Raw genomic sequence first — 60,948 nt, 5'->3', positions numbered from 1 at the left:
AGTGATGGGTGGTGGGGGGCCTTGAGGATAGAGGCTGGTTTCTCAAGATGTCCTCGATAGAGTGAAGACTGGTGCCCATGGTGTCGCAGGCTGAGTTAACAACCCTCTAGAATTTTTTTCCTGTCCTGAGCGTTGGCACCTCCGCACTAAATCTACCAAATCAGACTGCTCTCCACAGTACACCTCTAGTGGTTTTTCAAGAATCTTCAGTGGCATACTCAATCTCCTCACAAAGTACAGTTGCTGGCAAGCCTTCTTATTGACTGCATTGACACAGGGGCTCCAGGACATATCCTTGGAGATCCTTGACCCACTCCGCAGCTGACAACCTTGATTATAGGACTGGTGCATGTTTTCCTGACTTCCTCCTGAAGACCACAAAATCATCTCCTTGGTTTTGCTAATGTTGAGTGCAAGGTTCTGGGTGTGATGCCACTCAATGAAGTGATCTATTTCCCTCCTGTACACTTTCTCATTCATGTCTGTGATTCCATCATTTGTAACAGGAAGAATGTAAATTTGGAGCAAAATTTTAAAAAAACAATTCACCTGGTGAACCTGCCAGATAAAGCAACATCTGAAGAGAGTAAGGGAATGGTTGACGTTTCCAGTTGAGAAACTGCATCAGGACCAAAATGGCGGCCTGAAACAGACAAGTGCTAACGTTTCATTCAAAATAGTGGAGAAAGAATAGCCACTTTCAGTATAAATATTCAGTCCAAAAATGTTGACTGGTGTCGGACTCTGGCTTTACCCTCCCCTCAATTTGATCTATGTGTCGTCTGAGTCCAGCATGCTCGTTGAATGAAGTGATAGAGAAGGTATTCGGTTTCACAATAAGTTTATTACATAGCACAAGAATAAAGCTTAACAGAGCTCTGGTTCAGTCGTTAGTTCATAGGTCACCTGCTCGGTGAGCTATTCCCCAAAACTGACTCCCACTGTCCAGTCTCTTCTGTTTATATAGATCAACATTGTTACACTGAACAAGAGTTGGCTTTCTTTGATAGGCTCCTTGCCCAAGATTTATCCCAAGCAATTTCTTGCTCTGCAATTATCTATGGTGTAGCCCTCCCGTCTTAATCTCCAAGGCCAGAACATTCTGTTGTTTTAGTGTAACCTTGGGGAAGAAAGTATTTTCTCTCTTTGTATTTGGAGGCATAAAATTCTACACATACGACAATCAGCCAACTTTTCTACATACTGTGGCTGTTACTTAATTGCATTAATATTTCCCTTAAACAATATAATTGAAGTAAATAGTAAATTGTTACATAGTAATGGATTAATGAATACATAATGAATATTGCATAGGCATATTTTCCATGATTACTTAACCCCTTGGTTCCAACACTGGCCATATATTTCCCTGGATGGTTGCTTGTCCCGTTGAGTAAGGCCTCGACTTCCTCAGGAGTTTATGAAGGTTTGGTATGACATCAGAAACCCTGGCAAATTTCTACAGAAGTCTGGAATGCTGACCGCCTGCATCACAAGTCTGGTATGGGGACAAGAATATACCTGAGCGCAAAACCCTGCAAGGAATAGTGAACACAGCTCAGGATGTCACAGGCAAAACCCTCCCCACCATCAAGAACATCTACAGGGAACGCTGCCATCAGAGAGCACCTGCAATCATCAAGGATCCACACCATCCAGTTCTCGCTGCTGCCAACAGGAAAGAGGTACTGGTGCCACAAGACTTGAACCACCAGGTTCAGGAGCTGCTGCTCCCCCTCCATCATCAGACTCCTCAACCACAAACTCAATCAGAGATTATTTAAGGAATTTTACTTTTTTCCTCTCTATTGCAGTCAGTTTGCTTACATTTATTTGTCATGAATATACTCTGACAATAAATCAGAAATCTACCGTATATGTCATTGTACAGGACGATCTGAAACAAAAATTTCACCCTTAAAATCCATGTCGTCCTGTACAAAGGGTCTAACATTGTTACCTTGATGATGAAGTCTCAACGTTGCCATCATCTTCTTCCCAACTGCTTTGCAATCTCGCACATTCCCCGTTAATTGTTCGTGAAGTCTCAGCACTCCTCCGCAGAGTCCATCCACCCGGTCTGACAGCTGTTGGCTCTGTCCAGGCTTTAAACAGCTTGTTACAGGAGCTGACAGTAGTTTATTTTAAAATAGCCAAATAAAATTCAAAAACCTTTCAATGATCATTTTTTTAAATATTGCGTTTTGCTTTTAACACCATCTACTTATCAACAGCAAGGGCCAGATGAGGTCATCATAGAGAGTGGATCTCCCAGAGTCCACCCATTTTAATTCTCCATCCCATTCCCTTGCCAACATATCTCATGGTCCAAGGTCTCATGTACTGCTAGTCTGAGACCACCCATAAATTTGAGAAACAGCGCCTCATCTTCCAACTGGGCGCCCTCCAACCAGATGGCATTAATATCGACTTCTCTGGATTTCATTAAGAACCTCCGCGCCCTCCTATACAGGGTGTTCCTATGCTATTCAGGGAGTCCTCCTATACAGGGTGTTCCTATGCTATACAGGGTGGTCCTCCTATACAGGATGTTCCTATGCTATTCAGGGTGGTGCTCCTATACTGGGTGTTCTTATGCTAGACAGGGTGGCCTATACTGGGTGGTCCTCCTATACAGGGTTTTCTTATGCTATACAGGGTGGTCCTATACAGGGTGGTCCTCCAATACAGGGTGTTCCTATGCTATTCAGGGTGGTCCTCCTATACAGGGTGTTCCTATGCTATACAGGGTGGTCCTCGTATACAGGGTTTTCTTATGCTATACAGGGTGGTCCTATACAGGGTGGTCCTCCAATACAGGGTGTTCCTATGCTATTCAGGGTGGTCCTCCTATACAGGGTGTTCCTATGCTATACAGGGTGGTCCTCCTATACAGGGTTTTCTTATGCTACACAGGATGGTCCTATACAGGGTGATCCTCCTTTACATGGTGTTCCTATGCTATTCAGGGTGGTCCTCCTATACAGGGTGTTCCTATGCTATACAGGGTGGTCCTCCTATACAGGGTTTTCTTATGCTACACAGGATGGTCCTATACAGGGTGATCCTCCTATACATGGTGTTCCTATGCTATTCAGGGTGGTCCTCCTATACAGGGTGGTCCTATACAGGGTGGTCCTCCTATACAGGGTGTTCCTATGCTATTCAGGGTGGTCCTCCTATACAGGGTGTTCCTATGCTATACAGGGTGGTCCTCCTATACAGGGTTTTCTTATGCTACACAGGATGGTCCTATACAGGGTGATCCTCCTTTACATGGTGTTCCTATGCTATTCAGGGTGGTCCTCCTATACAGGGTGTTCCTATGCTATACAGGGTGGTCCTCCTATACAGGGTTTTCTTATGCTACACAGGATGGTCCTATACAGGGTGATCCTCCTATACATGGTGTTCCTATGCTATTCAGGGTGGTCCTCCTATACAGGGTGTTCCTATGCTATACAGGGTGGTCCTCCTATACAGGGTTTTCTTATGCTACACAGGATGGTCCTATACAGGGTGGTCCTCCTATACATGGTGTTCCTATGCTATTCAGGGTGGTCCTCCTATACAGGGTGGTCCTATACAGGGTGGTCCTCCTATACATGGTGTTCCTATGCTATTCAGGGTGGTCCTCCTATACATGGTGTTCCTATGCTATTCAGGGTGGTCCTCCTATACAGGGTGGTCCTATACAGGGTGGTCCTCCTATACATGGTGTTCCTATGCTATTCAGGGTGGTCCTCCTATACAGGGTGTTCCTATGCTATACAGAGTGGTCCTATACAGGGTTATAAGCTACGTTAAGTTGCACGTTCGCTCGTTGTTTGCCCTTATCAAGATGGCGGCGGCTCCCGCTCACCGTCGCGACCCACCAAACATGGTGACCGCCAGCAATCAGGGAGCCGGATTGACGCGGTGACGTCAGCACGTTGTTTCCCACCCATCCACTCGGCTCTGTCAGCGACCTCATGGGGAGCCTGTGGCGAGCGGGGCCGGCGGTGGCCGGAAGCCTTCTCCGGTGCGGAGTGGGCCGGCGGGGAGCTGCTCGGCGCCCCATCTACCCCCGGCAATGCGAGGAGGCCATTAACAGGCAGATCAACCAGGAGCTCGGCGCCTTCTATGTGTACCTGTCAATGGTGAGAGGGGCCAGGCCTGCGGCCTACATATCCCCAGCAAGAAGTAAATCCTGTACCAGCAGGGAGATCCGGGCCTCAAAGTGCAGCCTGTGACCAGCCATAACATCAGGAAAAAAGCATATCCCAACCATACCCACCAGCAAGCAGACGGGGCTCAATTCAATGGGAAGATGCTCCATTCAAGGGGACGGGGCTCCATTCAAGGGGAAAGGGCTCCATTCAAGGAGAAGGGGCTCCATTCAAGGGGAAAGGGCTCCATTCAAGGAGAAGGGGCTCCATTCAAGGGGAAAGGGCTCCATTCAAGGGGACGGGCTCCATTCAAGGAGAAGGGGCTCCATTCAAGGGGAAAGGGCTCCATTCAAGGGGACGGGGCTCCATTCAAGGGGAAGGGGCTCCATTCAAGGGGAAGGGGCTCCTTTCAAGGGGACGGGGCTCCATTCAAGGGGACGGGGCTCCATTCAAGGGGACGGGGCTCCATTCAAGGGGAAGGGGCTCCATTCAAGGGGAAAGGGCTCCATTCAATGGGATGGGGCTCCATTCAAGTGGACAGTGCTCCATTCAAGGGGAAGGGGCTCCATTCAAGGGGAAGGGGCTCCACTCAAGGGGAAGGGGCTCCATTCAAGGGGATGGGGCTCCATTCAAGGGGAAGGGGCTCCATTCAAGGAGAAGGGGCTCCATTCAAGGAGAAGGGGCTCCATTCAAGGGGAAAGGGCTCCATTCAAGGGGACGGGGCTCCATTCAAGGAGAAGGGGCTCCATTCAAGGGGAAAGGGCTCCATTCAAGGGGACGGGGCTCCATTCAAGGGGAAGGGGCTCCATTCAAGGGGAAGGGGCTCCTTTCAAGGGGACGGGGCTCCATTCAAGGGGACGGGGCTCCATTCAAGGGGAAGGGGCTCCATTCAAGGGGAAAGGGCTCCATTCAATGGGATGGGGCTCCATTCAAGTGGACAGTGCTCCATTCAAGGGGAAGGGGCTCCATTCAAGGGGAAGGGGCTCCACTCAAGGGGAAGGGGCTCCATTCAAGGGGATGGGGCTCCATTCAAGGGGAAGGGGCTCCATTCAAGGAGAAGGGGCTCCATTCAAGGAGAAGGGGCTCCATTCAAGGGGAAAGGGCTCCATTCAAGGGGACGGGGCTCCATTCAAGGAGAAGGGGCTCCATTCAAGGGGAAAGGGCTCCATTCAAGGGGACGGGGCTCCATTCAAGGGGAAGGGGCTCCATTCAAGGGGAAGGGGCTCCTTTCAAGGGGACGGGGCTCCATTCAAGGGGACGGGGCTCCATTCAAGGGGAAGGGGCTCCATTCAAGGGGAAAGGGCTCCATTCAATGGGATGGGGCTCCATTCAAGTGGACAGTGCTCCATTCAAGGGGAAGGGGCTCCATTCAAGGGGAAGGGGCTCCACTCAAGGGGAAGGGGCTCCATTCAAGGGGATGGGGCTCCATTCAAGGGGAAGGGGCTCCATTCAAGGAGAAGGGGCTCCATTCAAGGAGAAGGGGCTCCATTCAAGGGGAAAGGGCTCCATTCAAGGGGACGGGGCTCCATTCAAGGAGAAGGGGCTCCATTCAAGGGGAAAGGGCTCCATTCAAGGGGACGGGGCTCCATTCAAGGGGACGGGGCTCCATTCAAGGGGAAGGGGCTCCATTAAAGGGGAAAGGGCTCTATTCAAGGGGAAAGGGCTCTATTCAAAGAGAAAGGCCTCCATTCAAGGGGACGGGGCTTCATTCAAGGGGAAGGGGCTCCATTCAAGGGGAAAGGGCTCCATTCAAGGGGACGGGGCTCCATTCAAGGGGAAAGGGCTCCATTCAAGGGGAAGGGGCTCCATTAAAAGGGAAAGGGCTCTATTCAAGGAGAAAGGCCTCCATTCAAGGGGACGGGGCTCCATTCAAGGGGAAGGGGCTCCATTCAAGGGGAAGGGGCTCCATTCAAGGGGAAAGGGCTCTATTCAAGGGGAAAGGGCTCCATTCAATGGGATGGGGCTCCATTCAATGGGATGGGGCTCCATTCAAGGGGACAGTGCTCCATTCAAGGGGAAGGGGCTCCATTCAAGGGGAAGGGGCTCCATTCAAGGGGAAGGGGCTCCATGCAAGGGGAAGGGGCTCCATTCAAGGGGAAGGGGCTCCATTCAAGGGGAAGGGGCTCCATTCAAGAGGAAAGGGCTCTATTCAAGGGGAAAGGGCTCCATTCAAGGGGAAGGGGCTCCATTCAAGGGGCGGGGCTCCATTCAAGTGGAAGGGGCTCCATTCAAGGGGAAGGGGCTCCATTCAAGGGGAAAGGGCTCCATTCAAGGGGAAAGGGCTCCATTTAAGGGGAAGGGGCTCCATTCAAGGGGACAGGGCTCCATTCAAGGGGAAAGGGCGCCATTCAAGGGGAAAAGGCTCCATACAAGGGGAAGGGACTCCAAGGGGAAGGGGCTCAATTCAAGGAGACGGGGCTCCATTCAAGCGGAAGGGGCTCCTTTCAAGGAGAAAGAGCTCCATTCAAGGGGAAAGGGTTCCATTCAAGGGGAAAGGGTTCCATTCAAGGGGAAAGGGCTCCATACAAGGGGAAGAGACTCCATTCAAGGGGAAGGGGCTCAATTCAAGGAGACGGGGCTCCATTCAAGCGGAAGGGGCTCCTTTCAAGGAGAAAGGGCTCCATTCAATGACATGGGACTGTATTCAAGGACACGGGGCTCCATTCAAGCAGACGGGGCTCCATTCAAGGACATGGGACTCCATTCAATGACACGGGGCTCCATTCAAGGACACGGGGCTCAAACCTTGATTAAGGGTTCAAGGGAAGGAGCACAGTCCCACAGGCAGGAGGTATTAAGTGGATAAGGGAGGGAGGGCTCACCAGCAAATGGGGGGGGGGGGTGGCTGAATGGAGAGGGAAGGGGGTAGAGAGCTGGAGGAAAGAAGATAGGGATGGGAAAGGGAGGGACAATGGGGAGTAGGCAAGCAGAAACTGCTTCTACCAGTGGGACTCTGCTCCAGCAGGTGACCCCACCATCCCAACATTTTGTTCAGGCACATGCTCACATTATGTTCATATCTTGATGAAGGGCTCAAGCCCTAAATGTTGGTTATGTATCTATCTTTGCTCTGTAAAAAACAGTGTCTTACCTGCTGGGGTTCTCCATCTTTATGTTTTTACTTCAATCATGGTGTAGGAAAGCAGGGAAATCCAGCATATCTCACGTGCTCCATGAAAGCAAAAGAAAGAAGAACCAGTATTTCCATGGATATTTGTTTCTCCACTTTAAGAACCAGTACAAAAACCTTTGAACCTGACACTCTTGATTCACGCAGTGCGTTTACATCCCATTGAATCCAGTACAAATGGACGTGCTGTGCAAGCAGGCAATTTTGTACGTCCTACACAAAAGCACATTCAGTCACTGCTATCAGGGTGTAAGGTTAGTACAGGAAACTGGCCATGAGGTGAAGCATCAGCCAATCTTTTATCAATCTTATTGATTGGTAAAAGGAGGTTGAATTATCTTCGCAGACAGCCTTATCCTTTCATACAACCTCATGGCACCAGATGATGAAAACGTCATCTGATCACAGCAGAGTAATGGTTAAAAAACTAATTTTCAGGGTTGGCGTCAGAACGAGTCTTAGCGGTGGCATCAGGATAAACATGGGGGGGCACAATCTGACGTTAGAAAACTCACTCAGCAGAAGGGGGGGGGGTGCCTACCTGCCTACCGTGAACCACTCTGCGCCGTCTAAATTTAAAAAACAACACCGTAATAGGCTCCTCCAGCCCATGAGCTCATGCCACTCAATTAACCTACAACCCCAGTGGGAGGAAACTCCTTACAGTGCAGGATTCGAACACCGTTTGCTGGCGCTGTAATAGCGTTGCGTTAACTGCTGTACTATGTCACCCATATTTTTCACATAATTCAACACAATGCCTCGTCACTATCCATCTGTGCGATTGCCTGACACAGTGCCTCACAGCTCTGACAACCTAAATTCAATCCCTCCTTCATTTAGCCTCACAACTCCTGAAGCGCCTCTTGTGCTGTCTGAGGAGCTTGCACATTCTCCCTACGACCAAGAGGGTTCCAAGATTCTTTTTTCTCATGTAATAATACTAAAAATGTAATACACAAAGTTTCCCTTTGCCTGCTGCAAGGAGTCACCATTAGCATTGCCCGACACCCCTAACAGTAAGAGAAAAAGAAGCAAAAGGGAATCAGAATTTATTGTCATGAACAAGTTGCAAAATTTATTGCTTTGCTGCAGCTTCATAGTGCAAACATTCATATAAACCACCTTACAACCCCTTTACAGTGTCAGTGGACTTGGGTTCGAATCCCGCGTTGTCTGTAAGGCTTCATAGTGCAAACGTAGGAGACCAGAGACACAGCATTGCATGGATTTTCTCCAGGGGCTTCGGTTTCTTCCCACCATTCAAAACGTTCCGGGGGGGGGTGGGGTAGGTTAATGGGGCGTAAATCGGGTGACACAGATTCGTGGGCCGAAATGGCCTGTTATAATGCTGAATGAACTAAATTTAATTTAAAGTAGGACATTTGTTTCAAATGAAATATTTTGAATGTGGCTGAAGATTAGAAATAGGAACAACAAAATTTCTCGAAGTTGAAGTAAATTCACTTGCTATTTTTGTTAAAATGAAAAAGGAATCGGTTGGATTATAAGTATCTATGCTCATGCACATCGCCACATACATTACTTGCCCAGACTATACAGCATCTCCCACACCTGAATACTCAGCAGCCAGGAAGGACACAGGAGAGGCATGAGGGCATCACCAGCTGCCCTTTCCCTTTCAAGCTGGGCACGCTTGTGACTTACTATTCATCAATACTGGCTTCAAATCCTGAAATATAAAGGTGATAATTAAGGATGTGCAAAAAAATAGTGCCCTCATCCTGAAATTGAATTAGTACAAATAATGATGAGGATTTAAAGTGAGGGCGGAAGGGTCTTCGTTTAACATCTCATCTGAAAGATGACCATTTCAACAGTGAACAGCTCCTTCAGCGCTGGGACGGAGTGCCAGTAAAAACACCGAAATGCTGGAAGAACTCAGCAGGTCCCGCACAGTCCATCGAGGCTAAAGTTATATAACCGACGCAAAGGGCTCAGGCCTAAAACATCAGTCATATACCTTTACCTCCTATGGGCGGTCTGTGCTCCTCCAGCATTTCATTGTCCTTATTACAATCACAGCATCTGCAGACTTTCAGGTTTCACTTTAAAAGTTTCAGTGTCTGGAGAGGGACTGAAACCCACACCTGCTGACTCAGTAGAAGCACAATGCTGGAGAAACTCAGCAGGTCAGACAATGAATAAAGCAAAGATATATAACCAACGTTTCAGGCTTGACCCCTTCATCAAGTGTTTTCATTTTCACCTGCGATGTCTGCAGACTTTCGTGTTTTTCACCTGCTGACTCAGAGTGGGAATACGATACATTTCGGCCTCAAAAAAACTACCCTTAGTAGCGATGAGAAGCGGGTTGTGGGTTCTGGTCATCAGCAGATCCACAGGATTGCCAGATGGGAATTCTAGGACCTCGACACAACAGCTAAGAAGGAGGCAAGTTATGTTTTTGTCGAGATGGTGTACTCCTTGAAGATATTCTGTATGAAATGAATTTATCATAGGCAGGATTAACAACAAAATGAAAATGCTGGCGCTGCCGTTAACTACTGGTGCAAACGTAGGAGACCAGAGACACAGCATTGCTGCAAAGAGTTCAACAACCCAGTCCCAATGCTAGCAGCTCAGTACAGGCTTTAAACGGCCTGTTAATGAAACCAATGGTGTTTAACGCAGAGGTCTGTACCCAAGATGGCGGTGCCTCTGCTCAGCAGAAGTCATGAGGAGTTGCAGACTCCAGGGAAGAGTGGATTGGGGCTACGCTCCAGAAACGAGAAGATCATCCCCCATTGAGAAAGCGAAGCAGAGGAGGCGGCCCTATGGGATGTTGACCAAGGCAGTGAACCAGCGAGGGTCTCAGACCCACACAGGCGGCGGGCGACTTGCAGACAGGGGGTCCTGCATGGGCTGGAGACTGGATTACGGGAACCAAGTCAAGTCACCTTTATTTGTTAGAACCACGTAGCAGATTTACATAAACAAGTTAAAATATTAACATATATGCAATAAAGGTCCACGATACACTATCCACATATGTTCTGGGAATTCAGGAGCCTCATGGCTTGGCAGAAAAAACTTGCCCAATCTGGACGTAAGGACCAGAGTGCTACGATACCTCCTACCAGATGGCAGAAGGGAAAAAAGTTAGTGTGAAGTCCTTCTTAATGTTTATTGCTTTCTGCGTCCATCATGTGTGGTAGATGTCTGTCATGGTAGGAAGAGAGACCCCATGATCTTTTCTGTTGACTTCACTATCCTCTGCAGGGTCTTGGTCTGAGGTGGTACAGCTTACAAATCTGGCGGTCATGGCAATTTCACAGGATGCCCTTAATACATCCTCGGTAGAATGTAGTGAGGATGGAGGGTGGGAGGTGGACTTTTCTCAGCCTTTGCAGGAAGAAGAGGCGCTGCTGGGCTTTCTTGGCTATGGACCTGGTTTTAGGTGAGATTCTTTGCCAAGTGCACCCCAAGGAACTTGATACTCTTGACGATTTCAATGATCAAGCCGTCGGTGGTCAGCAGGGAGTGGACCCACCCCCCCCCCCCCCCACCTCCAGGCCCTCTCTAAGTCGACCACTTTTATTAACGTTCAGAAACAGGTTGTTGGGTCTGCACCAGTCTGTTAACAACTGCACCTCGCCTCTGTATGCGCTTGCTTCTCTTTCTCTCTTACTGTAAGGGGCACTGGGAAACGACACTAATGACAACTCTGCCTTACAGTGGGCAGAAGGCAATTTTATGTACTATTACATGATAACAAAGGAATCTTGAACATGCAATCCTCATCCTTTATTTTTGAAAAGATGCTGATCATCTGCCACTTCAGCTGCTGCCGCCCAGTACTATTGGATAAGGAATTTTGGATTTGGAGCCAGCGACAAAGAGGAGGAATTGGATAGAATATTTCAATGTCAGGATGGCACGTGACTTGAAGGACAGCAGAGATGATCCCATTGCCAAGCATCTATAACCACCCTATCCCTCCTTGAGGTTGCACATGTTGGAGCTGTTGTAGATGTCTTGGTGATTACTGCAGTGAATCTAGTTGATGGTACAATGTACTGTGTTGGAGTAAGTAAAATTTATGATAATGACTGTCAGATATCAGATTTATTGTCAGAGAAGGTGCACAACATCACATACAACACTGAGATTTTTTTTTGTGGGCGAGGCAGAATTACCACTTATTTGTAGTGCAAAAATACTGTACTCAGCCTACATGTAAATAAATAAAGAAATGTAAACTGTGCAATACAGAGAGAGAAATAAGCAATAAAGTGCACAAGTAAGAGTGCTTAAATGAGTCCCTGATTGAGTTTGTGGTTGAGGAGTCTGATGGTGGAGGGGCAGCAGCTGTTCCTGAACCTGGTGGTGCGAGTCTTGTGGCACCGCTACCTCTTTTCTGATGGCAGCAGCGAGAGCAGAGTGTGTGCTGGGTGGTGCAGATCCTTGATGATTGCTGCTGCTCTCCGATGTCAGTGACCCCTGTAGATGTTCCCGATGTGGTGGAGGGTTTTGCCTGTGATTGGGCTGTGTTCATTACCTTTTGCAGGACTTTACACTCAGTGGTATTGGTATCGGTCAGCACACTTTCCATCACACATCCATGGAAATTTGCCAGGGTTTCTGATGTCATATCAAACCTTTGACAACTCCTGAGCAAGTAGAGGATTGTTAAGAGTTTATTGAGTACTGTTGTAACTCTACTCATTCAGGCAGATGATTCCTGACATGCTTGTAGATTTTGAGAGAGCTGTGAAGAGTGAAAAGTTGATCAAGAATCTTGCTCGTTTCTAATCTGCATTAACAGTCACAAGATTCTATGAGGCGAACCCCATTAAATTTCTGCTATCAAAATGGCCTGTTTCTCTTTCAGTCATATTACTTCGACCGCGATGATGTTGCTTTGAGAAACTTTGCCAAGTTCTACAAGGAGCAATCTACTGAGGAACAGGAACATGCTGAGAAGCTGATGAAATTTCAGAATCTACGTGGAGGCCGCATCAACCTGCAAGATATCAAGGTTAGTGAGAGAGAAGAATCTCTCTCTCGCCCTCTCGCTCTCTCTCTCGCCCCTCCCTCTCTTTTCCGAGAATCTTACAAGTTAAGGATGTAATTAGTAAGTCAGCATTTGTTGACCATCCTCTTCGCTGATTGAGTAGTTGGTCGTAAATCACATTTGGTCAGCCTGTTGAAAGTTGTGCACAGATCTGCAGAATTAAAATCCATGAAATAAAAGAATGACAATATATTTCTGTCAGGGTGAGCCATGGGGGAAGACTAATTAAAATACGATTGAATTTTGTATCAAGATTGAAAGTAAAGAAAATAAAAAATTAAAAAATAAAAAAAAAAAGATTGAAAGTAAAGTAAAACCCTGGTGTCTGGAATTCAGGCAATCGGCAAAATAATCCATGAAAATACATTTAGAAATATAAATAACTAAGAATAAAATAATTCCTAAAAATACATGTTTAAAATTGTAAAAATAAATGTTCTCTTTAGTAACACATAAACCTTTAGTGAAGATGGAGTAAATTTTCAGCCAGCGAAGTGCCTTGGTCGTGCTTTGCTCATAGCAGTTGTTTGAATTAAGTTGTGTGAAACAGCAACGGCGTCGCCCAGGATGAAGCCGCTCACCATTGGGGTGACTCTCTTAAAGTGTCTTCTTATCCCTGTTTAATAAGAGTCCGAGGCTTTATCTGTAAACTTGGGGGTTGGGAGGGGGAGGGGGTAATTATCTGTAATGCTATTGCTCGTCTTTCGGGCAGCTCCGTGGAGGAGGAGGAACCTGCAGATGCAGCGACGGTTAAATGTTTTCAAAGAATGTGACTGAAAATAAAGTAAAATGTTTTAAGGTTTATATATTCTTTCAATGTTTATATATTCAGTGTAAGTACAGTGTAGTATTTTTGTCTTTTAAACTGTTTATTCTTAATGCAGGTGTATAAGTAAAGCATTGTAAAGCAAAGTCCAAAGTAACTGGAAAATACACTTATCTGGCATTTATCAATCCCTATAGTTGCCAGATACCAGGGGTTTTACTGTTTAATTTTAAACCAGGTCCTAAATGTAAACAAAACAATCTGCATGAGATGTTAGTTGGCTAGGAAATATTATATATTTCATGTTTCCGCACAACATTGATGAAGATCGTTTTGGTGTGATGGTAGACAAGCATCAATTAATATTTGCTACAAATGTAGTAAATCTTCGTCCGCGAAGCCAAGCTAAAGAAGAGAGAGAAGAGACTACAAATGTATATCCTTCTAAGACACAAAAATAAACCAGGAAAAGAGCTAATGAGAAGGTAGTATTTAGAGTCCATCTTATAATATTCCCAAAAGGTGAACAGGATTTAGATGGGGAATATTTCAAATTTCTGTAAAGGTTGACAGAGGATATGTGGAATGAGCTGCCAGAGGAAGTGGTGGCGGGGGAGTCACGTGATGGAGTAGTGGCCGGACGGTGAACTCCAGCCCTCTCCAGAAAAGTCGGGAAAAACAAAGGAAAACACAAAGGCACAGAAATAAAAGTTACAGAAAAGTGAGTATAAAGGTGGAAAGAAGATGGCGACAAAAAATAAAAATCGAAAGCAACGGTAAGAAGAGAGGAAGAGAAGACAAAGGAGGAAAAAGGTGAAGGCCTTACCTGTCCGAAGAGGCCCGCTGCGGAGAGAGAAACCCGCTCCCTCAGGTCGGTAAATAATGGACTACAAAAATGGCTCGCTGAGCCGAGTAAAAGTGCGCAACCGCGCATGTGCGAGGATTCGCGCATGCGCGATGCGAATGAAAAAAAACACACCGACGGGAGGGGGGACCAGCTGGGGAGTCGATCTCCACAGCCGGCAACGACAGCTGCAGAACACCTGCAGCAAGAAGAGACCACAGAAGACAATAGAAACAAGAAAGAAGAGAAGGAAAGGGCACCAAAGAAACAACAGATGGTCAACCCAGAGGAAGAAGAAGAGGAAGAGTTCAGTGAAATAGAAGAAGAAAAGAAAGGCAAGATAAAGGATATACTTTCTCTTATTAAAGGATACATGGAGTCATTTAAAGAATGGAAAAAACAGGAATTTAAGGATTTAAGAAAAAGAATAAACAACACAGAAGAGAAAATAAATAAAATGGAGATGACCTTAACAGAAATGGGAAAGAAAATGGACAAGATGGAAAAGCGGGCAGTAGCAGCAGAAATGGAGGTAGAAGACTTAAAAAAGAAATTGGAGGAATCTAATAAAAAAACTAAAGAGACACAAGAACTACTAGCTCAAAAAATAGATACAATGGAAAATTATAACAGAAGAAATAACATAAAGATAGTGGGCCTTAAGGAAGATGAAGAAGGCAAGAATATGAGGGAGTTTATAAAAGAGTGGATCCCTAAGACCCTAGGATGTCCAGAACTACAGCAAGAAATGGAAATAGAAAGGGCACATAGAGTATTGGCCTCTAAACCACAACCACAACAAAAACCAAGACCTATTGTAGTAAAATTCCTAAGATATACTACAAGAGAAAAGGTACTAGAGAAGACAATGGAAAAAGTAAGAGAGGGCAACAAACCACTGGAGTACAAAGGGCAAAAAATCTTCATTTATCCAGATATAAGTTTTGAACTCCTAAAGAAGAGAAAAGAGTTCAATACAGCAAAGGCGATTTTATGGAAGAAAGGGTATAAATTTATACTAAAGCATCCAGCGGTATTGAAAATATTTATTCCAGGACAACAAAACAGACTATTCTCGGATCCAGAAGAAGCACGAAAATTTGCAGAACAATTACAAAATAGACTGAGGGATGAAGACGTGTAATGAGAGTAAAAATGATCACGATTGATATGTATGTGGGTAAAGAGGTATAAGAGTGTATAGGTATAATGTGCATACGTGAATGTATCTGTACTTAGAGGAAAATATAGATAGTATAGACAAGAATTAATAAGGGAAGGTAATGGAATAGAGAGAATAAGGAGGGAATTAAAAGAGTGACCTTTGTGACATATGAAAAGTGAAATCTTTTCTGGGGGGGGGCGGGGTGAGGGGAAATAGCGGTCACTGCAAAATCAGTTGACGCTTGCGAGTAGATTCGCAAATCCAAATGGAGAGGGGAGATGTGGTTGTCCGACAAGGGATAAAGGACAACTCAGGAGGGGAAGGGGAGATTGGGGATAAATAAGATAGAAATAGGAGAATAAGGAAAATGTTGGATGTTGTAGGAATGTTGTCTTATAAAGAGTTGAAAATAAGAAAACAGAAATGGAAAAGGAGGAAAGGTAATGATGGAAAAACGGAAAGAGAAGATAAACAAAATATAAAAGGGCTACGCTGAACTATATGACTTTAAATATTAATGGAATACATAACCAAATTAAAAGGAAGAAACTACTAAATTTAAATGAATAAATGTATTCCATTAGAAAAAATAACATATAGGTTAAGAAATAATATTGAAATATTCGAACAAGTATAGGAGCCTTACATTAAATACAATAGCGAAAACCTACCGGGGACAAACATTATCTAAGTTGATGGAAGGAGAAGAAAAGAAAAGAATGGACTCAGTAGAATTTCTGGTGTATTTTTGTTGAATGACAACATTGTCTGACTGGCTTAATGCAACCTAGATTGTATACCTAAAATGGATGAGGGGGGGTGGTGGGGGGGTGGCTTGGGAGGAGGGGGGGGGGGGAGAAAAAGTCACTGTATATGTGTGAAAAAGAAATAGTGTATATCATGGCTAATGTGATTTATGGTGTGAAAAATAAAAATAATAAAAAAAAAAAAAAAAATTATGTAAAGGTTCAGGAAAAAAACTGGAAAGAAAATGAGAGGTATAGATTCTTAAATTGTACACCATAGAAGCTGTCCCTTTGACCCAAGTTGTCCAGGCTACCAAGATGCCTATCTATGCTAATCCCATTTTCCTGGACCTGGTCCAAACCCACCAAACCCTTTTCTCTAGGCATTAACATTGACTTCTCTGGTTTCTGCCAGCCTGCCCTCCATTCTCCCTCCCATCCCTTTCCCTTTCCTCCAGCTCTCCATCCTCTTCCATCTCCATTCACAGAGCCATCTCCCCTCCTCACCATTCTGTTTGGGCGCCTGCCCACATTTTTTAATATCTTGTTTTGGGTTCAAGCCCAAAACATTGGTTCTGTATCTTTATATTTGCTATCTAAAGGACACTGTTTGACCTGCTGAGTTTCTCCAGCGTTGTGTTTTAATTTCAGCTACGGTGTCTGTAGACTTTTGTGTTTTACTTTGCTTTTTTCTTTTCCAATCCACATACATATCCAAATGATTTTTAAACATTGTAATTGTGCTTGCTTCCACCACCTGCTCTGGCAGACCTTTCCTTACTTGCAACATCTTGAGTGTGATCAAATTACCCCAATAAATCTCAGCAGAATATTCTGGAATTTAGGAATCCCTATGCCATTGGTGCTCTGTGATTAGTAAGGGATGTGGGTGGAAAGAAAATGTTTGAAAACCACTGCTGTAGATGAATCCTTGAAGTTAAAATGCTGGTAAAGCAAACAAACAGGAAGGCAAACAGTGCATAACCCTCATCTAAAAAAACAAGAGGCCCAAGGGATGCCTCGTATCGAAACCAGGATGCGAAAGGGTGCCGAGGTCATTGGGGGCATCCCGATCATGCCAGAGGTTTGGATCTTGAGCTCGTTGGACTGAAGGTTGTGTCTGGGGCAGCGCTGGAGGCGAATCCATGGTCACTCAATGACTCTGGGGGGAACGACTCACTTTTGTTCCTCTTTCTCTGACTTCAGGGGCACCGGGGAATTTCTGCTGATGGCAAATCTTTGCTAAAGAAAATTTTGTGTAATATTGCATTTTCTTTTTTATTACAATGGCAATAAAATAATCTTGAAGCTTCAAATGCAGGAAGGAATGAAGTATAATTTATAGAAATGGGAGAGAGGGTTATACAATGAGGAGAACTTGTGAAGACCGGGCCTCTCCTCTGGTTTAGAAGCACAAGAGGTGATATCATAGAGTTTTAATGAGCTTGAAAGGGTGGAAGTAGAAAAATTGTTACTCCTGATTGGAGTGTATAGGTTCAGGGATTGCAGTAAAGGATTTGGTCATTTAGGACTGAGGTCAAAAAATATTCACCCAAACAGCAGTGATCCAATGAAATTCAGTAGCCAAGGGGACCCTCTTGCAGTGGATATTACAGTATATACTCATGTAAAAGTCAATTTTGTAGACCAATTCTAATGTTAAATTTGTTGGGTGGATTATTACCTGGATATTACTTTTGAGGGCCTGAAATTTGCACTAGAATCCAAAAGACCATGTCAGTAACAGAAGTCCAAATGATCTGTAAATGAATAAAGAACAAAAACACAACAAATTAAAATAATGACACAGAGCTGGCGCATCAAAACAAAAGTCTTACCACGGGGTGGGGGGGCGCGGGTCTATGGTAAGTATCTGCGTCGACAGAGGCATCGGCAATTCCAATCGGCGGGCAGCTGGGGCCAAGGTGAGAGTCCGCGTTCGAAGCATTAGAAGCAACAATGGGCGGGCAGCTGAGGTGAGAGTCTGTGCTCGAGGTGGCAGGAGGTCCGATCAGCGGGTGGCAGGGGCTGAGGTGACAGTGCATGTCTGAGGCATAGGGAGCTTCAATCAGCGGGTGGCAGGGGTCGAGGTGACAGTGCATGTCCGAAGCATGCGGAGCTCCGATCGGCGGGTGGCAGGGGTCGAGGTGACAGTGCACTTCCGAGACATTGGCAGGTAGCAGGGGTCAAGGTGACAGTGCATGTCTGAGGCATGGGGAGCTCCAATCGGCCTGTGGCAGGGGCCGAGGTGACAGTGCATGTCCGATGCATGGGGAGCTCTGATGTCAGGCTGAGACAAGAGACTAACATCGACCTTTACACGAGATATATGGAAAATTACAGACTTTTTGGGCAAAAATAGAGGGTCGACATACACGAGATCAACTTTTACATGTGTATATACGTTACTTCTCAAACCAGCAATTGGTATATTCTTGCAGTATGGGAAAATCAAGGAATATAGGGTAAGTGCAGGAAAGTGGTACTGAGGTAAAAGATCAGCCATGTTCTTAATAAATGGTGGAGCTGATACAAGGGACCATTTTTCTGCTGCAATGTGTGAATTGGAGGTGAGCCTGCAAATAGTGGCATACCCATGCCCTTGTCGTTCTTGCTAAGGGAGGTTGGGAGGAACTGTCGGCTTCAAAAGTAAATTGCATTTTATACACACCGTAGGCACATTGTGTCAGTAGTGGAGCAGGTCTATTAATAGACTACCAGTCATGCAGGCTGCCTTCTACTGGATGGTGTGAACCTTCCTGTGTTTTCAGAAGCCTTACCAGGATGAGTGGGGCAACGGCTTGGAGGCAATGGAGCATGCACTGGAGTTGGAGAAAGAGGTCAATCAAAGCATTTTGGACCTGCACAAACTGGCGAGTGAACAGAACGATCCCAATGTAAGTATGTAAACATTATCAACTCATGGCCGCCCTGATTTTGTGCTTAATTTACAAGATCACGATATAGGAGCAGAAGTAGGCCAATTGGCCCATCGAGGCTCCTCCGCCATTTTATCATAAGCTGATCCATTCTCCCACTCAGCCCCACTCCCTGCGTTTCTCTCTGTAATTCTTGATGCCCTGACTAATCAAATACCTGTCAATCTCTGACTTAAATACGCCCAATGACATCATTTTCACAGCAACAGGTTCCAGACTCATGACTCTAGCTAAAGAAATTTCTCCACATCTCTGTTTTAAATTGACACCCTTTAATCCCGAAGTTGTGTCCTCTTGTCCTCGACAACCCCCCCCCATCATGGGAAGCAACCTTGTCACATCTACTCCGTTCAGGGCTTTCAGCATTTGAAATGTCTATGAGGTCCCTCTCATCCTTCTGTACTCCAATGAGTACAGTTCATGGGCCCAATTAGCATTCCTCATGTGTTTACCCTTTAATTCATTTATAGTGCACAAATTGGAAGGAAATTTGGAGAAGTAGTTAAAGTCACCATAATAAATCACGATCAGTGATAGGGATAGAGCATGAAAACACAAACAAATTCAGTCAAGTAACTGAAAATTAAAAGCTGATGTCAACTAAGTGGCATATTCTGTTTGAAGAGACAAGGAAGCAATTTCAACAGCATGGTGAACAGGCCTTTCTGGGCCACGAGCCCGTGCCGCCCAATTACACCCCATTGACCTACACCCCCAGTACATTTTGAAGGGTGGGAGGAAACCGAAGCCACCCCCCACCCCCCCCCCCCCCGGAGGAAACCCACGCAGACACAGGGAGAGCGCACAAATTCCTTACAAGTAGCACCTGGTTCGAATCACTGGCACCGCAACAGCGGTTCTGCCAATTGAGCAAGTATTTGAGGGAAAAGTCCAGCTTCTCCAGCCTGAGGAAACAACGTCTCAGCCTCCACTCATCTCAGAATCACACGTTTCAGTGACACGGGGAAAGAGAAGGAAGACTGAGTGAACCTCGTCTTTAAACAGTCAGCCTCCTGAGATTTCATTTGGGAAAAAGAATTTTATAATTCGATCTGATTTTATTCACCTTGAAAGGTAATAGGTTAACCACACCTCCCCCCACCCACCCCCACCCCACCCCCCCCCCCCCCCCAATCTTGACTCACCAACAGTAAATCTGGAGGGGAACAAGCATGTCAGAATCAGAATTTATTGCCATGAACAAGTCACAAAATTTGGTGTTTTGTGGCAGCGTCGCAGTACACCATCTTACAACAATAATAAATGATTAAATAGTAGTAATTTGATTCATTGAGGAATCTGATGGCGGCGGGGAAGAAGCTCATCTTTAGGCTCCTGTACCTCCTTCCTGAAGGGAGCAGAGTGAAGAGGGAATGACCTGGGTGGGGGTCTTTGAGGATAGAGATGACTTTCTTAAGACAACACCTCCTGTAGACGTCCTCGATGGAGTGAAGTCTGGTACCTGTGATGCTGTAGGCCAAGTTAACAACCCTCTGGAGTTTTTTTCTTCTCCTGAGAGTTGGCTCCTCCATACCAGGGAGTGATGCAGCCAGCCAGAATGCTCTCCTTGGTACACCTGTGGAAGTTTCTATTTTCCCTTGTGAGAAGTGGACAGAAGTATTACCCAATATTCATGACTGAGCTTCCTACTGGTGGTTTTAAAGTTATTTACATATCAGTTACATTGCATTAAATACCAGGCAATAACGTCAATGATTGAAATGTCTTATGAGGCAAGACTAACAGATCTCGGGCTCTTCTCCATGAACGAAAAAGGATGAGAGGAGATTTAATAGAGGTCTACCAAATTATGAGAGGTATAGATAGGGTGAAAAGCTAGCACCTTATTCCCGGGGCGAGAGTAGCAAACAACAGAGGGTTTCAGTATAACATGAGCGGAGAAAAGTTTAGGGGAGATGTCAGGGTTATGTTTTTTTTACACAGAAAGTGGTGGGACCTTGGAATGCATTGCTAGCAGTGGTGATTGAGGCTGGTACAATAAGGACATTCGCCTTCTGGGCACCCTTTAATTCAATGGCATTAATATCCGTCTGAGCACCCAACCGAAAGGCATTAACCACAATAGCATGGATCTCCCAGTGGCCACTCATTTCTATTCCCTTCCTGACATATCTGTCCATGGTCTTGTGCACTGCCAGATTAAGACCACCTGCAAATTGGAGGAACAACACCTCATCTTCCATCAGGGCCCCCTCCAACCGGACGGCATCAACATCACCTTCTCCAGTTTTCATTAAACACCGCCCTTCTTTGTCCCCCTGTTTCCTTTCCTCTAGATCTTTCTCTCTCTTTCCTTTTCCCTCTGTCTCATCTTTCCTCTTATCCAATTAACACCTTTTGTTTGTTGGTCTGGAGTTTTTCTTCCGGTTTTTATTCAGACACCTCCCTGCTTTTTGTTTATACCTTGATGAAGGGATCAGGTCCAAAATGTTGGTGGATGCTGCAAGACCGGCTGAGTTCCTGAAGCATTTCTGTGTGACTTCTACATTTAAAACTCTTAGGCACATGGAAGCATTAAAAATACAGGATTATGGGTGTGAGGTAGGGAAGGTGTAGCTGGCTGCTACAAGCTATGGCTCTGCAGGGCCTGTAGCACAGGAGAGGTTATAGCTGCATGCAGGTTAACTCAGAAAGAACACACTGATCCCAGAAAGAACGACACAAACCCCAGTCAAGTGTAGTTAACACTGAGCCTTTTTGGGCTCACAGCCTTGCTTTTATTCTCAAGCTGAGGGGTGTGGTCATAACCCTCTCAGCGCTGATTGGTGTGTTGGTGATCCGCTTTCCCTGATAGGCCAGTTAAGCTCTGGCCAATTGGAGGGCAGCGCTGCGGGCCTCGTGCAGCCTGCTGGACCGTCACGCTCATCCTTCATTTTGTGAGGCCCCAATTGGGGGGGGAGGTGGGCTGCAAAGGGCGGCTACAAAGGTTTAGACTGTTGATTAGGTTTCTATCAATCGGCACAACAACGTCGGCTCAAATGCTGTAGTGCTGTGCTGTAGTGTTCTATGTCTTCCAGCAGTTGGCTATCTGGAGTTAACCTCTGTTGCATTTTGTGAAATATTCACTCCTTGATTATTTGAAGTGTACAAAGAAACATTTCCAGTTTCAAGTGACAATATCCTTCCTATGTTATTCTTATTCACTCCAAGGCTAAAATATTGAGCTCTTATTAGGCACTTTTACAGCCGCTGAGAAGAAAACTTTTGCATAATTCCATCCTGTAATTTTTTCCACCAAGACCTATACACTTTTCTATAGAGTGGCTGCAGTCTAAATTGACCGAAGACACTCTGTAAGAAACTGAGCTAATGAATATGACGCCCACCCATCCACGTTCACCCTCTGATAAACTCCACGACACAGGAAGGCAGGGTTAAAGTACTTCCTGTGTAAACAACCACTCTGAAGGTGAGAAAGCTGTTTTTTTCCAAAGTATTCCAACTGCGACACAGGAAGGCAGTGTAAAAGTGCTTCCTGTGAAAACGATTACTCCAGAGGTAAGTATATAAATTTTTTTACAGAATTTCTCCTTTTTTTCTGTGTAAAAAAAATTATAATTCTCATCTGAGCAAACTATGAATTAAATGACACTGAGAAAATCTTCAATGTTACATTTTCTTCCTGTTACAGCTATGTGAGTTCTTGGAGTCAAACTACTTGAATGAGCAACTTGAGGCCATTAGGAGACTTGGAGATCACATCACCAACTTGAAGAGACTGGGAGCCCCTGAGAATGGTATGGGGGAGTACCTGTTCGATAAGCACTCCCTGGGAGAGAGCAGTTAATGTATGTGCTTTGAAGAACTTCCCCACCCCATCCCCATCCCCGACAGGAAGTACCTTAAGCCTGCCTTTTCTCACTTTCTGAAACTTGTAAACGACCCAATTGTGAAAAATTCTATTGTTCCCCTATCCTGGCCCAAGTGTTAGTTTAGAACTATTATTGCCAACCTAGTCCTGGTCAATAGGAGCAGAATAAAGATGACATATTGGACAAGCATCATTCATGGAATACCAGTATGTTGCTGTCTGAAAAGAATAAAAACTATTAAAACTTTCCATTTTGCTGTCAGTTTCTTCCAGATCTAAAAAGGGAGAAGGCCCTTTTAAACAAATAGAAATCTTCACCACTTCATGAAACCCTGGACAACAATTTTTTTTTCTCCAAAAGTTTGCTTCCTGAAAAGAAATTGGGGATTATGATAGACAACTTCAAGCTGAACACAAAGATCATTCCAGATTTTCTGTATCACATCGGAAGGTGGAGAAACATTCAATTAACGTTTATTGAATTGATCATATTTAATCTCATCGTGACGCTGGCACATTGCGTTAAGTTCAACTGACCTAAAAATGTTTTGCTACTGATTTAGAGAAATTGAAATTAACTGAATCAAATACCTTTTCAGTGCCCACTCTAATAATTATTGCTTTAATTTTAATTTTTTTTTTGTGTTTGATCCATAATGAGAATTGTCCTTGATTCTTTGGCTTGGCGGACGAAGATTTATGGAGGGGGTAAATGTCCACGTCAGCTGCAGGCTCGTTTGTGGCTGACAAGTCCGATGCGGGACAGGCAGACACGGTTGCAGGGGAAAATTGGTTGGTTGGGGTTGGGTGTTGGGTTTTTCCTCCTTTGCCTTTTGTCAGTGAGGTGGGCTCTGCGGTCTTCTTCAAAGGAGGTTGCTGCCCGCCGAACTGTGAGGCACCAAGATGCACGGTTTGAGGCGATATCAGCCCACTGGCGGTGGTCAATGTGGCAGGCACCAAGAGATTTCTTTAGGCAGTCCTTGTACCTTTTCTTTGGTGCACCTCTGTCACGGTGGCCAGTGGAGAGCTCGCCATATAACATGATCTTGGGAAGGCGATGGTCCTCCATTCTGGAGACGTGACCCACCCAGCGCAGCTGGATCTTCAGCAGCGTGGACTCGATGCTGTCCTTGATTATGTTTTTGGATAATTTTCAGGACTCGCTACAAGTGGGATAAATGTTCATATTCTAGGGGAGATCCAAATGATTGATTAATATAATTGTTTTAATTTTTTAATATTTTCTTTTATTAGTCTTCCCAAGCAGTTTCTGCATAGATCTGTTCTTTGTGAGACATGGAAGAAAGCCTGGAGTTGTTCAAGTGAACCGGTACGGACTTGAAGGGCCGACATGGCCTGTTTCCGTGCTGTAAACGGTTGGATGGGTCACGTCTCCAGAATGGAGGACCATCGCCTTCCCAAGATCGTATTATATGGCGAGCTCTCCACTGGCCACCGTGACAGAGGTGCACCAAAGAAAAGGTACAAGGACTGCCTAAAGAAATCTCTTGGTGCCTGCCACATTGACCACCGCCAGTGGGCTGATAACGCCTCAAACCGTGCATCTTGGCGCCTCACAGTTTGGCGGGCAGCAGCCTCCTTTGAAGAAGACCGCAGAGCCCACCTCACTGACAAAAGGCAAAGGAGGAAAAACCCAACACCCAACCCCAACCAACCAATTTTCCCTTGCAACCGCTGCAATCGTGTCTGCCTGTCCCGCATCGGACTGGTCAGCCACAAACGAGCCTGCAGCTGACGTGGACTTTTTACCCCCTCCATAAATCTTCGTCCGCGAAGCCAAGCCAAAGAAAAGGTTATATGGATTTTAATTTGTACTCAGCATCTGATGCCTCTCAGGTCAGGGTCCAACCATAGTCGGCCAGCCCAAAATCCATAAAATACATCCATAAGTGTTCAGGAAGCAAAATCTTTGTTGTCCAGTGTAATTGATGTCCTTTCTCAGGAAAGCAGAACTGTGGGATTAACTCCTACAATTGGTATGTGGTTAGTTGAATGAGTTTCCATTTTTGTGATGACTTTCATATCCTTTTCACCTGATGTAATCTCTGCTAGAAACATCAACAATGTGCCAAACATGACTGTACACATTGTGATTTTGCCTTTGAATTCCTTTTGCCTGCTGCATGGCAGACGGATTCATCACTGGCAGAAATTGGCCAAGCGCCTCTTACATTTCTTAATCAGTCAAAGAAAGAGAAGCAAAAGTGTGTCCGTAGATTCACTTCCTGTGCTTCTGCAGCCACCCACAGTCTAGTCCAAACCATCGATGCCCCGAGCTCCAGATCTGAACCTCCAGCACGGTTAGGGACCCTTCGACGCCCCCTCGCATCCCAGATCTGATATGTGGTACTCCTCCGGCCATTTCGCGCCAGTCTCCAGCAGTCTGCAGCCCGGCACCGGTCTCCCAACAGCCTGCAGCTTCCATGGGTTCCTCGCCTCTTGTCACCACCAGCCTGACACATGCACTGGTCCCTCAGCCTCAGGACCACCCCCCCCCCAACTCCCCTCTGGTTCACCTCCGTGGTCACAGTCCAATGGCCACCTATTCCACTTCTTCTCAGACCAGGTTGGGGGAGGTGATCTTCCCGACCTGTGGTGCCCCGCTTCCCTGGGGTCTGCAGCCTTCCATGGCCTGCTGCTGTTTGAGGCGCCGCCATCTTGGGTTCAGAGCCAGAGGTCATGGGATCTCATAAAACTAACATCGGTTCCCTAAACGGGCCATTCCAAGCCTGTACAGAGCAGACAGCAGACGACTCAGCTGCTGGACCCCGCGGGAGGGCTACCCCACTTCACCACTGCTGCTGTCAGTATTATGGGTTCAAAGTTACCTTCACCTGAGTGAAAGTTTAAAACTGGCTCTCTGAAACCCATTGGTTGAATTAAGATAGTGGTGGGAGTGTTGATCAGATGAATGTTCAGATTTGAGTAAAAAGGAATTATATAAAACTGTAAAACCCGTTATCCAGAATTCCAGCAACCCGCAAAAAAATACAGGTTTAAAATTGGCACATTTCACCAATCTCAAGCAACTGGAAAATTCACTTATCCAGCATCATCCAATCCTTTGTGGTGCCAGACACCAGGGGTTTTACAATATTTTTTTAAAAATTAAGACATACAGCAGTAACAGGCCCTTTCAGTCCATAAAGCCCAATTAATCTACAACCTCAACCAGTGGGAGTAAAACTTATGCAGACACTGGGAGAAGGCACTCCTTACAAACAATACAGGATTCAAACCCCCGGTCCCAGAAAACTATGCCCTGCAAACCTGACTCGTTCAGGAGGCTTGTACTTCACATTTGGTCACAAGGACAGGATCTGCAGACTTTCATATTTTACTCAATTATCTTCACCAAAACTATTGTTAATGGTGTCAGATACAGCTCTACAACTCTTTAATGGAACTGCTGACAAGTTTACATCCTTCATCCAAAATAGCCAAGTATACAGCAAAATCCCCATTATCTGGAATCCAAGCTATCAGCAAAAATAAAAATCAAGAAACATTCTAAATTATTTTAAAAACATTTTACAAGTGTAAACATTCTCTGAACCTTTGATGGGAGCAAATATTGAACCAGCAGATTGCCTTGGGTCGTAGCTGTTTGAATGAAAATGGCTTCGTGCAGGATTATTTGTAAACCTGATCTTTAGTGTCTTTTGGGAAAATCTGCAGAGATCCAGCTGACAGTTAAAATTTCCCAAAGGTGACTGAAAATAAAAGTAAAATTTATGTTTGTTCAGCGCTGGTATGACTTTAAAAAAAAAATTTCAATGCAGGTGTATTATATAGTTAGGGATTGTAAGACTGTCTCAAACAATCAGAAAACTTGCATAATCCAGTCCCCTGCCAGATACCAGGGTTTATTTTAAAACCAAATATGGGTATTCTAAAGTTACATGATTTTTTTTTTAAAACAGGAAAAATGATGACCGCATTCATAAATAAACACAAAAACTTTTGGCAACTTTTATTTAGCAACAGATCCTCAGTTGTGCCAGTTTACATGTTTTTCCTTATTTTAATAGAAACCAGGTACAAAGTTTGTTTCACATTTGATTTACTTCTTCCACTTAATTCACAAACAAGTCAACACCATTTAAAATTGACGTCACCAAAACAGATTCACAATTGGGGAAAAGATCATCTAGAGAAAAGCATCGGCGTGATGAAAATGGAATGGTTGGCACACTGATTTCCTGAGGTGTGCTGTCCTAGCTGCTCTCTCCTAGTGTATGCTTGTCAAACAGATACTCGGCCATGCCAGACTGAGGAGCGCCCATGCGGGTCAGATTGGTGATCATGTCTCCAAGCTTCTTTATGGCCTCGACCTGCTCATGCAGGTAGTGAGTCTCCAGGAAGTCACACATCTAAGAGCAGATAAACAAGGTTAGTTATCAAAGGAAACACACCCAGCAAAGAGCATACCATTTGCAACACGTTTCAAACTTTGCTACAAATGACAGCCTAATTAAATACATTTGAATTAAAAAATAGCGGTGATATGGTTAGCGTAGCCATTAGCGCAACACTGTTACGCAGTGCACCAGTGATCAGGGCTCGAATCCAGTGTCTGCGTGGGTTTCCTCTGGTTCCCTCCCACCTTTCAAAACGTACTGGGGTGATACACCACTGCCCTATTGCAGGGGGCAACTTATGTACCTGCAGGAGTGTAAGGGGATACGACAACACCTGGCCGGCTGTCATCAATTAGTCAGCCTGAATGGATCAAGCCCCACCCAGTCAGGTGTCAATCACCCTCCAGGATACAAGCCTCACACTGAGTTGCGGCCACAGCCAGCCTGGCTCTGTGGAGGTTTTAGTGGATTAAAGCCTGTTGTACAGTCTTAACCTTGTGTGTCTGTTTCTGTCTAACAGCACACCACAGGGTTGTAGGTCAATTAGGTGCAATTGGGCAGCACAGCCTCATGGGTCAAAAGTGTCCAAGCATGGATTTATTACAGCAAGTGCAAACACATTTTACACCACAATTATTTCCCAGACATGCTTCTCATTAAGATTGGAAAATTGGCTGTGTTTTGGACCCAGACCGATGGGCCTTCTGCAAGTTGTAAAGACAGGTCAATATTTACATGAGGGTCATTCTTGTCAGAAGCAAGTTTGTGGAGATCCAGGAGAGACTGGTTGACGGTCTTTTCCAGGTGCAGGGCGCACTGCAAGGCTTCAAGACCATTGCCCCACTCGTCCCGGTCAGGTTTCTGGAGTTGGGGGGGGGGGGGAGGAAAAGGAAAAAAAAAAATCAAATTAAAAAAAAATTTGAAATGTTAATTTTAAAGTTCTGGGAGGACAGTTGTGGCCACTCACCGAAACGTCCTGGAGAATCACACGTCCCCCACGTTGGTTCTGAAACTTGATCAGTTTCTCCATGTGCTCCCGCTCCTCGTGGGACTGATCCAAGAAGAACTTGGCGAAGTTCTTCAATGCCACATCATCCCGATCAAAGTAAGCCGACTGGAAACATGGTTAAAGGCAAGTCAGTTCAACTGGCAAACTAAAAGTACAAACACCTTTTAAAAACGATACATACCCCTTCATCAGACACCTTTTAAAAACGATACATACCCCTTCATCAGACACCTTTTAAAAACGATACATACCCCTTCATCAGACACCTTTTAAAAACGATACATACCCCTTCATCAGACACCTTTTAAAAACGATACATACCCCTTCATCAGACACCTTTTAAAAACGATACATACCCCTTCATCAGACACCTTTTAAAAACGATACATACCCCTTCATCAGACACCTTTTAAAAACGATACATACCCGTTCATCAGACACCTTTTAAAAACGATACATACCCGTTCATCAGACACCTTTTAAAAACGATACATACCCCTTTATCAAATAACATTTACAAACCTCTCTGTATATTCAAGACCCACCCCCAGGAAACTGAGATGGTGCAAAATGGAAAGAAAGCAGCTATTAGTCATTGATCAGCCTCGTTGCAAATTCCTTTGTGTAAAGGTCGATCCATCGGCGGCCATGGCTGACTAGTGGTGGCGACACACACCCTGCCTCGACGTTACAAGAGAACGAAGAGTTGCAAACAAAGGGGCCCGATGGAAAGTTTCCCCACCCCAAGGTTCCTTCCCCCCCCAACTCACTCCCAACAGAGGTTTTGCGCCCCCCCCCCCAACGTTGAGGCGACGCAGTGACGAGACCCACCCCCAGATACTCCCCCACCCAGAGACAGAAATCCAGACAGCCACACCCCACCCAGGGACACCCACGCCGACAAAGACCCACCCCCAAAGAGACCCCCCCAACTAACAGAGACCCCCAACAAGACACCCCCCCACCAACAGAGACCCCCAACCAGACACCCCCCACCCAACAGAGACCCCCAACCAGACACCCCCCACCCAACAGAGACCCCCAACCAGACACCCCCCACCCAAGAGACCCCCAACCAGACACCCCCCCACCCAACAGAGACCCCCCCACCAAACAGACCCCCCAACCAGACACCCCCACCCAACAGAGACCCCCCCAAACAGACCCCCCAACCAGACACCCCCACCCAACAGAGAAACCCACCCACAGAGAGAGACCCTCCCCACTCACCATAGACAGGTAGACGTAGGAAGCATAAAGCTCCATGTTGATCTGCCGGTTGACGCTGGCTTCGCAATCCAGGTGGTAATTCTGGCGCACTTGGGAAGTCATCTCTTCTGCACTGGCTCCGACACAAAACAGTTGCTCAAATCAAAAAAGAGATGAAAGTATTTCTTGAAGGCGAGGTTTGAAAGGGGGGGGGGGGGGGGTCTATTCCGTTCAAACACTGTTGAAGCAAGAATACAACCCGGGTTCTGAGTTCCAGCCCCCTCTGCAGCTCTATTTAAGGACTCAGCCACCGCCCACAGGCTGAGCCCTGAGACCGCCCCAACCCAGCCTCCTGTCATGATTCAGCAAAAATCTTCTGCCCTGTTAACTCTTGCAACGCTGGCTTTGCTTTCCAGCTTCTCCACAAACTCCCCCCTTGTTGCAGTCCCTTTTGAAAATATTTTTTATTGAGTTTAGCAAAATCCCTTTACACAATGATAATATAAATCAAATCATCTCATATACAGGTAACACCTCAATTGCAAATTCGAAGCAGGACCATAATTATTGTAGTGCACCATGAGAGTGCGGTCGAACGGACTGGAAACGCGGGCTGTCAGCTCAAGTGTCAGAGCGCTCGCTTATTAGGCCGGCAGTCGCACGCCCCCCCCCCCCCCCCACCAGCTTCCGTTCTGGGCAGAAGAGACGGATGCGCCTGGCCATCTTTGTCATGACCGCCTCGCTGACCACACGTAACCAGTGGGGCCGGTGCACCACGGTATAGTTGCGCCTCGCTACAACGTTAACTGATCTCGTTCAGGACAACAGATTCCATAATTATCATAATTAAACAATTAAATCAGAACTCGTGCTACGTCCAGAAATAATATTGAATACAAAAATTATGCAAATAATAAGGTAAAAGTCCTTGATATTTTATATTTCTCCGGTGTGATCATGTTGTTCTGTGATATGATCCGTGATCTGTAGTTAATCCCCCCTTTACTTATTAGTCTAATGAAAAGGAAATAAAAAGGATTTGTTTTCCTCCCTACTAATCTACCCCCTCCCTCTAAACAAGGTGATCTGTATATATTGTAAATATGAATCAAATAGCACCCCTCCCCCCCCCCAGACACCAGACAGAGAATTCCTGGCATATCCACACCACTTCAATCAGGGGTCTACAAAGTGGTCAATATCAACTCCTGGGGCTCGATGAGACTACCCAAGGGATCAATAATACCTGGGGAGGGGTCGATTGAACTTTTTGTGGTGGAAAGCAGGGCCTGATCAATGGAAAACAGCGCCGACGGCAGGGGCGGTCAATCTCTTGCAAGAGCGGGCGTTGGTGGCTGCCATGTTATATTTGGCTTCAGCCTTTGAGTAAGTTGAGAGTGAGCTGGAGGACGGACTGAGGGTAGAAGAAAGATGCATGTGTTCTTTGTATCTTTGAGTGGGGGGGGGGGGGCGGCAGCCAGCCTTGGATAACTGAAGAAATAAAGAAAAGCATCAAACTAAAAGCTCGTGCGTACAAAGACAGATGTTATGGATGTGATGGGAGGCGAGGACCTGGATGTAATAGCTATCATTAAAGAGGAAGTACTCAGAAAACTTGAGGGTCTAAAGATAGTTACGTCCCCTGGGCCTGATGCAATGGACCCCAGGGTATTGAAAGAAATGGCAGAAATTATAGTCGAGGCTTTGGGGATAATTTACCCAAATTCTTTGGACTGTGGACGGATTAGAAGACAGAAAATGTCACATCAGTATTCAAAAAAGGATGTAGGCAGGGAACAATAGGCCAGTTAGTTCAACATCTGGAGCTGGGAAAATGCTTGAATCTATCATATCAAAGAAGAAATGGTGAGGCATCGGGTGTGAAATGGATCCATCGGGCAGACGCAGCCTCGGATTCAGCAAAGGGCAGGCCCTGTTTAACAAACGATGGAGTCCTCTGAGCACAGTAGGTAGAGGGGAGCAGATGAACATTGTTTACCTGGATTTCCAGAAGGCATTTGATAAGGTCCTGCATGAAAGACAGAAGATAGAGTTGGGGGCGATGGATAGGGGATTTGTTAACAATAAAAAGCGGAGAGTTAGGATACAGAGTTTTTTTCTGGTTGGCAATCAGTGGTAAGCGAGGGTGCTGAAGGGGTCGGTGGTGGGCTCACAACTGTTCACAGTGTATCTGAAAAGAGTACAGAGTGTAGAGTATCTAAGTTTGGTGATGACACAAAATTGAATGGAAAAGCAAATTGTGCAGAGGATACGGAGAGTCTCCAGAGAGATAGAAATGGGGTTAAGTGAGTGGGCAAGGGTCTGGCAGATGGAGTACAATGCTGGGAAATGTGAAGTTATCCATTTTGGAAGGGAAAGATTGGATTGTTATTTCAATGGCAAGTGATTGCTGCCGTGCTCAAGGACTTGGGAGGGCTCGATCATGAATTGCAAAAGGTTGGTTTGCAGGTGCAGCCGGCTGTCACGAAGGCAAATGGAATATTGGCCTTCACTGCTGGAGGGAGTTAATTTAAGAGCAGGGAGGTTATGCTGCAACTGTACAAGGTCCTGCTGAGGCTGCATCTGGAGAACTGTGTGCAGTTCTGGTCTCCTTACTTGAAGAAGGATGTACAGGCTTTGGAGGTGGTGCCCGAGGAGGTCTACCAGGTTGACTCTAGAGGTGAGGGGGTTAATCTGTGAGGGTAGATTGAGTCATCTGGGACTGTACTCCCCGGAATTTGGAAAAAGGGTTCTTAACATAACATATAAAATTATGAAAAGCATTGATAAGATAAAGGTAGGTAAGATATTTCCATTGGTGGCGGGGAGACCAATGTCATAGTCTCAAGTTTCAGGGTATTCGATTTAGGGCAGAGATGAGGAGGAACTGCTTATCCTGGAGACTGGTGAATCTGTGAAACTCACTGCCCATTGAAACAGAGGATATATATAAATATTTTAAGACAAGGTTGGATAGATATTTACACAGTAGGGGAATTAAGGGATGGAGGGAAAAGACAGGTAGGTGGAGATGAGCTGATCATCAGATCTGCCATGATATCATTGAATGACAGACCAGGCTCGACGGGCCAGATGGCCGACTCCTGCTCCGATTTCTTACGTTCTTATGTACTAACAGTGTTCTTTAAAGGGCAAAGATAAAAATACATAACCAACATATAATTCCTTGAGGGTGGCAACTCAGATGTATAAGGCAGGGAAGAAGTCCTTTGGTATGTTGGCCTTCATTGGACGAGGTCTAGCGAGAAAAGTAGGGAACTCATGATTCTGTTGTACAAAATATTGGTGCAACAACACTTAGAGTACCGTGTGCAGTCCTGGTCGCCCAACTAGAGGAAGGATGTTAATAAATTGGATGGGACACAGAGGAGATTCACTAGGATGTTGCTAGGACTGGAGGAGTTGAGTTATTGGGAGACGTTGGAGAGGCTGGACCTTTATTCCCTGCAGTAGAGGTGCAATGGAGGTGGTCGTTCGTGGTCCTCCTGATGTCCACTATCATCTCCTTTGTCTTGTCCATGTTGAGACTCTTGCACCATTACATTTTTTAATTCAATTTTTTCAAAGTTTAGACATACCACACGGCAACAGGCCATTTTGGCCCATGAGTCTGTGCCACCCAATTTACACCCCATTAACCTACAGCCCCCGGTAGGTTTCGAACAGTGGGAGGAAACCGGAGCCCACCGGGGAAAACCCATGCAGACACGGGGAGAACATGCAAACTCATTACAGACAGCAAGGGATTCGAACATCTGTCCCAATCGTTGGCACTGTAACAGCGTTGTGTTAACTGCTACGCCAACCATGGCGCACCATATCACAAGATTCTCCTCCTCTTCTCTGCAGTGCGACTCATCGTCGTGGCTGCCGATGTGTCGTCTGCAAACTCGATGACGCTGTTGGAGCTGGATCTAGCGATGCAATCGTGGGTCAGTAGCGTGTACAGAGGTGGGCTGACCCCAGAACCAGGATGGAAGCAAATCCTGAGGGATCACTGAGCAGGTAAGAATTCTCCACAAGAGGGAAAGGTCTATTGTGCATCCTATTAGAACAGTGAGCACACTACGAGAAAAGGCGAAAACACTATGCTGGAGAAACTCAGCAGGTCAAACAGTCAGCCTTTTTAAACTGCAGCACCTGGGTGGCCCTCCTGGGACCTGGGTGCAATTACTGGGGCAAAGGGAGATGGACCCTTTAAATTGCCAACCCAGTGATTTAAGGGGGATCCCACCCCCACAATGACGCGTCACTCACTCACCGGAAGTACTACCGGATGTTCGGATGCTGGCTGCCCGACGGCGCACGCACACTGACATCACCGGAATAAGCGGGTCGACTATTTTCCTGTTCAAATCGGCTGTGTTCGAACCCCGGGTAAGTTTAACTGGGTTCCCTGATTCCTTCTGAGGTAGGTTAGGGACTGGGTTGGGCTCCGACGGGGTGGACTGGGTCAGGTCCTTCCTAACTACCGTGTGACTGGCAAAATGCCCGGTTAACCCCATTTTACATGGCAGTTTGAAAGGGCCTATTCCCTTTTATATAGTAAAGGTAAAAATGCACAATGTTTTGGGCTAGAGCCCATCATCAAGTATGGGAAACTGTCGGCAGGCATCTAAGTAAGGGGGAGGAGGGGGTAACTCTTTCCTCCACTACAAAAGATACTTTAGAGCAGTGGCTTTCAACCTTTTTCCGCCCACTCACACACCACCTTAAGCTAATCACAGAGCACCTATGGCATAGAGGTATGTGAGTGGAAAGAAAAAGGTTGAGAACCACTGCTAAGAGCATACTAAAACACAACGGAAATGCTTTAAAGGTTTTTTTTTGCAAAATAGTCTCAAAATGATTTAGCTGTGTAAAGTCCAAAGCTCTTTACGTTGAGATTTCAGATGGGTCAGCAGCTTTAGTTTGCGTGCAAAGTTGAAACTGGTCTCTGGGTTGTAAATATTAATGACAGATTTAACCATGTCAACATGTTTGTGACGAGTGCATGAGTAACCCCAATAAAACACTAACAGAATTCATCTTGTTGATGAAAGCCAGTAAGTCCAATTAGAGTTGAAATGTCCAGAAGTCAGCTTTAACATGGGAATGTCAGCATGACTAAGGGCTACTTTCCTTCTTCCAGAATTATTACATTATCGGTGAATAATGATATTGAAGTGCAGTGCCTAGATGATTTTTTTATCTCCAAACTCCTGATCGAGGTGATCTAAAGGATCGCACCACATTCAGAAGAAATACATCCAAATCCCAGGTTAACTCTTATTTCTCAAACATACCTGGTGCATTTTTAAATTTAAAAATTTAGACGTAGCACAGTGGTGTGCCGCCCGATTACCCCCAATTGACCTAAAACCCTGGTAAGCTTTGAACGATGGGAGGAAACCTGAGCACCCGGAGGAAGCCCACGCAGGCAAGGGGAGAACGTACAAACTCCTTACGGACAGTGGCAGATTCGAACCCCCGGTCACTGCTGCGCAGACCGCTACATTAACTGGGTTCTGAACGGTGGGAGGAAATTGGAGCACTCAGAGAAAACCCACGCTGACACTGAGAAAACGTGACAGACACCTTACAGACAGCGCTGGATTCGAACCCCGGTCACTGGCGCTGTAACAGCGGTGCGCTAACCGCTACGCCCACCATGCCGCCCAATGCAGGCAAACTTGAACAGTTGGTTGGATCTTGCTGTGAGAAAAAATGCCCGCAGCCTGTACTGCACAGAAACAGGCTAATCAGCTGGTGCTTACGGAGCTCATCCCACCTTCCCTCATCAAAATCTATTGGAGCAAGTCTGCAGATGCTGTGGTTGTAGTGGAAACACAAGAAATGCTGGAAGAACTCAGTAGGTCTCATAGTGTCCATAGGAGGTAAAGATATCTTACGGACTTTTCGGGCTCAGATTTGAAATGTCCGTAAGATATCTTTACCGCATGAATGTATAAACGAGTAGAACTGTGGGCTAAGCACGCATCCTTGGGGTGCGCCTGTGTTAATGATCAGCGAGGAGGAGACGTTCTTTCCAATTTGTACTGACTATCGTCTTCCGATGAGGGAGTCAAGGATCCAGCTGCAGAGGGGGGTGCAGAGGCCTAGAGTTTGTAGCTTCTTGACCAGCACTGAGGGAATAATGGTATTGAAGGCCAAGCTATGAAGAGGCCGGCTGAGTTCCTCCAGCATTTACTGTGTTTCCACTAGTAGAGAAACCCTCCCTTCTCTGCTGCTTCTCACGTTTGACCAACCTCCTGCTCAATGTATCAAAACCAGTCACTTTGGCCGCTCCCTGTCTTTTAAAATACCTTTCAAACCTCATCGAAGTAACAGGTGGAAGGTTAGATAAAACATCTTCTTCAAGAGATGGCATCTTCAACAATTAAATGTTCCCTCAGTTTACTGCAGTAACTGGGACCGCAAGCTGTGATCACGAAGCATAGACTGAAGGTGCTTTCTGCGGAGTACATACAACCCTGAGATTCATTTTCCTATGGGCAAGGCAGAATTACCACTTCAGAATCAGAGTTTATTGTCATGTTTTGTGACAGCATATCACAGTTCAAACATGCATTTTAGGACCATCTTACAACATTACTATGCATGAAAAGTAAGGCAGCGTCTTTGGTTCATTGATTATTAAGGAATCTGATGGCAGCGGGGAAGAAGCTGTCTTTGTGCCACTGAGTGCTCATCTTCAGGCCCGATGGTAGCAGAGTGAAGAGGGCCAGGCCTGGGTGGTGGTGGTGGGGGGGTTCTTTGAGGATAGAGGCTGCTTTTTTAAGACACTGGCTAATGTAGATGACTTCGATGGAGTGAAATCTGGTGCCTGTGATGTCGCAAGTCAAGTTAAGGACCCTCTGACGTTTATTCTTGTCCTGAGAGTTGGAGCCTCCATACCAGGCCATAATACAATCAACCAGAATACACTCCACGGTGCACCTGTACAAGTTAACCAGGGACTTCGGTGACATACTGAACCATCGCAGACACCTCACAAAAATATAGCCGCTGGCGAGCCTTCTTCATGATTGCATCAACGTGGAGGATCCAGGACAGATCCTTAGAGATGTTGACTCCAGGAATTTGAAGTTCTTGACCCTCTCCACTACTGAGCCCTCATGTTCACCTGACTTCCTCCTAAAGTCCACAATCACCACCTTAGTTTTGCTGATGTTGAGTGCAAGGTTATTGTTGTGACACCATTCAGCGAGCTGATCTATCTCCCTCCTGTCCACTTCCTCATTGCCGTTAGTGATTCTGCTGACAACTGTGGTGTCATCAAAAAACTTGTAGATGGCATTGGACTTGTGCCTGGCCACACAGTCATGGATGTATAATGAGTAGAGCAATGGGCTAAGCATGTATCCTTGGGGTGCGCCTGTGTTAATAATTAGTGAGGAGACGTTGTTTCCAATTTGTGCCGATTGTGGTCTTCCAATGAGAAAGTCAAGGATCCAGTTGCAGGGGGGGTGGGTGTGGGGGGTGCAGGAGCCTTGAGTTTGTGGCTTGTTGACCAGCACTGAGGGAATAATGGTATTGAAGGGCAGCTGTGTGTATGAACTGTTGTTTTCGAGGTGATCCAGAGCGGAGAGCCATCGATATTGCATCTTTTGTGCACTTTTTAGTCTGTGCAACAAAACTGAGTACACATGTAAACAAATAAAGAAATGTCAATAAACTGACTGCGCAATGGGAGGAGTAAATCAAAGAATAAATTGCTAAAGAATCCTTTAAATGAGCCCCTGATTGAGTTTGTCGTTGAGGAGTCTGATGGTGGAGGGGGAGCAGCTGTTCCTGGTGGTGCGAGTCTTGTGGCACCTGTACCTCTCTCCTGTTCATAGCAGTGAGAACAGAATGAGTGCTGGGGGGGGGGGGGGGGGGGGGGAGGTGTGTCTCTCCAACGCCAGCGTTCTTTGTAGTTGTTCACAATGGTGGGGAGGATTTTGCCCGTGATGTCTTGGGCTGCATCCACTAACTTTTGGAGGGGTATTGGTGTTGGATCTGTGAAATTGCTCAGCAGAAGGAGGTGTAAGGCGCTCCTTCCATCTGATAGCCTGCGTGTCACCATTGGGCAAGGTGTAGGGCCTGTTTAGCCTCCCAATCAGGGTCAGGTGAGACCATGGATTGCAGATGATGGATGGTTTTTAACAGATTCTACAAATTGGAATTTGTGGTTGTGAAACTAAAAATGCTGGGCAGATGAATCTGTGGATCAAAGGCCAGGGTTACCTGTCCAGTGTGGACCCTGCAATTGAAGAAGGCATCAGGAAACCCCTTCAGCATTTTTTCCTCATACAAACATGAACTCAACGTCGACTATAGTCTCAGCTCAAAGATGGAGCCTTCACTGAAGGAGAACAGGGGCGGCAGCAACTACGATTCGGAGGGTGAGAGATCGTGACGGATGGAGAGACGTGATCGCCCACGCCAAACGGGCAAAGCTCCTGAATGAACGATTGATATTGATGACCCCATGATGCAGCTGGTCAGCACACTACATGCACCTGTAGAAATTTTTCAGGGTTTCTGGTGTCGTACCAAACCTTTGCAAACTCCTGAGGAAGTAGAGGCACTGACATGTTTTCTTCATGATGCCGTTAGTGTGTTGTGTCCAGGAAAGATCCTCTGAGATAGCGACTCATAAGAACTTAAATTTGCTTACCCTCTCCACCTCTGCTCCCCCAGTGATCACTGGATCGTCCACCTCTGGTTTTCCCTTCCTGAAGTCAATAATCAGCTCCTTGGTTTTGGTGACATTGAGTGTGAGGTTGTTGATGGTGCACCGTTCAGCCAAGTTTTCAATCTCCCTCCTGTACACCGACTCATCACCCCTTTTATACACCCCACTACCGTGGTATCGTCAGTGAACTTGTAGATTTTGGCATACCGAGCCACACAACCATAGAGCAAGAGGCTGAGAATGCAGCCTTTCGGTGCTCCAGTACTGATACATTAACATGCTGGATAAACTCAGCAGGTCACACAACATCTATAGAAAGTAAATGGCAACCAACATTTTGGACCTGGGCTCTTTGTACCTGATGAAGATCCCAGACCGAACAGGGCCCTGACGTCTCCATGGACATTTCTATCCCCCCCCCTCTCATTTCCTGCAAGACATTCCTTAAACCCCACCCCCCCATCCCCTGAACCTGGCCGATACGGTTGGCAAAGCAGTTAGTGCAGCGCATTTACAGTGCCAGGGACCGGGACTGAGGTCGGAAGCGCTGTCTGTGAGGAGTTTGTTCGCTCTCCCTGTGTCTGCATGGGTTTCCTCATGGGGCTCCAGATTCCATCCACCATTCAAAAACAAACCGATAATTGACATTTAATTAGGTGTAATTGGGCAGCAAGGGCTCATGGGCCAAAAGGGCCTGTTACCATGCTGTATTTCTAAATTTAAATTAAAAATTTATGCAGGTAAACAAAGTATTATTCAAAGTTCAGTTATTAAATGAAGGTTGACATTGAGCTTCATGGCGAGGTGTGAACCTCCTTTCAGAATGAAAACCCCTGGGGGCTCATGGGCCAAAAGGGCCTGTTACTGTGCTGTATGTCTAAATGCTCAACCTTCATTTAATAACTGAACTTTGAATAATACTTTGTTTACCTGCATAAATTTTTAATTTAAATTTAGAAATACAGCACGGTAACAGCCATTTCTGCCCAATTAACCTACACCCCCAGTATGTTTCCAATGGTTGGAGGAATCCAAAGCCCCCGGGGAAAACGTACAAACTCTTTACAGACAGCGTGGGATTCAGACCACGGTCCCCAATTGCTGGCGCTGTAAAAGTGTTGCACTAACCACTAGGCCAACTGTGCCTCCCAACGTGCTTCAAATGTGAACGTGGTGTCTTTGTGGGATGTACATGAGGCATGTGAGGGAATGGGATTAGATGACAGGTGTGGAGCATCCCCCTTGCTCAGGAGCCCACAGGAACTGTTCAGGATCAAATGGTCCAAGATCATGAACCCAGCAAAACTGATCGTTGAGAACACAATGTCGCTGAATGAGGACAAAGTCCATCTATAGATAATTTTTAATCAATAAAGATATTATCAAACCAAAACATGACCCAAGGCACATAGGGAAATAAAACGTGACCCAAAACATCATTAAAGTCGTAGGTTTTAAGAAGCTATGTAAATGGAAAGAGAAGTGGGAAGTTAAAGTTGTTTCGGCAGCTGACGGCATGGCTACCAGTAGAGGTGCGATCACATACAGAGATGGTCAAGAGGCCAGTATTGAAGGAGAGCACGGATTTTGGAATGTTATTGGGATGGAAGAGGTTACAGGTGAGGGAGGACTAATCAAATCGACATGTTACGAACCCAGAGGACCCCAAAACCCAGCAGCAATAGATATTCACCAAGACAAATGGTTACTTAAACAATGTTGCTTTTAATTATCTTTAAACATGAAAACAGAATCACACTTCAACTTATCTATTATTAACTTAACCCCCTTCTAATTCTAAATGCATGTGAATATAATGTGTGTATAAGTTCAGAAAAGTTCTTGGATTCACAGTCCAATCTCACTTCTCATTCCTCCAAGTTCATTGGTTGCAGGCAATTCTTATACTGTGTACAGATTTTAACATTTATAAGTTCACCAGGCTTTGGTGCTTGAAAGGTAAATGGATATTGCTCAGGAAGGTTCTTCTCGGTTGTCAGAGAGAGATTTGTTGTACGCTGACACCCACAACTGATTCTTTTTTTAAATCAGCCACTGATGGAACTTGCCCCCTCAGGGTTCTCCAGATGATAACCTCTTTCTTTCAGGTCACCACAGAGTTCTTATTTGTTTCACTTATTCCAAGTGAAACATTAGGCAGCCAGTCCTCTCCTCTTGCATGAACCACAAGGGCTTCGACCAGGCTGAACTAAGCACTCACAACCCGTCCTTCAAAATGGGTTTTTCCACAAGCTTGTCAGCTTGTCCTGTTCCAGTTCTAGTTGCTGCTGGTGACTGTAACACTGTAGAACTGATCTCTCTGTGTGTGTCTCTCTCAAAGAGAAAAACCTGTTTGACTCTTTCTGCTTGCAAAACCACATGATCCTCTTCGAACAGCAAGTTCCCCTTCAGACAGAATGCGGTTCTTTCATCTGTTGCCTTTTTGTAAATAACAATTCATTAGTGAAGTCACTCTCCAAAGCTTTTGGAAAGGCTCTGAGGCCCCGACATTGTCTAGCATTAGCAGAGCTCCAGTATTTTAAATAAGATCTGTTTTTTAGTGTTTGTATGTGACGCACACTCACAAACCCTACCCCAGTTTATCTCCCAGAAACATATCTATATTCTGTCACAGACAAAAGTGCTGGAGAAACTCAGCAGGTCCTGCTGCATCTGTAAGAGGCAAAGATATATAACTGACGGCTCTGGCCTGATCCCTTCGTCAAGGTCTGAGTCAAAAGCAGGGAGGTGACTGAAAAAAAAGGTGGGGACGGGGGAAGAAGGGAATTAAGAGCAGAGAGAGGAGTACAGGCTCACAGACAGGAAGCCATAGGTGGTGAGAACTGATCTAGAGTGAGGGGATGGCTCTGTGAATGCAGAGGAAAGGAGAGCGAGGGATAGGGAAGCAGAGAGAGAGGGACATAGGATGTGGGGAGCTGGAGGAAATGAGCCATTGGGATACGGAAAGAGAGGAAGACAAGGAGAAGGGAGCTGGAAAGAAAGGTGACGGCTTGGCCAGGAGCTTGTGTAGGTCACCATTCGTGGAAGGGATGGGTGTTTGGGATTCAGTGCGAGTTATGACTTAGGCAGCAGAGCTTCGGATGAGCAGCTCATGGAAGGGATGGGTGATTGGGATTCAGTGCGAGTTATGACTTAGGCAGCAGAGCTTCGGATGAGCAGCTCATGGAAGGGATGGGTGATTGGGATTCAGTGCGAGTTATGACTTAGGCAGCAGAGCTTCGGATGAGCAGGGCAATGATGCGGCCAGTGGTGCCACAGCTCGGTTTCCTCCAGTACTAACTGTGCAGCGTTTTCACATTCTCCCTGTGACCTTGTGAGTTTCCCCGGTTCCTCCGGTTTCCTTCCATATCCCCAAGACATGCCAGCTGGAAGATTAAACTGCAAATTGCCCTGAGTATATGGAGTGGTGGACAGAGTTGATGAGGAGTGAAGAATACAGATTCAAAATTCTTGTCATGTGCAATAGTGCAGAAAGATGCAATATTACACGAGATTGTCTTCACTCTGAATAGAGTCCCTTCTCTAGGTGGGTCAGGTCATAGCATCATCCTTCGATTCGAAAGCACGGGGAGTGGCCACCTTAATAAAGAAAAACCTTCCAGTTGTAATTCAGAATGTTGCAACTGATCCAGCAGGTAGGGTGTGAATATATTCTGAATCTTGGACCCTGTTAAATTTATATGCCCCAAATGTAGATGATGAAAGGTTTATAAAAGAAACCTTTTCTCAACTGGCAGATGCACATCACAATATAATAGTGGTGGGGACTTTAATTCTTGTTTGGATCCCGTTTTAGATCAATCAACAAGAGCGGTGGCCAGGACAAGGATGGCTAGAGCCACCTTAGTTTCAATGAGAGAGCTGAACTTAACGGACACCTGGAGGTGTTATGGTCGTGACACCACTCAACGGGCCGATCGATCTCCCTCCTGTACACCTCCTTATTGCCGTTTGTGATTCTGCCGACAACTGTGGTGCTATCGGCAAACTTGTAGGTGGAATTGTGCCTGGCCACGCGGTCGAGCAGTGGGCTAAGCACGCATCCTTGGAATGCGCCTGTGTTGATCAGTGAGGAGGAGACGTCGTTTCCAATTCATACTGACTGTGGTCTTCTGATGAGAAAGTCAAGGATCCAGTTGCAGGGGAAGTGGGGGGGTGGGGGGGGGGGGTAGGGTACAGAGGCCTAGAGTTTGTAGCTTCTTGACCAACTCTGAGGGAATAATGGGATTGAAGGCCGAGCTGTAGTCGATGAAGAGCAGCTGTTTGCATGAATTGCTGTTTTCAAGGTGAACCAGGGCTGAGTGGAGAGCCAGCGATATTGCATAGAGGGGTTGACATGGATGTTATTGTTTGTGTCAATGGTTTGGAAAGAGGTTCAAGGCTTCCTGTAATGACACATAAAACGTAGAATTTATAACTTCTGTATGTCATGAACCCAACAAAGAATCACCATCTGCATGGTCTGGTGCCCTGAACAACAGGAGGAAGAGAAGCAAAAGAGAGCCCCTTCAGACTCACCACCCCTTTTCACACTTGCAATCGGACCCAGGAATTAATGGCAAATCGGCCTTTAAAGTGTCTAGCGTGAAAGCAGAATTAGCTCGACACTGGCGTCAGGTGATTTCATCATGCTGGGGATTGACGACCTCGACCTCTAGTACAATCCCCAGCCTCTGCAGACGCTGGTGTTGAAATCAGGGAAGAGTGTGAAATGGGCAATTTCATCGTGGGATTTAAATGACCTGGCAGCACATCATTAGGCAGGTGGACTGACCCCGCGTGTCACGCACGTGGCGGGACAGCTGGCCAAAATGGCACCATCGGGGGTTTCTCCCCGACCTTGGCACCAGGCTCAGAAGCCCATGCTCTGCAGGCCATGTGATGCCTGGCAATGTCAGGGCCCCCGGTGCGGTTCTCAGCCAGGTCCGGGCTGGGAGCATAAGACCAGCCAGGCAGACATGAGTTTTGCTCACTGAACTCAACCCGTCTGGTGGTGCGATCATTCAGTTTCACCTCCGCCAGATTTAATCAGATACGACCGTTTTATCATTTGGTCATCGCCCTGGACCAGGCCACTGCCAAACGAGTGCTGCACCTCATTCAGCACCGACCCGTGGAAGATAAGTACGGGACCATCAATCGGGTGCTCACTGGCTCCCTCGGCCTCTCCAGGCACCAGCATGCTGCTCGGATGCTGCACCTCGACATTTTGGGAGACGGGACTCCAATCGCATTGATGGATGAGATGCTCATGGGCGATCAGACCAACTGCCCACTCTTTCAGCGCATCTTCCTCGATCATATGCCTGAATACATTCAGCCGTTAATGTCCCAGGAGAACTTCGACGACCCTAGGAAGGTCGCTCAAAATGCTCAGGAGCTATGGCTTGAACGATTCCCGGAGGGCTCAGCAGTCCAGCAAGTTACAAGTCCTGGCCATGACCACGCCAAGCCTTCCTCTAGCGCTGTGGAGGAACACTCGGCCCCTGCAGTGGCCTCAAAGAGCATAGCCAGAAGCAAGCCATCCACTTCAGGCCTCTGCTTCTTCCACCAGTGCTGGGGAGCCAAGGCTCGGAAGTGTCGTCAGCCCTGCTCATTCCAGGTACACAAGCAGGCCGGCCGCTGTTAATGGCTGCGGCGGCTGGCCAAGAACACAGCCTTCTCTACCTGCAGGATGCAATCAGCAGCCGATGCTTCTTCATCGACACCGGGGCCCCAGATCAGCGTCATCCTGACCACAGCCATCGAGTCCTGGAACCTGCCTCGAGGACCTCCACTCCGAGCAGCCATTTCAACGGAGATCCGGGTGTATGGTGACAAGACCGTCCACTTCCAGATTGGCCAGCGGAAGTTCTTGTGGAGGTTCAACGTTTCGTCCCTTCCAACCTCCATTCTGGATGTCAACTTCCTCCTCACCCACGGACTCCTGGTTGACACCTCCCACACAGAGCAGCCGCAGGTGGCCACGGTCAGCACACCCAAGGATGAGTTTCAGCGCATCTTGGACGAGTTCCCATCCCTCCTCAAGCCACAGTTCTCTGCCGCCTCACCATGCCACGGGGTGTTTCATTATATCCCCACCCAAGGCCCATCAGTCCATGCCAAGGCACGCTAGCTCCCGCCGGATGAGCTCCAGATAGCGAAAGAGGAGTTCTCGCATCTGCAGGAACTGGGGATCATTCGACGCTCCGACATTCCTTGGGCCTCGCCACTCCACCTGGTCCCGAAAGCCTCTGGTGGCTGGTGCCCCTGCGGAGATTATTGACGGCTTAACGACACAACAGTACCTGACTATTACCCCATCCCTCACATTCACGACTTTACAGCCAACCTGCATGGCGCAAAGGTGTTCTCCAAAGTCGACCTGGTGCGTGGGTATCATCAAAGCTCGATTCACCCCGAGGACATCCCCAAAACGGCCATCATCTCCCCTTTCGGCTTGTTTGAATTTCTATGCATGCCTTTTGGCCTCAAGAACGCCGCCCAGACCTTCCAGCGCCTCATGGATACGATGGGCATGGATTTGAATTTCATGTTCATTTATCTGGATGACATTCTTGTCGGCAGCTGAGACCGGGCACAACACAAGTCTCACCTGCACACCCTCTTCTCCCAACTGGCTGACTTCGGCCTAACGATCAACACAGCCAAATGCCAGTTCGGGAAAGAGTCCATGTAGTTCCTGGGTCATACCATCATGGCCGAAGGAGCTACACCAGCTGCTACGAAGGTCGCTGCAATCAGAGAGTTTCCACGCCCGGACAACCTCAAGGGGCTACAAGAGTTCACGGGTATGGTCAACTTCTATAACTGATTCATTCCAGGCACTGCACGCATCATGCAGCCGCTCTTCGGACAAGATACTCGCCTCTACTCCAGAGGCCACCAGGGCATTCGAAGCCACGAAAGTTGCCCTCGCGAAGGCTGCCCTGCTCATCCACCCATGCAACGACCTTTATATGGTGCTCTCCGTCGATGCCTCTGCCACTGCCATCAGTGCCGTCCTGGAGCAGCAGGTTAACGGACAGTGGAAACTACTGGCATTCTTTAGCCGACTTCTTCGTCCGCTAGAGCACAGTATAGTGCTTTTGACCATGAGTTGCTGGGCATGTACCTTGCTGTGCCTCATTTTCACTATTTCTTGGAGGGGGCCTTTTACCATTTTTACCTACCACAAACCCCTCACTCAGGTGCTCGCTATGGCTAGAGATCCTTGGTCGGCCCGCCAACAGTGTCACCTGTCCTTTGTGTCGGAGTTCACCATCGACATTCGGCACAAAGAGGGGTAAGACATTGTGGTCGCCAAAGCGCTCTCCCAATCAGCCATTTGCTCGCTGACACCCGGTCTAGACTATGACCAGCTTGTCTGGGATCAGAAGTCCGACGAGGAGACACAGGCCTTCAGGACTGCCGTCACGGGCCTGTGGTTCCAGGACCTCCAGACTCCTTTCGGTGATGATACCGTCCTGTGTGATGTCTCCATGAGCACCCCGCGACCAGAGGTTCCCCAGCAGTGGCACAGGTAAGTCTTCCACCATATCCACGACCTTTCCCACCCTTCCATCAGGTCCATGGTTCGTATGGTGGCAGAACACTTCATCTGGCACGGGCTTCGAAAGCAGATTGTGGGCTGGGCCAGAACCTGCACCCTTTGCCAGCTTTCCAAGGTGCACAGGCAGACCAGAGCACACGTGCAGGATTTTGAACACGTCCAAGAATGGTTCAGCCACATATATGTGAACATTGTTGGCCCCTTACCATTTCCCGAGGTAACCGTTACCTTTTCACAGTGTTAGACCCCACCACTCGTCGGCCCAAGGCGATCCCAATGCCAGATACCTCCATGGACTCCTGCTCCCAAGCACTTTTGCCCGGTTCAGCATCCCGACCCACCTCACCAGTGACTGTGGCATGCAGTTCACCTCCGCACTCTGGGCACAGCTCGCCCACAGACTGGGAATCGAGCTGCATCACACAACGGCCTATCACCCACAGGCCAATGGGCTCGTCGAGCGATTGCACCGCCACCTTAAGTCGGCACTTATGGCCTGCCTCATCGGCCCCGACTGGGTGGATGAGCTGCCTTGGGTACTTCTGGGCATCCGCTCGACACCCAAAAAAGACCTGCAGGCATCATCAGCTGAGCTGGTCTACGGTGCACCGCTAGCTCTGCCCGGTAAGTTTATTAATGCACCTCACAACCCGCAACAGTCACTGCACGGTTTACTTCATCGCCTCCAGGCCCAGTTGGACTCCTTCACATCCCCACCACTACCCAGACACGACACAAGGGCCTCTTATGTCCCCACCGAGCTGTATATGTTTTTACCAGGCGAGGCCCTTCAAAGATCGTACGAAGGGCCGTACAGAATCATCCAGCATTCAGGATCCACCTTCACACTGGACATCGGTGGTAAGAGGGAATTGTTTACTGTGGACTGATAAAGCCAGCACACCTCAACCCCAATGAGCCAGTGGTCGCGGCTCAACCCAAGAAGTGAGGCTGCCTGGCAAAAAAGGATATTGGTGCCGGTTCTGGGTGGTGGGGGGGGGGGGCTGTGTGGCAGCATGCCATTAAGTAGACAAACCGTCCCCACATGACATGCACGTGGCAGCCGGCCAAAATGGCACCGTCAGGGGTTTCTCCCCGACCTCGGCACCAGGCTCAGAAGCCCGTACTCTGTGGCCCACGTGATGCTCCGGCGACATCAGGGCCCCCGGCGACGTCAGGGCCCCCGGTGCGGTTCTCAGCCAGGTCCTGGCTGGGAGCATAAGACTAGCCAGGCAGATCTCAATAAACAAATTTTGCTCACTGAACTCAACCCGTTTAGTTGTGGAGTTATTCAGTAACAGAGTCGCCGCCACTACAGACCCAAGTTTTTGCGTGAGTGCAGGATCATGAAGGAAGAAAAGATTAAAATGAAGTTATAAATTTTGCTGTGGGAAAGTCGCAGCGAGAGAGAGAGAGAGAGGAAATAAATACCAATAAATAGCGGGCAATTCTTAAACAACGTGGGACCTGACTTCCTAGAATGCTGTGCGGCAGAGAAACCCCTCCATGAATGCTCTGTGGATGCAGCCTGGCCTACAGCCCTTTCTTTGCCGCATGGCATTCTGGGAGGGGAGGTCTGCCATCACTTTTTCCCACGATATTTATAAATTGTACGTGACAGTGCTACCAACTTTCCCACGCTGTATAATTTGAGCGTCATCGCGCCATAGCTCTACCAACTTTCCCATCCAATTTCAGGCAGGTCCACCATCGCTCGATGGATCATGACATCAGTGTTAGAAGGTAGAACAGTCCCAACCCCGGGGATGGCTCCTTGCAAGTGTGAAAGTGTTCAGTGTCCCAGTTAGGAGTGGTCCAGTGTGAAAAGCCAAACCCCCATTCCTGTCCCAGGACACTGAACAGCCGATTCCAAGTGTGAAAGGGGTTACTGAGTGTCCTAGGATTCGCCTCCAGCAATCCCGCAGCCTCTGCAGTCCCCACAGGCTCCTGTTCGAGCCACCCGCCACTGGAGCTCCACATCCAAACCTCCAAGACAGCCAGGCAGCCTTCAGCACCGGAGGCCTCTTCGGGAGTCCTCCTTGCCCTTCAGCACCCCCTCATATCCCAGGGCCGATACCTGGTTCTCGTGAGTAACGCTGAGTCTGTGCCCGCAGCCCGTGTATGTCCTTCAACCGCGTCACCAGCAGCCCACAGCCCTAGTGGGCCCTTTTACTCTGAAGCAAAAGGCAAGAGCAATTTAAGTAAAAAGCCTTGTTTTCTTTTCACCTCGCAGAATAAATTTGTTTTTATGTCATCAGCGGGAGAGAAGTACCAAAGAAACCAACTAAACTTAACTGCTTCACAGGGAAGGGGCCCATAAACGTTGAGGAGAGCCCTAAGGAGGCCACAGCTAAAAAATAAAGATTGAGAAAGTCTACTTTCGAACATGAATTCAGAATATTGTCTAGCAATAACAGACTCAGGAAAGTTGACCGTAATTGAGGTTACTTTCTGATGACTCCTCAGTGACCTTGCTTCATGGAGTCAGTCAGTCTCAGGTGGTGCTGTGTTGTCAACAGTGAAATCCTGTTGCATAAGAGTGGGGGAGGGAGCTTCTGTTGACAGTGTTCTCTGCTGGTTTCCCTCGGCCCCTCCTCTCCAGTTGGGGCCGAGGCTCCTAAACCTAATCTGGCCTTTCCTGGTATGTTACCTCAAATGCCGAACATGGCAAAAATGGTACAGAGCAGGCAGTTAAAAAAAAGGCATGAAGCATGAGATTGTAGTAAAACCACACAGAGGTGCTGGAGGATCTCGGCCGGTCTCACAAAGTCCATGGGAGGTAAAGATATATGACCGATGGTTCAGGCCTGAGCCCTTCTTCGAAACAAATTGGAAATAATCTAAGAGTAGAGCGGGCCCACCAGTCTCTCACCTCCCCCCACCCCCACCCCCCTCCATGGGCCAAATCAACGGCCACACTCTATACTCGCCACCAGAATAGAGAGTGAATTTTACAGGTGGTGGTGGTGGGTACAAAGGCTGGAGGTGGGTCCAGTGGAATATGAGGGGGAGAAGGTTTGATTCTACCTGGACATAAGCGTGCGTGGCGCGATTGAAAAGCAGGAGGGATTTTGACCCAGTTAAAAAAAGCCTTAATCAAAAAGGAATCGAGTTCACCCTCCCTCACCCAGCAACGCTGAAGATAGTGAGGGCGAGAGGGGAAATAAAATATTTTTTAAGGATCCAAGAGAGAGGCAACTGACTTTGTAAGACTCCGGCCAATGCTAAATGTCAATGTAAATAAGGTGGAAAGAAGGAATCAGGGGAAAGATGGACTGTAAATATTGAAACTGTGAAGATACCTGTTTGTTTTTTTTCCAGAATGTTAATGTTTAAAGACAAATGTATATTAGCAGTAAGAATGATGTAGGGAGCTCAAGGAAAGGGAAGGAGATACAAATGGTAGATGCGTGTATCAAAATGGTGGGGGGATTGGGTTATTGCAATTTAATTGATGCTGCTTTCAGTTGCATGAGGTTGGGATAAATGCAGACTCTGTAGGTTACGTGAATGTAAAAAAAATTCCTAATGATTAATAAATCTATGAAAATGAAAATAAAATATTCCAAAAAAAAACAGACAGGTGTTTTAATCAAAGACGAGAGATGGGGGAGGGGGCGGAAGAATGGTGGGGGGGGGGTGGTGAGGGAAAGAGTCCGGGCCCAAAGCCAGAAGGGGTTAAAATGATGTGAAAACACACAAAATTGCTGGAGAAAAGTTCAGGCACGAGCTGCTGTGCATTAGGTCTCTGTCTGCTGGTGCAGGGGGTAGATTCTCCAACAACTGAGCGATACAGTTGGAAAGCATTTGCTTGGATTCCAGCTGAGCAAGGTTCTCTGAATGGGAAATGATTGTTAGTACAGTAAAGCGCCTGTTATCTGGAAGTCAAACAAATGGCAGCCTCAAGCAACCGGCAAAAGAAAAAACTCGCAGGAAATAGCGGTTAAGAAAAAAAGTTTAAAATTGGTGCGTTAGTTCGCCAATCATGCAACACGTAATCCCAAGCAACCAGAAAATTCACCTAACCGGTATCTACCAATCTACTGTAGGTGCTGGATATCAGGGGTCTTAAATACAAACTACTGGAGGAACTTGTAAAACAATGCTGGAGAAACTCAGCAGGTCAAACAGGGCACTTTATACAACAAAGATAAAGGTGCATAACCAGCGTTTTGGGCTTGAACCCTTCATCAAGGTATGGAAGAATATTGGCAGGCATCCGAACGAAAAGGTGGGGAGAAGAGGGCTGGGGGAGGAACACGGCCCCAAAAGCAGGAGGTAATAGGTGGAGGAGGGGAGAGGGCGGAGAGCTGCAGGAAAGAAGACAGAGGGAAGGGAAGCAGAAACTGGAGAACTCCATCTGGCTGGAGAGAGGCCAGACAGAAAATCAAGTGTTGTTCCTCCAATTTATGGGTGCTCTTGGTGGGAAAGTGCAAGGCCATGGACAGACATGAGAGAATGGGAATGAGGCGCGGAGTTGAAGTGGTAGGCCACTGATGTGGATGGAGCGAAGGTGTTTAGCAAAAACGATCTACCAGTCTCTCCAAAGTAGAGAAGGTCACAATGGGATACAGTAGCTCACTCCCAAGAATACACAGTGAAGGGTTACTTCACTTGAAAGAACTGCTTGGAGCCCCATATGATGGTGAGGGAGGAGGTGTGGGCAACAATGCTTCTCACCGGAGTTTCACACCAATTACAAACAGGCCTTGTGGAGCTGTGTGACGAGTTGAGTAAACTGGAGAGGGGGTACATTTTGGCAAAGTTGGATCATCTGCTCCTTCTGCCTTCATACAGACAGTGCCTAAAAAAAAGATGTTTCGGAGATCAGGACAGCTGGAAGGTGGTTGTAGCTGGGCTGAAGAACGGTCTCAGGACATCCTTGAGTCAGCGGATTGGGCGGTGTTCGAGGACTCAGTTGAGCATCTGAAATGATTACACCAGGACTTTAGCAAAACAGCTGTGGACTTGAGTGTCCCCATCAAATCGTTCAGTGTTTTCCCCAACAGAAGCCCTGGCCGATCAATGAGATCTGGATCGCACTGCGAGCCAGATCACAGATATTTGTCTGGAGATCCAGATCATTACTGAATGAGCAGGTATGACCTTTGGAAAGCCATTTCCCAGGCAAAATTGAGTTTTCAGATGAAAATGTAAACCATGAAGGATACCTGACAGCTGTGGCATGGTCTAAATGACAACCTGCTACAAACCCAAATGTGGTGCTGTAGGAAGTGGAATAGCTTCAATCCCAGATGAACTCAATGCCTTCTACACCTGATTCGACCACAAGAACAAGGAAGAACAACCACTGCGCATTCCCATGTCCCCTGATGATCCTCTCCTCTCCATATCTGAGGATGACGTGTGGATGGAATACCTGGCTGAATATTAAACAAGGTGTGTTGACCAACTTGTCAATACATTCACAGATATCTTCAACATCTATTTCAAACCAGTGTCAATCGTACGGTGCCCAAGAAGAGTGTGGTAGACAGTGATGGAGTTTTGAAAGGTTGTTATTGAAGAATATCAGCTCCTGTCTGAGCGGTGATATGGATCTGTTCCAATTCACCTACTGTAGCAACAGTTTTAGAGCAGATCCCATCTCAATGGCTCTACGCAAAACCCTGGAACACCTGGTCAGCAAAGATGCATACTTCAGAATGCTCTTTATCGACTACAGTTTGGCATTTAACACCATCACCCCTTCAAAACTGATCGCCAAACTTCAAGAGCTGGGACTCAAACACCCCTCTGTGTAATTGGATCCTGGATTACCTCACCTCCAGACCACAATCAGTGAGGATTGGTAAGAATGTCTCCTCCACAATCTCCGTTAGTACTGGAGCACCACAGGGCTGTGTTCTTAGCCCTATACACCTATGACTGTGTGGTTTGAGATGACAATAACACCATCTACAAATTTGGGCAGTGGGCTATATAAAGGAAGGGGATGAGTCATCATTCAGGGTGGAGATTGAAAACTTGGCTGAACGGTGCACCAACAACAACCTTGTACTCAATGTCACCAAAATTAAGGAGCTGATTATTGACTTCAGGAAGGAAAAACCAGATGATCACTGGGGGATCAGAGATGGAGAGGGTGAGCAAATTTAAGTTCCTGAGACTCACTATCTCGGGGGATCTTTCTTGGACCCAACACATTAATGGCATCGTGAAGAAAGCACGCCTCTACTTCCTCAGGAGTTTGCGGAGGTTCGGTCTGATGCCAGAAACCCTGACCCTGCATCACGGTCTGGTCTGGGGACACCAGTACCCCCTGAGTGTAAGGCCCTGCAGAAGGTAGTTGTGAGAGATGAGTAAAACTGATATAAAAATATGAAGACGAGGAAACTAATATAGATATATGTGTAAATGAATAAAGCCAGTATGAACAGGATAAGAAATGGATATGAGAATGTAGGAAGTAGAGTTAGTCTGAATAAGATAAGGGTCTTCTAGCCCAAGATAGAATTAGCAGGTTTTGCATATGTAATTAGTAAGCCCGAGACTAGCAAGTTCTATATATGAAGAGGTTGTAGCCCTGAGGTCATCGGGAAGGTGTAAATTAGAACAAAGACAGGTTTGTGAATAAGGACAATAAGGACAATGACATGATGGGACACCGACAGGATACCCCCTGGTCCTCCAAGTTCACAGAAACAGCACGTAGGCAGGCAGGATTGCCTAATGCCAAACCTATCCAGGAGGCAGAAGAATGTAAGGGGGAGGGTATTCCTATACTGAAATAAACTGTATAAAAGTTGGGTGAGCCCCAGTGTATGTGTGTATTCCCAGGGTAAGGGGAAAGCACCCAACTTTGCATTGTTGTATAATAAATGTTCTTTGTTCTCAATTTTTGTCTCGAGCAATTTCTGTGAAGGTACTTCTGTTTCTAACATAGTGAACACAGCCCAGGACATCACAGGCACCCTCCCCATCATTGAGAACATCTACAGGGAACGATGCCATCGGGAAGGAGGAGAAATCATCAAAGCTCTGTCTTAAATTTAAATCTAGACACACAGGACGGTAACAGGTGCCCTTGAGCTCGTGCTGCCCAATTAACCTATAATCCCCAGTACGTTAAGAACAGTGGGAGGAAACTGAAAACCCACGCTGATGTAGGGAGAGCGTACAAACTCCTTAGAGACAGCGCGGGATACGAACTCAGGTCACTGGCAGTGTAACAGCGTTGTGCTAACTGCTACACTAACCGCTCTACATTTGTCATCAGATTGTACCAATACAATCTGATAAAACAGAGTTCTCCGGTCTCTGGTGCAGAACAGTGCAAAACGTGTACAGACATGCAGACAAGTGATACATATACCCAGTATATATGTAAATACATCGAAATAAATATTTTTAATAAATCGTAGGTCACGGAAGTGGTGTAACACTATTGGTAGGACATTGAGCAGACCGATGATGTCACGGGGTGGGACTTCCACATCTGGGAGAGTTGCGCATGTAGATATTCACCAAGGGTACGTTAAAATAAAGGAAATCCGGGCTCAAGGCCGTTTTTATTACAAGGGCGTTTGAACCCAACGTGACAATGGAGAGTTGTTCAGCAGTCTCATTGCCCGTGGGAAGAAGCTGTTTCTCGTCCTGGTGGATCTGGCTCTGATATTCCTGTATCTCTTTCCCAACATGAGCAGCTGCATGCTGCTGCGGGCAGGGTGGGATCCACCCTTAGTTTGCGAGGCTTATTTAAACATAGGATCCTGGGAAAATCCCATCGTTGGGGGCGAGGGGGACCCCGGTTTTCTTCTCTTATGGTCTGTGGATTGACCACTAATCCAATACTCGACAGTAAATGTATCACAATGTGATGCAGTCGGCCTATGGCGTAAGATTATGATAGGCATAGATGGGGTGGATAGCCAGTTCCTTTTTTCCCAGGGTGGCAATGTCCTATATCAGAAAATGTTGGAAAGTTTAGGGGAGCCTTTTTTTAACACAAGGCCTTTTTATGGCACAATCGCATATTAAAGCCAGCTCAATGAGAATAGCTAAAGGGGAATTTACCTTTGATGGAGAAGGCCTATTATAAGGCTGATCCAGGGTTGTCTTCATACTGAGGAGTGTCAGGAGTCGAGGGAAGCGGGTGACGTCAAACAAACGCGCCAAGAAGGGAAAGCGGCCCAGACCCAAAATGGCGACCGAAGGGCAAGTAAGAGTGCTGGTGGAGTTCTAGGTAAAGGTAAAGGGTTCCTTTATTGTCAGGTAATACTACATTTAGAATGAAATTCTTAAACTTTGTGGATCGTGAGGAAGACAGAGAGTCGCCACTTTGTCCAGTGCCCCTCACAGAAATGAGGCCCCAGCAAGGAACGAACCCACTAGTTCAAGCAACTAGCCCCCTGGCTAGTTCAAGCAGTCTTAGGGCTCAGGCAGCAGATCTCCTGCGCAACTTTCGCCGCCGGGAGGGCACATGGGCTCATGGGCTGGTGACATCAGCAGCCCGCTCCTTTGCAGCTGCTTTCAGCAGAATTGCCTTTAAGGAGGAGATGGAGAGACCACTAGGTGGACCCCCCACCCCCAGATGCTTCGGAGTTTGACTACTGAATCCACCCTCAGAGCTTTTATGAAGTAAGTGAAGCGATGTAAAGATGGGAAACATCTGCCTTTACGTTCGCTTCTTTTCCACTGTAAAAATGTGATGGGTGCCTGGAATTCATGGCCAGGAGTGATGGTGGAAGCTGGATCAATAGGGATGCTTAATTCAATTCAAATTCATTGCCAGAGTTACACCAACGCTATCTACCCTGACATTTTTTTCCCTGACGCCACACAGAATTTCTACTTATCAGTAACTTGTAAACTATACTCAAGTATAACAAAGAGAGAAATGTAACTATCTGGCTGTAAAAGTAAATAAATAATGTGCAAAGTGACAGTCTTTGAGTCCCTGATTGAGTTTGTGGTTGAGAGTGGAGGGGGAGCAGCTGTTCCTGAACCTGGGGGAGTGAGACTTGTGGCACCGATACCTCTTTCCTGATGGCAGCAGTGAGAACAGAGCATGTGCTGGGTGGAAAATGCTGGAGAAACTCAGCAGGTCAAACAGTGCCTTTATGTAGCAAAGGCTTGAGGTGTTGGGGAACATGAGAGATGTCTGAACAAAAGGGGGAAGTGGGAAGGGGGGGGGGGGTGAGGGCGGGACATGAAAAATGGAGGGGGTGGAGAAACACCAAGGGGTGGGGGGGGGGAGTCAAGGCTAGGTGGAGAGAGAAAGGAAGTAGGATCTGGAATGACTAGTTAAAGGGGGGGGGGGGGGAGGGGTGAAGAGACAAGCTGATTAGTGGAATGCAATGAACTCAATGTTCATGCCCTGGGGCTGGAGGGGGCCCAGATGAAAAATTAGGTGTTGTTCCTCCAATCTGCAGGTGGTCAGGGTGAGGTAGTGTGAAAGGCCAAGGACAGACATAAGTTTGAGAGTGTAGGGCACTTTCAGGTGGCCAAAATAACCCGATGTAAAGCTGCCTATTCTACCCCAATGAGGCAGTCGGGAGGCCACCTGGAAGTGGAGAATCCGGCCAGGAGGAGCACTTACCTGACCCTCCTCCTGTAGGTATATTCTCCAGCTCTGAGAATTCCCCGTTGCACCTGAAAGCAGCAGTGGGACTGCAGCCGCAGTCCACAAGAGCCAGCGTTCACTCGGATGTGGCTCTCCTTCAGCTGGCACGTTCAAATGACAGAAAGGTGTCTTCTCTACAGCAACCTGAATGTCCCAGCTGCGCTCCCCCAGCTACATCTGCCAGTGCATTATCTGCATCTGAGCACCTGAAAGTGGCTTTTGATACAGAATTGAAATGATTGGCTATGTGGAGGTCACTTTTGTTGCAGATGGAGAGGAGGTGCTGGGTGAAGCGATCACCTAATCTGCGACCAGTCTCTCCAAACGTAGAGAAGGGCCACAGGATGCACCGGATGCAGTAAATGAGTTCTTTGGAGGTACAGGTTAAGTGTTGCTTCACCTGAAAGGTCTATTTGGGACCTCGGACCATGGTGAGGGAGGAGGAGGTGTGGGTGCAGGTATTACACCTCCTTTAACCACAGTGGAAGGCGCCGGGGGGGGGGGGTCACGGAGGGAGCAGTCCCTATGGAAGGCTGAGAGGGGAGGAGAAGGAAAAAAGTGTCTGGTGGTGGGGGTTTTTGCTGGGTGGTGTGGATCCTTGATAATTGTTGCTGCCCTCCGTCGTCAGCGTCCCCTGTCGACGCTTTCAGTGGTGGGGAAGGTTTTCTCTGTGATGCCCTGGGCTGTGCCCACTACCTTTTGGAGGGGTATTGGTGTCTCCGTCCCAGACCATAGTGCAGCTGGTCAGCACACTTTCCACCACAGATCTGTTGAAATTTGAAAGGTCATACCAAACCTCCACAAACTCTTTTTGAAGTAGAGGTGCTAATGTGCTTTGTTCATGATAACTCTAGGGACTCCCAGGGATTTAAATTTGGTCACCCTCTCCACCTCTGATTTCCCCCCCAATGATCGTCCACCTCTGAGTTTCCCTTTCCTGAAGTCAACAATCAGCTCCTTGGTTTTGGTGACATTGAGCACAAGGTTGAAAAGTAAAAGCACAAAGCTGGAGAAACTTCGCAGGTCAAACAGTGCAAAGATCCCCAACATTTCGGACTTGGGCCCTTCGACGAGCTATGACAACATGTAGGCAAGGTGCCCGAACAAAATGGCGATGGGGGGGAAGGGGCAGGAGAAGGAGCACAGGCCCACAGGCAGGGGGTAATAGGTGGATAAAGGAGGGAGGGTTCACCAGCAAATGAAGTGGGGGGGGAAGGCTCTGTGAATGGAGGTGTAACGAACGGAGAGAGGAAATGGGGAGAACAAGAAACAGGTTAAAAGAAACCAGAGAAGTCGATGTAAATACCATCCGGTTGGAGAGTGCCCAGACGGAAAATTAGGAGTTCCTCCTCCAATTAAATCCACTATAAAGCCACGCAATTAACACCTAAACCAGTGAAGTATTGAAGCCCAGATCTTAACAATTTGCTGATCAGTTTTGAGGGAATGGAGGGGTTAAGTGCCAAACTGTAGTCCTGATGTCTGTGTCTTCGCTGTCCAGGTATTGCAGGGTTTTGTATAGAGCCAGTGAGATGGCTGTAGTAGGCAAATTGGAACTGATCCACGTTGCCGCTCAGACAGAAGCTGATGTGCCTAAACACCAGCCTTTCAAAACTCTTCATCACTGCGAATGAGAGTGCCACTGGTCAGTAGTTATTTAGACAGGTTACCACGCCCTTCTTGGGCACTGGTACAATTGACATCTGTTTGTAACAGGTGGGTACCACGCCCTGATGGAGTGAGATGTTGATGATAACTGTGATTACGTTGTCCGGTTGGTCGGCACAGGCTTTTGAAACTTGGCCCAGCATTGGCGTCACTGGGGGGGGGGGGGAAACGGAATTTGCGTGCCATGCCCTCCCCTCCAAATGAATAATTGAGCCCCCCAACCAAACATGAACGAACGGCATTTTGTGCCCCCTCCCCGCGATTACCTTAATGCCCCCTGATGCCGACTCTAACTTGCCCTGGTACTACAGACAGATGATGTCATCGCTGGAGCCGCTGTAGCGGCTGTGCCGCCACTGGTGCGGACTCACGGGACGTGAGGAGCAGAGATACAGCACTCCCGCGGGGTCCAACCACCCAATCAACTGCCATCAGCTCCATACAGGCTTTGAACGGCCTGTTAAAGGAGCCAATTTATTTAAAATCCCATGGCTGAAGGGTCTGTGCCCAAGATGGCGGCGGCTCTGATCGGCATCAGCCACGAGGGGTTGCAGACTCCAGGGGAGTGGAGGACTGGCGCAGTGCACCAGAGACCATTCCCTTGTCTGGGGAGGAGAAGCAGAGGAGACGATCTACAGGACGGTGACCACGGTGGTGGACCATTGAGGCGGCTCTGCAGCTGAAAGACCCAAGCATGTGGCGGGCTGCTGGCGACTTGAGGAGAGGAACCCATGGAGGCTGCGAGCTGCTGGAGACTGTTGTCGGAGACTCATACCAGGCTGCGGACTGCTGGAGACTGGCTGAAGGGGTCCCAGGTATTGGAACCGGGATGTGAGGGGGTGCCAAAGTTGCTGAAGGGTTCGGATCTAGAGCTCGGGTTGCCAATGGTTTGGACTGATCTCTGAGTCGGTGTGGAGGTTGCAGAAGCGCTGGAGGCGAATCTATGGACACTCAGTGACTGGGGGGGGGGCACACACACACACACACACACACACACACACACACACACACACACACACACACACACACACACACACACACACACACACACACACACACACACACACACACACACACACACACACTCCCTTTTGCTTTTCTTTCTCTGTAAGGAGGTGCCTTAGCTAATTTCTGCCAGTGGCAAATCTGTCTGCCTTACAGTAGATAAAAGCAATTTCATGTAATATAATACTCCCAGAAGATGGGGGGGGGGAAATGGAATGTGGGTTTAAATCAGTGGTTCTCAACCTTTTTCTTTCCACTCACATACCACTTTAAGTATTCCCTATACCATAGGTGCTCTGTGATTAGTAAGGGATTGCTTAAGGTGGTATGTTGGTAGAAAGAAAAAGTTTGAAAACCACTGTTTTAATCGTCCCTCATTGACTCGTTATGTGCACAGTTTCAGAACTCCAAAGGAAATGGGCCAATTACCATTTTTCTCAAGCAAAATATTTCAGTAACAACTGGGTCTAGAGCAGTGATTCTCAACCATAACTTCCCACTCACATCCCACCTTAAGCAATCCCTTACTAATCACGGAGCACCAATGGCCTAGGGATTAATTAAAGTGGAATGTGAGTGGAAAGAAAAAGGTTGAGATCTACTGGGTTAGAGGGATGTGGAGTAGATTTATATAGGTCAGCATGGCATCATGGACTGAAGGGCCATACTCTACTGTTCTATGTAAAACAACAATGCTGGAGAAACTCAGCTGGTCGGACTTGATATAACGAAGATAAATACACATGACCAACGTTTCGGGCTGAATGTCCTCCTTAATGTCCATTTTGTTCATTGGTTCACTGCTCCCCCTGCAATACTTTCTCCTTTCTCTCTGTCTTCACTGAGACATTCTTGCTCACACCTTAATTTTGGGTTCAGTCCAGAAACGTTGGTTATGTATCTTTATCTGGGCTACATAAAGTCCACTGTTTGAGCAGCGGAGTTTCTCCAGCGTTGTGCTTTTAATGGCCGTATATCTTTACCTTTCGTGGACACTGCAAGACCAGCTGAGTTCCTCCAGCATTTTTACCACAATCTGCCTTCCGTCGCGCATACAGCCATCTTCAGCACAAACTCCAGGAGATCCAAAAGAGTGGTGGACTAGCCTCGCCAAACGAACCCAGCTCAGCGCGGACATTGGCGACCTCAGGGGTTTTTACGAGGCTCTAAAGGCTGTATACGGCCCCTCACCCCAGGTCCAAAGCCCGCTGCGCAGCTCAGACGGCAAAGTCCTCCTCAGCGACAAGATCTCCATCCTCAACCGATGGTCAGAACACTTCCAATCTCTTTTCAGTGCCAACCGCTCAATCCAAGATTCCGCCCTGCTCCAGCTCCCTCAACAGCCCCTAAGGCTAGAGCTGATGAGGTCCTCACCCAGGAAGAGACATATAAGGCAATTGAACAACTGAAAAGTGGCAAAGCAGCAGGTATGGATGGAATCCCCCCAGAGGTCTGGAAGGCTGGAGGCAAAACTCTGCATGCCAAACTACATGAGTTTTTCAAGCTCTGCTGGGACCAAGGAAAGCTGCCTCAGGACCTTCGTGATGCCATCGTCATTACCCTGTACAAAAACAAAGGCAAGAAATCAGACTGCTCAAACTACAGGGGAATCACGCTGCTCTCCATCGCAGGCAAAATCTTCGCTAGGATTCTCCTAAATAGAATAATACCTAGTGTCGCCGAGAATGTTCTCCCAGAATCACAGTGCAGCTTTCGTGCAAACAGAGGAACTACTGACATGGTCTTTGCCCTCAGACAGCTCCAAGAAAAGTGCAGAGAACAAAACAAAGGACTCTACATCACCTTTGTTGACCTCACCAAAGCCTTCGACACCGTGAGCAGGAAAGGACTTTGGCAAATACTAGAGCGCCTCAGATGCCCCCCAAAGTTCATCAACATGGTTATCTAACTGCACGAAAACCAACAAGATCGGGTCAGATACACCAATGAGCTCTCTGAACGCTTCTCCATTCACAATGGCGTGAAGCAAGGCTGCATTCTCGCACCAACCCTCTTTTCAATCTTCTTCAGCATGATGCTGAAACAAGCCATGAAAGACCTCAAAAATGAATACGCTGTTTACATCCGGTACCAAACGGATGGCAGTCTCTTCAATCTGAGGTGCCTGCAAGCTCACACCAAGATACAAGAGCAACTTGTCTGTGAACTACTCTTTGCAGACGATGCCGCTTTAATTGCCCATTCAGAGCCAGCTCTTCAGCGCTTGACGTCCTGTTTTGCGGAAACTGCCAAAATGTTTGGCCTGGAAGTCAGCCTGAAGAAAACTGAGGTCCTCCATCAGCCAGCTCCCCACCATGACTACCAGTCCCCCCACATCTCCATCGAGCACACAAAACTCAAAACGGTCAACCAGTTTACCTATCTCGGCTGCACCATTTCATCGGATGCAAGGATCGACAACAAGATAGACAACAGACTCGCCAAGGCAAATAGCGCCTTTGGAAGACTACACAAAAGAGTCTGGAAAAACAACCAACTGAAAAACCTCACAAAGATTAGCGTATACAGAGCCGTTGTCATACCCACACGCCTGTTCGGATCCGAATCGTGGGTCCTCTACCGGCATCACCTCTTTCTTTGGCTTGGCTTCGCGGACGAAGATTTATGGAGGGGGTAAAAAAGTCCACGTCAGCTGCAGGCTCGTTTGTGGCTGACCAGTCCGATGCGGGACAGGCAGACACGATTGCAGCGGTTGCAAGGGAAAATTGGTTGGTTGGGGTTGGGTGTTGGGTTTTTCCTCCTTTGCCTTTTGTCAGTGAGGTGGGCTCTGCGGTCTTCTTCAAAGGAGGCTGCTGCCCGCCAAACTGTGAGGCGCCAAGATGCACGGTTTGAGGCGTTATCAGCCCACTGGCGGTGGTCAATGTGGCAGGCACCAAGAGATTTCTTTAGGCAGTCCTTGTACCTTTTCTTTGGTGCACCTCTGTCACGGTGGCCAGTGGAGAGCTCGCCATATAATATGATCTTGGGAAGGCGATGGTCCTCCATTCTGGAGACGTGACCCATCCAGCGCAGCTGGATCTTCAGCAGCGTGGACTCGATGCTGTCGACCTCTGCCATCTCGAGTACCTCGACGTTAGGGGTGTGAGCGCTCCAATGGATGTTGAGGATGGAGCGGAGACAACGCTGGTGGAAGCGTTCTAGGAGCCGTAGGTGGTGCCGGTAGAGGACCCATGATTCGGAGCCGAA

General features: G+C 47.2%; 2 protein-coding genes across 2 annotated transcripts; one reads left to right on the top strand and one right to left on the bottom strand.

Annotated features, from left to right (window-relative positions):
- The first annotated feature begins 3,946 nt into the window (after window positions 1–3,946).
- Window positions 3,947–22,857, top strand: LOC138747929 (ferritin heavy chain-like). Its single transcript, XM_069907577.1, has 4 exons — window positions 3,947–4,139; window positions 12,134–12,280; window positions 18,609–18,734; window positions 22,429–22,857. The coding sequence occupies exons 1-4, from the start codon at window positions 3,972–3,974 to the stop codon at window positions 22,582–22,584; spliced, it is 597 nt and encodes a 198-aa protein (XP_069763678.1). The 5' UTR covers window positions 3,947–3,971; the 3' UTR covers window positions 22,585–22,857.
- A 3,720-nt stretch (window positions 22,858–26,577) lies between these two features.
- On the bottom strand, window positions 26,578–29,432 carry LOC138748888 (ferritin heavy chain-like). Its single transcript, XM_069909759.1, has 4 exons — window positions 29,230–29,432; window positions 27,958–28,104; window positions 27,726–27,851; window positions 26,578–27,002 (listed from the first exon to the last, which is right to left on the bottom strand). The coding sequence occupies exons 1-4, from the start codon at window positions 29,329–29,331 to the stop codon at window positions 26,847–26,849; spliced, it is 531 nt and encodes a 176-aa protein (XP_069765860.1). The 5' UTR covers window positions 29,332–29,432; the 3' UTR covers window positions 26,578–26,846.
- Between the last annotated feature and the right edge of the window lie 31,516 nt (window positions 29,433–60,948).

Source organism: Narcine bancroftii, chromosome 13 (assembly GCF_036971445.1).
Source record: "Narcine bancroftii isolate sNarBan1 chromosome 13, sNarBan1.hap1, whole genome shotgun sequence".
Lineage (NCBI taxonomy): Eukaryota > Metazoa > Chordata > Chondrichthyes > Torpediniformes > Narcinidae > Narcine > Narcine bancroftii.
The sequence above is the reverse complement of the archived record's forward strand: the minus strand, read 5'-3'. Positions and strand labels throughout refer to the sequence as shown.

Bases quoted from the DNA above. Each gene is read 5' to 3' on its own strand.
- LOC138747929 (XM_069907577.1), top strand. From the start codon at position 3,972: ATGGGGAGCCTGTGGCGAGCGGGGCCGGCGGTGGCCGGAAGCCTTCTC. The intron at 4,140-12,133 runs GTGAGAGGGGCC...TTTCTCTTTCAG, and splicing joins TCTATGTGTACCTGTCAATG to TCATATTACTTCGACCGCGA. The intron at 18,735-22,428 runs GTAAGTATGTAA...TTCCTGTTACAG, and splicing joins GTGAACAGAACGATCCCAAT to CTATGTGAGTTCTTGGAGTC.
- LOC138748888 (XM_069909759.1), bottom strand. From the start codon at position 29,331: ATGACTTCCCAAGTGCGCCAGAATTACCACCTGGATTGCGAAGCCAGC. The intron at 27,852-27,957 runs GTGAGTGGCCAC...CCCCAACTCCAG, and splicing joins TGATTCTCCAGGACGTTTCG to AAACCTGACCGGGACGAGTG. The intron at 27,003-27,725 runs GTAAATATTGAC...ATCTGCTCTTAG, and splicing joins CTGACAAGAATGACCCTCAT to ATGTGTGACTTCCTGGAGAC.